The sequence below is a fragment of the Malania oleifera genome, chromosome 10, assembly GCF_029873635.1.
Source record: "Malania oleifera isolate guangnan ecotype guangnan chromosome 10, ASM2987363v1, whole genome shotgun sequence".
NCBI classification, from domain to species: Eukaryota; Viridiplantae; Streptophyta; class Magnoliopsida; order Santalales; family Ximeniaceae; genus Malania; species Malania oleifera.
The window spans coordinates 83786640-83858728 of record NC_080426.1 but is presented as its reverse complement, the minus strand read 5'-3'; positions in this window follow the sequence as shown (position 1 = coordinate 83858728).

The window sequence follows — 72089 nt, the reverse complement described above, 5'->3', positions numbered from 1 at the left end:
AATAAATCTTTGAACCGAGCCCATGTCAGAACCATAGGAGTAGGTCAATGCTCTTTAAGCATCTTAACTGACTCCTACCACCTCTCTGCTTCATACGTCAGCTTGAACGTCACAAAGGCTACCTTCTGCTTCTTAGTGTAGCTCATGACGTCTAGAATCTTATCAATCTCCCCGATCCAATTCTCAGCCCGAATCGGATCCGCACTCGCCATGAAGACAGGAGGTTTCAGTCATGTGAACTGGTCAATGGAGCATCCCAACTCAGCAAGGGGATGATCCTGACCCTTATTCGTCCGAACAACCTCAACCATAAGATACTGAGTGAAGTCCCGTAGCGCACTAGTAGAGTCACTGCCAGCCTCATGGCCAGCACCCTCACTACCATTACCTCCAGCGTTCGCAGTAATATTCCTGGATTCCATACTAAAAAGCTATTAAGCAAATCAATTAAAAGCTTAACCAACTAATACTGCAATACTATAAACTCACTTCCCATAATAACATTCCTAGTACTGACATACCCTAATGACTCACATTCTCAATCTAACTTGGGTTCTACCCTTCCACTTGGAAACAAAACTGTAAATAGATTGTTGTGATTCTATGAACCCTTCGAATGATCTAGAAAAACACAAAAGTCTATCAATGGATTTCTGTCCCCACGTATACTAAGTTAGACTCGAAAATCATACTCACATTCTAAACTTAGGTATAGTCTAATCTACAAAACCTAGAAACCTAAGCTCCGAGCATATCCATGACCAGGTAGTACAATTCACATCACACTTCCAATTGGCTATGGGCTCTGATACCAAACTGTAATGCCCTAACCCTTACTACGGCCCTAGAGTGCTACTATACATACATATCCTATACAAATCCTCGGGAGATCACAACTACCCATCCTATACAGGGACATATAGGTATTTCATAATGATATGTACTCACATATATTGAGGAAAACATTAACATTCATATGGATTCTAATAGACATACCAGAGTATTTAACTGTTCCTTATCTACATTCATCCGTACGTAAAATATAAATTATATTACATTCCCAAAAAGAAAACCCATCCTGTCTAAACAACCCAAAACTTATACAAAACTTACGTCAGCTAACCAAACGTTACTCTCCAAAGTCTTTCTAGGAGACTAGAACCGATTTCCCGTAGCCCTTGAAACAAAGGTTGTAAGATTGGGGTGAGACATTTCTTAGTAAGGAGGAATATATTACATCAGTGTCTGACTATACAGTTATATCCTTGTTTGAAAACAGTTATGTAGATTGCACATTCTCAATATTGTAATATATATACCTGATAATAGATAACTCAACATCATTAAAGGTGAGAGTTCCCGAGGTTAGGGTAGGGTATATGCCCATACACTGTACAATCCCTCCGCCTGGTACTTAGACCCGTGACTCTGCTGAGTAAAGCTTTTAAATCATGTATATGCATATTTAGAACACCATCCAGCTCGAAATTGCCATAACTATGCCAGTAACTCCCCGTGGTATGGGTTATGTGATAAGAAAACATTTATTGAGTCCTCTACGTACAGGCATCGTCAGGCATCATAATATACTTTAGTTCAACTTTGCCATCACCACCCTGATCCTTTTTGACTAGTGGCCCTTCTTACCAAGCCTACTACTAGGTACCCACACTGAACAATAACTAAGTGTGTTTGCATTGTACCTCTGTTTTGGCAACGGTACCGAGTCTACATAGTATATGCTTTTCAAGGCTTCATATACTATTGAGACGAGCTGCGGTCCCAATATCATATATATAATTTACATTAAAACATAATCACCTGTGCAATTCCAGTATTTTTACAATCTCATTCATGTATACTTTCATTCATACTGTGGTAAAAATCGGCTCGTAACCTCTTGGTTTTACCCTTTTCTCATACCTGGCACGGTATCTAACCGACACCTATTTTTCGCTAATTTTGATAACTACTAGGAACCTTAGCCCCCATCATTCATATACATGCATCTCAAATTAGTATAAAATCAATTCATATCATACGTCACACTTATTTGGTCAAATATACATTTCATATAGACTAGTTCGTAAAATATCATTTCTGCTGCTATGAAGAGTTTCAAGCATCTCCTACTTTAGTATTAGTGCAAATAAAGTTGTTTAAGAAATTTGGAGATCATATGCCAAAGCCCTAGTTTTTTTTTTTTTTCCAAAATCGTAAAATCGTGAAAAACCGTAAGAATTGACATTTATACCCAGTAAAACTTTGCAAAGAAGCAGTCCATAAGTATATATAAACATAAGCTACATATCCTGTGGTTTCTTTTTCTAAAAATACTGATGTGAACAAATCCCTTTACCTTTTTCCCAAAAATTGAAACACGAGCTTATTGATCCAAAATTACGACACAAAATCCTCAAAACTAGAAACCGAAGAACAATACTTCAATATTATTCAATCTACTACAAATCTACCGAAATGAAAGCGAATTTAGATCCTTACCTCGATTTTAGGGACAATCCCGAAAATCTTCAAAACGACGATCTAATGCACTATAACTGTAGAGTTTCCTCCCCTGATCCACACATAAACTTTCGATCGCGAAAACAGATGATGAACGACGAAGGATCGTAGAGAGAGAGGGAAAAATCACTAGTTCTAGAGAGAGAGAGAGAGAGAGCTTTTGGGTTTTATTATTCTTTAAGCAACCAAATATGATATTTATAGAGCCGTTGACCGAGTCAAATTCATCGACAAAGCAGCGCCTTCATTGACAAACCACCTGGACTATTCTTGGACGAAGTTCTTCCTTTATCAACGAACCCCATCCGGATATTTCTTAGTTCGCTCGGTATTTCTTCGTCGATGGCACTATGAATTTCGGCGACAAAGTCGACGAATATACTGGCTTCATCGATGAACCCTACTGAAATCCCATTTTTACCCTTTTCTTATTTATTTTCCTTATTTATGGGTTCGGTTCTCTACACAAACTATGCAGGAAACTTCTGAGATGAGTATGATGGGTGAATTAACCTTCTTCCTAGGGTTGCAAATAAAACAAATGAAACATGGAATTTTTATTAATCAAGCAAAATACGTCAAGGACATGCTTAAGAAATTTGGTCTTGAAATGGGAAAATCTAAAGTAACCCCTATGAGCATAACAACGAAACTTGACAATGATGAAAAAGGGAAGAATGTTGACCAAAAGCTTTACCGAGGGATGATTGATAGTCTGTTATACCTCACTTCTAGCAAGTGAGATATTATGTTTAGTGTTTGCTTGTGAGCTAGATTCCAATCATGTCCTAAAGAGTCACATCTCAATGCCGTTAAGCAAATATTTTGGTACCTAACACATGACTTAGGATTCTTTTACCCTAAAAATGCTCCTTTTGATCTCACCTTCTACTCAGATGCTGACTATGGAGGATGCAAAACCGATAGAAAGAGCACTAGTGGAACATGTCACTTTCTTGGACATTCACTTGTCTCATGGTTTTGCAAGAAGCAAACTTCGGTTGCTCTTTCAACCACCAAGGCTAAATATATTGCAGCCGGTAGTTGTTGTGCACAAGACCTATATATGAAGCAAGAACTAGAGGACTTTAAAATTTTGATAAAGGGCACACCAATCCATTGTGATAATACTAGTACCATCAATATCTCGAAAAACCCGAGCCTGCACTCTAGGACCAAACATATTGAGATACGACACCATTTTATCGGAGATCATATTCAAAAGGGGGACGTTGAGTTAGTATACGTTAACACTGAAAATCAACTAGCTGATATTTTAACAAAACCCCTAAATGAAGAAAGGTTCAGCAACATCAGGCATCCCCTAGGCATGTGTATTTCCAAGGACCTATCTTAGGAACATCTAGTCATCCTTCATTTGGTCTAAAACTCCCAATAGGTAAAACAAAACTTTTCTCACTAGCCTCGTCGATTAACATAGGGGATTCGTTGCTGAGAAATGTAAACTTCTTTATCGATGAACATAGGGGTTTCATCGCCGAATTGTATGAAGATCTTCATCGATGAACACAGGGGATTCGTCGAAGAAAACTGTCGGGGTACTTAAATCTTTCAGCGATCAGAACATTCTTTTTCTCAAATCCTAAACCTTAATTTTGGATCCTCCTCCCTCCTTTTGCCACTATGAACCATCTCCTTTCATATCTTCACTCTAGGACCTGCACGGGCTCTCCTTTCTTCCTTTGTTACTCACACGCCCTAACCAGTCGTCTCCCTCTCACACGCTAGCCCCTTACAGCCACTTCCCTGTCTCCCGCCATCTCTACCTCCCTTGTGCCTTAACCCTATCTTCCTCTCCTATAGATGGCTCCTTGCTCAAAAAAGAGAGCTCTCCAAACTAAGGTTGGTGAAGGGTCCTCTCACCGCCCTCCCACCGAGCAATCCTGGCAAGCCTCCACCGAGGCTGAACTACGATTTGTTTCCATTGAGGCTACTTACTGATATCAAAACAACATCTCCAAGAATCACATTGTGCATGGTAAGATATTTCCATCAACATTCCTTCAAACTCATTTTCCTGCATTATTATCCCAGATTCAAGCCATCGAATGGGATGTCCTTTTTTATCTAGAGGAGCTCATATATGAGGAGCTCGTACAAGAGTTTTATGCAAACTTTTTTCCATCACATCACAGTGTTGCGGCATATTCCACAGTATAGGGGACCCTCATTCGCCTATTGGATGACACATTTACTCAAGTCCTCAGCTATCAGCTTTATCCTATCCAAGGCCTCCCAAGGTCTCCTAGCCCACACGTTATGATTGGTTTGAGTCTCACGAGGCTCTCAAACTGATCACTAGTGACCCTTGTATCCCTCCAATGGCCTGACCAAAATCCAAGGATCTCACCGTTGAATTTAGGGTCTTACATCACATGATCACTTACAACTTCTGCCCAAGGATCGGTGGGTGGCATTGGGTAACCCTAGGCAATATCTTCTGCATGTATTGTCTATGGATCGGCAAAGGCATTTTCTTGCCGATGGTCCTTGTTCAAAATATGGAGGAGAGTCTGAAATGGCAACGGGCTTGCCTGCCATACGACCTTCTGCTCACCACATTTTTTGATAATTTCGGCCTCATCCATGTCAGGATACCCTGCATTCGACCCTTGCTAGATGATACCTATACGGAGGCTACCTTGTGACGTGTGCATTTTGAGAAGGATGAAGATACCAATATCTGGGTAAAAGCCCACGAGCAAGGCAGGGCACTAGTAGATGAAATACAAGAGGCTATGAATGAGGACAAGGAGTCTGAGGACCCTACTATTGATCCCATCCTCAAGTGTCTTGATGGTCTCTAGTTTGCCATGGCTCAGTCCGATCTGCACAACTGTGCCCACTTTGATTCGATCGATGTGGCCCTGACACTCCAAGGAAATCAAAATTGTGCCCGTTTCACCTTATTTGATGCACAATTTGACTCTATTGATGATACCTTTGCTGCCCTCCTCGCTAAATTAGATCATCCATCAAACGAGATTTAGGGTCGACACCCCCTACTTTTTTATAATGGAAAAGGGGGAGATAAATGATGATATATGGATGATAGGCATGATTATGTTGATATGATGATGTAGGTTAGGAATGATTCTTTTTTGTGTTAAGACATATTGATGACTTTGCATCACTTTTGATGTTTTGATGCAAATTGTTGTACATCTATTATTTTCCTTAACATTGTAATCCTTTGGACTCATGAATGGACTTATGTTATAATTGGGATGCTTGTGTTGAATGGACAATATTGAGATGCTTGTGTTGAATAAAGAATATTGAGATGCTTGTGTTGAATGGAAAATACTGAGGTGCTTGTGTAGAATATTAAATTTATGCAGGTTTCAAAATATTGAAAATGCTTAATTTATAGATGGCATGCTGCCAAAATTTCATTTGAGTCCCCTTTCCAAAACTAAATATGATTATCACATAGTGCATACATTAAAGGGGAGGAATTGTTAAAGTTTTAACAAAAATACATACTTTGAGGGGGACATTTTTTTATTATCCTTCAAAACAACACAAATGGCTTGCCATCATCAAAAAGGGGGAGAATGTTAGCCCTAGTGGCTGAGGGCTTTCTTTCCAACTTTATTTTGATTACAACAACCCATTAGTTGTTCGTTAAGGTTACTGACACTTTTCCTGTAGTCCAGTTCAGATACACAAGACAGTTCCAAAGCAAGCATAAGGGTTAAACATGTATCAAACCGGAAAAGAGCAAATGACCATCAACAAAGTCCAACATATGACATATCCGGAACTTAACCACTTAACCAAAGCATGTGTGGATCCTACATTGTGAGCACAAGTTTTGGCTTGTGTGTGTGTGTGTGTGCGTGTGTGTGTAAGGAAGGTTGATATTATAATTCCTTTGTGTATGGTGCTTTTCAAAAGTAATCAACAAAAATGGCCAAACTGCATATGCATTTAGTTTATGATGGGATAGAACATAGACACTGGGCTCACACATGCATATCAAGTCAATTAAACTACATACGATGTCTAAATAACTTTCAAACATGTTTTATTAACCCAAGACATCTTAAAATAGGTTAAAAATTATTTCTAAACAAGATGAAACCTCTACTTTGACATAAACCAAAGTCTGAACATTTTTTAACCAATATAAGTAAAGGGTTTGTCGACGAATACAGGGGATTCGTTGACGAATGTAACAAGGTACCTTATCGACGTACACAGGGTACTCATAGACAAAAAGATATCGAGACCACCTAAAAGTTTAGAGCAGGTTTGTCGAAGAATACAAGGGATTTGGTGACAAAGACAATGTAGTGGTTCGTCAATGTACATAGGGTACTCATCGATGAAAAGATACCGAGACCACCTAAAAGTTTAGAGTAGGTTCATCAACAAATACAGGGGATTCAGCAATAAAGACAATGTAGTGGTTCGTCGACGTACACAGGGACCTCGTCGATGGAAAGAAACTGAGACCCATTTGAATTCAGAATCGATGATTCGTCGATGAACACAAGGCATCATCGACGAAGGTACACATGGGACTCGTCGATGAAGGTGTGACCTCATCGACGTATGTCGGGCTGCAGATTACATGAAATGCTCTTTAACGACTAGTTTTCAATTTGTCCTATGTCAATTAATGCCCAACGGCTCTCCAGCACACAGCTTGTCCCTTTGTCCTAGTTTTCAATGATGGTGTTTCTCTCTCTTCTCTATTCCATTCCGGCCCTGTTTCTCATCGAATCAACGATTTGAGGCCACCATGATGCTCCTGGGGAAGTTTTCTCTAAGTCATTTGGAGCGGATCGTTGGTGGGGCAGAGTTGGAATTCATCGCTGGGTTAAGATAAGGCTTTTCATGCAAAATTTGGTCTTCCCATAGTTATAGGAAATGTTATTCACGGAAAAATACTGAAGTTTAGTTTTGGGAGTTATCGTTTTTAGGGTATTGAACGGGGAACCCTGCGAGTGCAAGACCAGTGAATTTTAAGGGGTTTCTTCTCAGAAATCAGGTAAGGGAATAAACTAAAGTAGTTATTTTCCATGAAAATTATTATTATTTATCAGCAAATTAATTTTCAGGAAAGCATGTATTATATTTGTATATTATGGGGAAAATGCATATTTGAGAAAATATTGCTATTATATTGAAATGTATATATATATGTATGAAATGCCAAAAATTATGATTTTAGAATATAACGTATGGTTTTATACAGCAATGTGTGGCATGAATATTATATTACGTGGGAAGTATTATGATATGTTAATTTTATGAACAAAGTATATTTTCAGGAATTGTGAAATAATGCAGTACATTATGGCTTCAAAATACATGATAAATGAATTATTTATTCAGAATGAAATGCATGAAATGTTCGGCGTAAGGCTGTGATTGATAGCCGGCACAACGCTGTGTAATAAGTATGATTTCAGCGCAAGGTTGTATTTATGAATGTTTGGCGCAAGGCCTCTAATATGAAAGAAACTGCCACAAGGCCATATGTATGTATGTTATTTCAAGAAAATTCTATCAATCTATTTATGTTAGACAAGCATATTATCATGTATATTATCTTGTATTATATGTTATCAGAACCCGGATGTTAGTTTAGTTTAATTTCATGAGCACGGTACCGTAGTTATACAGATCAGATTACTATGTTTAGACTTGTGCTGACCGCCCCACAATGGGGTAGGAGATGGATAGTCGATGTGGCTTTCAGTGTAGAGTTGTAGACATCCACTTGACAATCCAGACTAGGGTGTGGCCGGCCTATCATACTTGCAGATATTTTCGACTCGATAGTGGTTGACCAGCCATTGTCGAGTCCTGCCTTTGAGCTACATAACCCGTCATGGGGGTAATACATGACATTGGCTAGCTATACATCCTGGGTAAATTATAGTATTATCAGACATTTCATTATCAGTATAAATTATTAGAAATTATGAAAGTTATGATTATTCAGATATGCTATCATGAATGTTTTCTAGAATATGAAATGTATTGTATAGGTATTATAGCATTAAATGTTCATGTTGCCACATAGCTGTATTTAGTTTAGTTTCCTTTACTGAGAAGTGTCTCACCCTCGAACTTAAATAATTTTCAGGAAACCCAGAAAGACCAGCGGATCAAGGCCACCGTTTAGTCTATTGTACTACCCCGCTAGGAGGGTAAGTTTGAACTAGGATTAGGAGATTTTGATATGGGATCCTAGATACATTTTTTTTTTTGTATTTTTGGGAGTTTGTATATAAACACCGTGTTATGGATTATATTTGACTCTGGTATTATGTACCTTGTGGTTATGAGATTGAGATTTACATTTACTGCTGCCTAGGTTCCGCTGTGTTTGACTGGTATCCCCATTACCCACGGGTTCGAGTTGACTATTTTACTTATTATGTTTTATTATATGATAAGATAAGAAGGTTGTTACAATTTGGTATTAGAGCCTAAGATACTAGGTTCTGTGAACTCTAGAATGCAGTAGTAATAATACCAGAGTATAGGATAAAGGAATTTGAGATCTTGTTTTGTAGTCTAGATGCAGAACTTTCGTGGTGGTTTGTGTGACTTTACTAGGGTGACGATTTTAGGAAAGTTATGGTAAACTATTGTCGAGTTGGGTATCTAGGTTGCAGGATTGAACCTTGAGTTAAGATCAGAAATGATGAATTAATTAAGGGAATATTGGACTAGTTGGATGATATGTTATGGTGATAGGGTTCTAATTTAAGTTTTTTTTTTTTTTTTCCTAGGATGGACCTTGGTGGTAGTAGTGCCCATGCTAGTGGAAATGAGGGTGCTGGATCCTCAAGTGCTGTAGGCCGTGATTCAGATGCAGTTTTACGCAATGTGGCACAATAGGTTATGACTGAAATTGCGAGGAGTTCTAGAGAACAGGGTGGTCCGTTGGCAAGCCGTGGTAGTTCAATCGAGAAATTCATTAAGATGAATCTTCCAACTTTCTTAAGAGGAACTGATCATGCAGTCTTTGAAAACTGGGTGCAGGAGATCGAAAAGTGTTTGTAGTGCCGCAGTGTTTGGAGGAGCAAAGGGTGTTGTTTACTACCTATAGATTGACTAGAGAGGCCGAGAGATAGTGGACGGTGGTGAAACCCTTAGAGCAGCAGAGGATGGTGTCGCGATGTCCCGGGAGCGCGTGTGCCCTCGGGCGGTGAAATTAAAAAATCAATTTTAATATTTTCATGGAAAAACATGGATGTCGGAGTCGCCACTAACCTTTAGTGCGGTTAGAACACATGATTAATACCCCGTTAGGGGTAGAATCGGTCTACATTACCAGAGTTGGGGTCGGGAGTTCGGTTACGCGAGGGGAAGGTACGAGCACCCCCTACGCGCCCGTTCTTACGAACGGTACCTAATTAATTTTAAATTATCCCTAAGTTAATCTAATAAGTCTTTAAACTACTCCTTTTATGAATTAATAAACACACATGAAAAATGAATAAATAAATAAATATATACATATATTCCCTCAGAGCTTAAGGTACGTGAAGCCCGAAGGCTCATACCCCCGCAATAAAATCATAGGGATTTAAAAATCAAGAAAATATTTTAATAAAAATAAATCCTCTGATACATATAAGGCCAAATAACAAAAAATATTAACAATAGTAATAATAATATTAATAGTGATAATAATGATAATATTAATTAATAACAATAATATTAATAATAGTGATAATAATTAATACCATATTGATACCAACATTAAACCAGATAATAGTAATAGTAATAATACTGATCATAGTAGTATTAGCAGTAATAGAAGTAATACAATAATAATAACAATATTACAATAGTAACAAAGATAATATGCATATTTTAACTATAAGACACTTACCTTAATATGAACACACAATTAATGACCTACTAAATACATATAGAAATAACATTACTAAAACGAAGGAAACAATCTACTCATTAAATTATAGAAATCAAGTAGCCCTAAGATTAATATGTAAATGTATACATTAATATATATATGGAAAACCAGTCACCCTAAAATTAATGTAAATACAAAAATAATAAATATGGAAATTATGGAGACCAATCGCCCTGAAAATCAACGTGTAAATATACAATAATAAATATGGAAAATAATTAATGGAATTATGGTAACAACATCGACCCTAACATTAATATGCATAAATGATAATACAATAAATCAGAATAAGATATACAATGTTAAAAATATATAACAGCGATGCAATAATTTTAAATATGCAATAATATACAATATAAACACAAATACATAATAAGGATAAAGCATTAAACGATTAAACATTAATATGGACATCCTGAGTAAATATACAAATAAAAATAAATGCATTGTCATATAAACCCCCTAAATACATATACAAACAAATGAATAACCGTAATAAAATACTAAATCCCCCCTAAACAATATACAAGCAATAAAAAAAAAAAAAAAAAATGCATATACAACAAAATACCACTAACATAAATATATCGCACATTAATAATAACACGAATATGTGAGAATATATGCAAACGAACCAATAGCATAAATACACCGCACTTTCATAATAGCTGAAATATACGAAAAATAACCTAGATGTAGAACACCATCATGATCTCAACCTAATGAATAAAATAAACAGGCAATATAAATAAAAAAAAAAAAAAAATTCTGAATATACCATAACATGAACATACACTGCACATACAAAATAATAATAATAATAATACAAAAATAACATGAATATATACCAGTGGTTTAATACCTGCAATCTTGCGTATATACAAAATATAACCTAACAAATAGTTTTATGTATACAGAGTGTATGTGTGTGTTTGTGGCCTGCAGGTATTCTGGCAGAGAGACTTACAGCGGGGACTTACTGTGGGAAATTGGAACAGGGAGGCGTGGAGTAGGAGTGGTCAGTGAGGTGGATGGCAGCTGTTCTCTTGTTCAGCCGTGAGGTTTGTGCAAGAGAGAGGAGAGAGCGGCGTGTTGTGCCTCTGCCTGCACTGTTGGGAGCGACGGCAACGGTGACGCCGTGCTGGGTTACAGGAGCTGGGTCGCTGCTGAAGACTGGTGGTTTCCTGGAGCTGGTCTTCTCGGCTAGTTGGTGGCCATCTGCTGGTCTGGTGGTTCAGTGGAGAGTTGCAGAGGGCTACTGGGATCGCTGGTGCACTGCTGCGGTGATCCTGTCGCCGGGAGATGGAACGCCAGAGCTGGTCTGTGGCTTCCTCCGGAGGGTGGTCGGAGGATTGCAGCAGGTCCTAGAATGACCGGAGCCGTGGGGTTGCGTGACTATGTGAAGGCGAGGATTAGACTGGCCGGAAGTAGAGGGGTTCAAGAAGAAGAAGGAGAAGAAGAAGACCCCCCTGCCGTGCGCTCCCTCCTGTTTGAAGAGAAGAAGAGGTTTTTTATGAGCAAAAATTAGAAACCCTAAATCTCCCCTTTCCTTTTTAGTTTATGGTATATTTTTCTTTTGGAAATAATATATATGAAAATAATTATTAATATGGTAATAATAATAATAATAATAATAATAATAATAAGGGAAAAATAATGATAATAATAAAATAATAATAATAATAGTAATAACAAAGATAAATAAATAAATAAATAATAATAATAGTAAAATTCCTAATATTAAAAATAATGTTAATAATAATGAAAATAATAAATAATAATAATAATAAACAATATAAATAGAAATAAAAATAAAAGTAATAATAATAATAATAATAATAATAATATATAAGATAATAGTAATAATAGTAATAAAAATACTAATAATAATGATAATAAAAATAATAAAAATAATAATGAAAATAATAAATAATAATAATAAAATAGACATAAAAAATAAAAATAAAAGTAATATTAATAATACTAATGAAAAATAATAATAATAATAAAGAAAATAATAATAATAATAATAATAATAATAATAATAATAATAAGATTAGTGAAAATTAATAATAATAATAATAATAAGAATAAATAAAGTAAAATAATAATAATAATAAAATAACAATAATAATAATAATAATAGTAATACATATATTGGGCCTGGGTAAAAATGGGGTGTCTACAGCTGCCCCTCTTTGTAGGATTCGTTGCTTCAAAATAAAAGTAAGATCTCTCCTAAGTTATTTGTGGCAACAAGCCTGCAAAGATAAAAGACGCTGATTTTGGACCAGGCCCATTGTAACGGAAGAGACCAAAATGATTTGTGAAAACCGATTTGCATGTATGCTTGAGAGCACATGAGAATGACTTGCGTCGAGTGTAGGAACTCGAGCTATAGTTCACGGAGGATGACTTGCACCGGGTGTAGGAACCCGAGCTATAGTGCACGGAAGATGACTTGCACCGGGTGTAGGAACCCGAGCTATAGTTCACGGAAAGGTGACTTGCACCGGGTGTAGGAACCCAAGCTATAGTGCACGGAAGGTGACTTGCACCGGATGTAGGAACCCGAGCTATAGTGCACGGACGGTGACTTGCACCGGGTGTAGGAACCCGAGCTATAGTTCACGAAGGATGACTTGCACTGGGTGTAGGAACCCGAGCTATAGTTCATGGAAGGGTGACTTGCACCGGGTGTAGGAACCCGAGCTATAGTGCACGGAAGGTGACTTGCACCGGGTGTAGGAACCCGAGCTATAGTTCACGAAAAGGTGACTTGCACCGGGTGTAAGAACCCGAGCTATAGTGCACGGAAGGTGACTTGCACCGGGTGTAGGAACCCGAGCTATAGTTCACGGAGGATGACTTGCACCGGGTGTAGGAACCCGAGCTATAGTTCGTGGAAGGGTGACTTGCACCGGGTGTAGGAACCGGAGCTATAGTGCACGGAAGGTGACTTGCACCGGGTGTAGGAACCCGAGCTATAGTTCACGGAAAGGTGACTTGCACCGGGTGTAAGAACCCGAGCTATAGTGCACGGAAGGTGACTTGCACCGGGTGTAGGAACCCGAGCTATAGTTCACGGAGGATGACTTGCACCGGGTGTAGGAACCCGAGCTATAGTTCATGGAAGGGTGACTTGCACCGGGTGTAGGAACCCGAGCTATAGTGCACGGAGGATGACTTGCACCGGGTGTAGGAACCCGAGCTATAGTTCAAGGAAGGGTGACTTGCACCGGGTGTAGGAACCCGAGCTATAGTTCACGGAAGGTGACTTGCACCGGGTGTAGGAACCCGAGCTATAGTTCACAGAAAGGTGACTCGCACCGGGTGTAAGAACCCAAGCTATAGTTCATGAAGGGTCAATAAGGTGGGACCGTGAATGGTCAATAAGATGGGACCTCGATGGGTCAATAAGGTGGGACCGCAAATGGTCAATAAAGTGGGACCGTGATAGGTCAATAATGTGGGACCACAAAGGGTCAATAAGGTGGGACCGCGATGGGTCAATAAGAATGGGACCGCCAAGGGTCAATAAAGTGGGACTGTGAAGGGTCAATAAGAGTTGGACCGCGAATGGTAAATAAGATGGGACAGCAATGGGTCAATAAGGTGGGACCGCAATGGGTCAATAAGATGGGACTGCAATTGGTCAATAAGAATGGGACCGTGATAGGTCAATAAGGTGGGACCGCAATGGGTCAATAAGATGGGACCGTGATAGGTCAATAAGGTGGGACCGCAATGGGTCAATAAGAATGGGACCGTGATAGGTCAATAAGGTGGGACCGCAATGGGTCAATAAGATGGGACCGTGATAGGTCAATAAGGTGGGACCGCAATGGGTCAATAAGAATAGGACCGCAAATGGTCAATAAGGTGGGACCGCAATGGGTCAATAAGAATAGGACCGTGATAGGTCAATAAGGTGGGACCGCAAAGGGTCAATAAGATGGGACCGCAATGGGTCAATAAGAATAGGACCGTGATAGGCCAATAAGGTAGGACCGCGAAGGGTCAATAAGATGGGACCACGAAGGGTTAATAAGAATGGACCGCGATGGGTCAATAAAAGTCGACCGCGATGGGTCAATAAGAGTGGACCGCGATGGGTCAAATAAAAGTGAATAAGATAATCAGAATAATTTGGATGAAACTGCTCTCATGAATGAGGTAATCAAGAAAGCTTTGAGGTGATCCAACACCTCGATTTTGTCGTGAACAACACCAATTTTGGATGTGAGGGTCGATGCCCTAATTTTAAGGTAGATGACTCAATTTGGACCAGGGAAATGGCTACTTTGTATGGGGGATGATGAATCGGGTACGAAGTCTTGAGATTTTTTTTTTTTTTTTTTTTTTTTTTTTTTTTTTTTGGAAAGTGTCCTCAAGCATAGGGCTCAGAATTATTCCATTGGGGATTATCAATCGGGAATGAAAACATGAGTTTCTTTGGCTGTCTTTAGATTACCCTCTTTGAGACTCAACAACCAAGGGGTCAACTGCCACAGTTTCAAAGTATGTTAATCTGTGCATTGGGGCCAGCTGCCCCAATTTCAAAATACGTCTAGACCAGAATGGCTCGGGTAACAAACATCGAACCCTAACATAATATGCATACATGATTAATACATTAATCAGAATAAGATATACAATGTTAACAAAATATATAACAGCCCGATGCAATAATTTTAAATATGCAATAATATCAATATAACCACAAATAACATAAAATACGGATAAAGCATTTAAAACGGATTAACAGAGTATTATATGGATGCGCTGAAAGGTAAAAGTATACAGATGAAAATAAGATGACAGATTGTCATATAAAACCTACTGTTAAATACGATATACGCAACAAACAGATGAATAAACGTAATAACGTAACTGTAAATCCCCGTGCAAAACCAATATACAAGCAATAAAAAATAAAAAAAAAATGAATTATTACAACAAAATACCACTAACCTAATAATCGCACATTAATAATAACACGAATATGTGAGAATATATGCAAACGAACCAATAGCATAAATACACCGCACTTTCATAATAGCTGAAATATACGAAAAATAACCTAGATGTAGAACACCATCATGATCTCAACCTAATGAATAAAATAAACAGGCAATATAAATAAAAAGAAAAAAAATTCTGAATATACCATAACATGAACATACACTGCACATACAAAATAATAATACAAAAATAACATGAATATATACCAGTGGTTTAATACCTGCAATCTTGCGTATATACAAAATATAACCTAACAAATAGTTTTATGTATACAGAGTGTATGTGTGTGTTTGTGGCCTGCAGGTATTCTGGCAGAGAGACTTACAGCGGGGACTTACTGTGGGAAATTGGAACAGGGAGGCGTGGAGTAGGAGTGGTCAGTGAGGTGGATGGCAGCTGTTCTCTTGTTCAGCCGTGAGGTTTGTGCAAGAGAGAGGAGAGAGCGGCGTGTTGTGCCTCTGCCTGCGCTGTTGGGAGCGACGGCAATGGTGACGCCGTGCTGGGTTACAGGAGCTGGGTCGCTGCTGAAGACTGGTGGTTTCCTGGAGCTGGTCTTCTCGGCTAGTTGGTGGCCATCTGCTGGTCTGGTGGTTCAGTGGAGAGTTGCAGAGGGCTACTGGGATCGCTGGTGCACTGCTGCGGTGATCCTGTCGCCAGGAGATGGAACGCCAGAGCTGGTCTGTGGCTTCCTCCGGAGGGTGGTCGGAGGATTGCAGCAGGTCCTAGAATGACCGGAGCCGTGGGGTTGCGTGACTATGTGAAGGCGAGGATTAGACTGGCCGGAAGTAGAGGGGTTCAAGAAGAAGAAGGAGAAGAAGAAGACCCCCCTGCCGTGCGCTCCCTCCTGTTTGAAGAGAAGAAGAGGTTTTTTATGAGCAAAAATTAGAAACCCTAAATCTCCCCTTTCCTTTTTAGTTTATGGTATATTTTTCTTTTGGAAATAATATATATGAAAATAATTATTAATATGGTAATAATAATAATAATAATAATAATAATAATAATAAGGGAAAATAATGATATAATAATAAAATAATAGTAATAACAAAGATAAATAAATAAATAAATAATAATAATAGTAAAAAATTAACAATAATTTAATAATAATAACTAAAATATAACAATAATAATCTAATGAAAATAATAATAATACTATAATCCCTAAAAATCAATATATACTCCTGAATAAATAATATAAGAACTAATAATAATTAGTCCCCTCCTCCTCCCTCCTCTTCTCCCTCCATCCTCCTCCTCCTCCTAACCCTACATAATAATAATAATAATAGTAATACATATATTGGGCCTGGGTAAAAATGGGGTGTCTACAGATGGTACCTATGGAGATGTCATGGGAGTGATTTAAGGAAATATTCTTCGATAGGTATTTTCCAGCCTTGTCCAGGAAAGCTAAGATAGAGGAGTTCCTAAATCTAAAGCAGGGACAGCAGACAGTGCAGCAGTACACGGCGAGGTTTATTGAATTATCTTGCTTCGCCCCATACATTATTCCAGATGAGGAGAAAAATGTACGGTAGTTTGAAAGAGGAATGAGGAGAGAAATATGTAAACAGGTGTTGATATTGAAGTTGCAAGATTTTGCTGAGGCGGTAGATAGGGCCACTATAGCAGAGGTTGGAAAGCGGTTGGAGGTTGAGGAGCAGAAGTAGAAAAAGAGGTCCACACCTTTTGGTTCTCAGCAGGGAGTTGGTCGTGGTTCGTGGAAGAGAGGTGGCTGCTACAAAGACCGGAGGCAAGAGACCGAGAATCATGGTTTTCAGGGGATGCAGCCACTTCCAAATTGCCCAACTTGTGGGAAGAGACATCTGGGGGAGTGTCGTGTCGGGCGAGGTATCTGCTACCAGTGTGGGGAGCTAGAACATGTGATGAGAGATTGTCAGGCTCAGATTGGTGCTGCTCCTGCTCCTAGACCTGCTAGAGGAGGTTATCAAGCACCACGTGGAGGATAGTAGAGGAATATGGCTCCAGCTATGTTTTTTGCTCTGACGCCGGGTAATGCTGAGGTAGCCGACGATGTGGTGACAGGTACGGTTAATATGTTTTTATTTAAAGTTATTGCACTTTTTGACTCAGGGGCTAGCCACTGGTTTGTATCTATGGGGTGTGTTAAATTGTGTGGGGCTAAAACACAATCACTAGATGTTGAATTATTAGTGGCTGCACTGACCGGGTCAACAGTGAGGTGTAGTAGGATGCTCCGAGGTTGTCCAGTTGATGTTTAGGGGAGAAAATTATTTACTAATTTGGTGGTGCTAGATATGCATGAGTTTGATATCATTTTCGGCATGGATTGGCTAGCAGCTAACTCTGCCATTATAGACTGTCGTGTGAGAGAAGTAATATTCAAACCTCTAAGAAGACCAAAATTAAGATTTACAGGGTCACGAGTGCAATGTCTACCTCAGATGGTCTCAGCTGTTCAGGCGAGGAGACTACTCCTGAGTGGTTATTAGGGATTCATGGCTTTTGTGAAGGAAATGTCAAAGAATGAAATGAAGCTTATTAATATGCCATTAGCGAAAGAATTTACTGATGTGTTTCCAGATGAATTACCAGGTCTATCACCTGATCGAGAGGTAGATTTTCCTATTGATCTACTTCCAAGTACAACGCTGATGTAACGACCCGAAGAATAATGGTATTTAAATAATAAAAAGGGAGGGAAATGGAAACAGTAACGAAAGGAGGCAGGCGACTTCATCGACGACGTTGCACTTTGGGATGTAATGACCTAAGAAAATTTATTAGGTCCTCATCGACGAATACAGGGGATTCATCGACGAGGGTACAAGAGGGCCTCATTGATGAAGACAAGTTTCATCGATAAGAAGATACTGAGAGACTGTGTTCAAGTTCTGAATTTCATCGACAAAATGATGGTGTTCGTCGACGAACCTCCTTCTTGGCCTCGTCGATGGGGTGAAGTGGCTCGTCGATGAAGCTCACAGTATAAATAGTGTTAAATGAAGATTTTTGCTTAGAAAACTCATCAAAATCCTCTCTTTTCTCTCTGTATGGTATCTCCCTTCTTCTCTTCAATTTCGGCCCCGTTAGCTACTAGATCAACGATATGAGACCACCATGACACTACTGGGGAAGTTCTTCTTAAGTCTACTGGAGCGGATCATTGGTGGGATGGAGTTGGATTTCATCTTAGATTTAAGGTAAGACCTTTTTGTTGAAATTTGGCTTTCCAACAGTTGTAGGAAATGCAGTGGACATAGAAATAATGATATTTTATTCTGAGATATATGGTTTTCAGGGTGTTGAGTGGAGAACCCTGCGGGCGTAGGACCTGTCATAGTGAGGGGTTTTTAACAAGAATTAGGTAAGGGAAATATGCTATGTTAGGCAGTTCTAGAATGATTTTAAGTATGAAATGTATATTTTTACCAGGTTATTATTCACAGCCAAACTTTATATGGTTTATCAATTATGAATAATATGTTTTAAATTACTGTGTGGCTTAAGAATATAGATATAGTACAGAAACATACTTTACAGTATTTTTCAGAGTTATGTTTAACAGAATATACAGACAGTGGATATGTTTTATAGTAATTATAGAATACCATGATCATACAGTTTACAGTACCATGACATACAAATTTACAGTTAATTTCAGAAATACAGTTAATATAGTTACAATTTACTACAGCGTCATGGTTAATACAGTTATTAAAGAATCATGATAAAATAGATAGTTGTATATAGAGATGTATTATATAGTATTAGACCCTAATGGACCATTAAAATACAGTTTACAGAGCACGGTCCCATTGCTATATACAAAATAGAGTGCAACCACCTATTTAGATAGTACGTGGTAGGTTGGTCGATCGTGCCCACGTGTGGACAAGCTCCCCATCAGATATAGGTTGAGGAGGGCTGATTAGACTAACGGAGTATAATGGTTTAACCTGGTCGGCCAGTCGGGTTAGATCCCACCTACGGGCTGCACAACCCTGTCATGAGGGGTTAAATCATGACATACATTTATCCATCCAATGAAGTCTTTAGTTATTATTATGTATGTATAGTTTCACAGAAACAGGGAATATATGTATATATATTAAAAGTATTATGTATAGAAACCTAAAACACAGATGTGTTAAGCAACATGGTAAAAGGTGGTGGTTTATATTACTTGTACTATATTTATAGATTCAATTATACATAATTATATAGAAATAAATTTTCATAGTATTGTAACTCATTTTTCACACACTAGAAATAACATATTTCGTCTTACTGAGCATCGTTTCGTCCCATTAAATTAATATTTTTCAGGTGATCCAGCCAGGAGAGCAAATCAGGCTCACAGGTAGAGGGGCTTCAGTACTACCCTATCAGTAGAGTGAGTATTTTTGGGAGTATTTCTATATAGCCCTAGCCTAGTTGAGGGTATTTTGGGAAACAGTCATATCTGTATAGTTTGAGAACGTTGTAGCTCTCTAGTATTGTACATATTTATATATGGTTGTGGTTGTGTGATTTTAGCTTCTTGCTGCTTAAGTGGATGACTAATTTTATATAGGAAGGTATTAAAGAAATGGAATTTCACAATAATTGTTGTTATAAAAAAAACCCGACTTAATTTAGTAGGTTATTACAGTTGATCTCTAAAGCACTGTATCGTATGGTGCCAGCAGAGTTGGTAAAATTGAAAGATCAGTTGTAGGATTTACTTGATAAGGGTTTTCTACAAACTAATGTATCCCTATGGGGAGCTCCAGTACTATTCATGAAGAAGAAGGACGGGTCTATGAGGATGTGTATAGATTATAGGGAGATTAATAAAGTGACGATCAAGAACAAGTATCCTCTACCCCGTATTGATGATTTGTTTGACCAGCTCCAGAGTACACGAGTGTATTCTAAGATCGACCTCAGATCAGGCTACCATCAGGTAAAGGTAAGAGCGAAAGATGTATCGAAGACGACTTTCATGACTAGATATGGGCATTTCGAGTTCCTTGTTATGCCGTTTGGTCTGACGAATGCTCCTATGATATTTATGGATTTGATGAATAGGATTTCCATCCATATTCTGACCAATTTGTTGTTGTTTTTATTGATGATGTACTGGTCTATTCAAGGAGCTATGAGGAGCACAAGATACATTTGAGGTAGGTTTTGCAGAGCTCAGGGAAAAGAAATTATATGCTAAGTTTAGTAAATGCGACTTCTAACTCGAGAAAGTTGTGCTTTTGGGGCATGTTATCTTAGGAGACAGAATTTTTATGGATCCCAGTAAGATTGATGTAGTAGTGAATTGGCTTAGACCAAGAAACGTCCAGGAGATTAGGAGTTTCTTAGAGTTAGCTGGTTACTACCATCGTTTTGTCGAGGGATTCTCAGCTTTATCAGGGCCTCTAACACAACTAACTAGGAAAAACATCATATTTGAATGGGATGATAGTTGTGAGTAGAGTTTTCAGGAATTAAAGCAAAGGCTAGTCACAACACCAGTGTTGATCATCCCGTCAGGGGGTGAGGGTTATACTATCTATAGTGATGCGTCCTTGAAGGGACTTGACTGTGTATTGATGCAACATGGCAGGGTGGTGGCATATGTGTCCAGAAAGTTGAAAGAATATGAAAAGAATTACCCTACCCATGATCTTGAAGTAGTTGCAATGGTACACACATTGAAGATTTGGAGGCATTACTTGTATGGCGAGCGGTGTGAGATTTTCTCCGACCACAAGAGTTTAAAGTATTTCTTCACTCATAGGGAATTGATTATGAGGCAGAGAAGGTGGTTAGAGTTAATTAAAGATTTCGATTATACCATCAGTTATCACCCTGGGAAAGCAAACGTGGTATCTGATGCTCTAGCAGGAAGTCTAGGGAATTAGTGTTGGCGGCTATGGAGATCTAGTATTCAATCATGATGGATTTGGAGAGACTCGGCATCAAATTGATCGAGAGTGATCCTCCAGTATGTATTGCTAATTTAGCGGTACAACCTACTCTGTAGGAAAGAATTAAAGCTGCTTAGAAGAAAGACCCAGAATTAGCAGAGGTGATGGATAGAATGCAAACTGGTCAGGGAGAGGAATTCTGCATTTGGGATGACGAAGCTTTACGGTTCCGTTCCAAATTGTGTGTTCCCTCTGATGCTGACATCAGGAATACTATCTTAGAGGAGGTTCACAAATCTTTATATACAGTTCATCCCGGCAATACGAAAATGTACAAAGATTTGACAGTTTTACTGGTGGAGTGGTATGAAGAAGAAAATTGTCGAGTATGTAGCGTAGTGTCTGATGTGCCAATAGGTAAAAGCTGAGCACTAGAGGCCAGAAGGTCAGTTGCAGCTACTATTTATCCCAGAGTGGAAGTGGGATCATATATCTATGGATTTTGTCTCAGGGATGCCGTCAACATAGCATGGCCAGAATGTGATTTAGGTGATAGTAGATCGATTGACTAAGACCACCCATTTCCTCCCTATCAAGTTCAGCTATTCCCTTAACCGTTTGGCGGAGATTTACATTTAGGAGATAGTTCATTCTCATGGGGTGCCTGTATCCATAGTGTTAGATCGAAACCCACATTTCACGTCACGTTTCTAGAGGAGTTTGCAGGAGGCTCTAGGATCTCAATTGTCTTTTATCACGACATTCCATCCTCAGTTAGACGGGTAGACTAAGAGGATGATACAGATACTAGAAGATATGCTTCGAGCGTGCGTATTATATTTTGAGGGTATTTGGACTCAGTTTATGCTGCTAGTAGAATTTGCATATAATAACAGCTACCAGTCCAGCATTGGCATGGCACCATTTGAGGCTCTATATGGCAGAAGATGTCGTTCTCTGTTATATTAGGACGAGATGGGTGAGCGGCGAGTTGTGGGACCAGAGTTTGTGCAGCAGGCATATAATAAGGTTCGGCTCATCAGGAATAGAATCAGTGCAGCTCAGAGCCAAAAAAAGAGTTATGCTGATAATCGCCGCAGAAATTTGGAGTTCGATGTTGGTGATCATGTATTTTTGAAGATAACTCCGTTAAAGGGAGTTATGAGATTTGGAAGGAAGGGTAAACTTAGCCCTAGGTTCATGGGTCCGTTTGAGATTTTATAGAAAGTGGGACCGGTTGCCTATAGGTTGGCTTTACCACTTTGCTATCTAGGATACAAGACGTATTCCACATCTCTATGTTGAGGAAATATGTGCCAGACCCTTCTTATATTATCAGTTATGGTGAATTAGAGCTCAACGATTCACTAGTTTATTAGGAGGTACCAGTACAGATGCTGGCTAGAAGGGAACAGGAACTACGTAACAAGAAGATTCCTCTAGTAAAGGTTCTATGGAGGAATCATGCAATAGAAGAGACTTCTTAGGAGCTCGAGGAACAAATTACACAGAAATACCTGCAGTTGTTCCAAGAAGATCAGATGTAACTAGGAAATGTAAATGATTGTATAATGTTTCTTTTGCATGTACATGTAATACTTTAGTTAGTAAGTAGTATTTTAGTTTGGGGGGAAATTTTCTTTTGTATATGTAATCTCCTAGAACTTAAAATGTAACCACGGTATTCTTCCGCCATAAGTGAGGGTAAGTAATAAAATAAGTAGACCGTTTTGCCTTTAAGGGATGATAAGTTATATGAATATTAAATTTCGAGGACGAAATTTTATAAGGAGGGGAGAATGTAATGACTTGAAGAATGATGGTGTTTAAATAATAGAGAAAGGGAAAAATGGAAATAGTAACAGAAGGAGGCAGCAGACTTCGTTGACGACGTTGCACTTTGGGCTCATCGACGAGGGTGTGTCTCGTCGACAAGAAGATGCCGAGAGAATATTTGGGCAACTCTGAATTTTTTCCACGTGGGGGAGAGTTGGTCGATGAGTAGCCTTCTTGACCTCGTCGAAGAGGTGACGTGGCTGGTCGACAAAGTCCATAGTATAAATAGTCCAAACCTCTGATTTTTACACAGAAAATAAAAAAAAAAATCCCTCTCTCTCTCTCTCTCTCTATCTCTCTTCTCTTTTCGATTCCGGCCTTATTTCTCGCCGGATCAACGATTTGAGGCCACCACGACGCTCTTGGGGAAGTTTTCTCTAAGTCTTTTGGAGCGGATCATTGGTAGGGCAGAGTTGGAATTCATCCTTGGGTTAGGGTAAGGCTTTTCATGCAAAATTTAGTCTTCCCATAGTTATATGAAATGTTATTCATGAAAAAATGTTGAAGTTTAGTTCTGGGAGTTATCGTTTTCAGGGTATTGAACGAGGAACCCTACGGGTGCAGGACCAGTGAATTTTAGGGGGTTTCTTCTCAGAAATCAAGTAAGGGAATAAACTAAAGCGGTTATTTTCCATGCAAATTATTATTATTTATCAGAAAATTAATTTTCAGGAAAGCATGTATTATATTTGTACATTATGGAGAAAATGTATATTTGAGAAAATACTGCTAATATGTTGAAATGTATATATATGTATGAAATGTTAGAAATTATGATTTTAGAATATAACGTATGGTTTTATACAGTAATGTGTGACATGAATATTATTTTATGTGGGAAGTATTATGATATGACAATTTTATGAATAAAGTATGTTTTCATGAATTGTGAAATAACGCAGTACATTATGGTTTCAAAATATATGATAAATGAATTATTTATTCAGAATAAAATGTATGAAATGTTCGGCGCAAGGACGTGATTGATAGCCTGCACAAGGCCGTGTTATATGTATGATTTCGGTGCAAGACCGTATTTATGAATGTTCGGTGCAAGGCCGCTAATATGAAAGAAACTGCCGTATGGCCATATGTATGTATGTTATTTCAAGAAAATACTATCAATCTATTTATGTTAGACAAGTGTATTATCATGTATATTATCATGTATTATATGTTATCAGAACCCGAATGTTAGTTTAGTTCAATTTCACGAGCACGGTACCGTAACTATACAGATAAGATTACTATGTTTAGACTTGTGCTAACCGCCCCACAAGGGGGTGGGAGATGGATAGTCGATGTGGTTTTCAGTGTAGAGTTGTAGACATCCACCTGGTAGTCCAAACTAGGGTGTGGCAGGCCCATTGTACTTGCAGACATTTTTGACTTGATAATGGTCAGCCAGCCATTGTCGAGTCCCGCCTTCGGGTTGCACAACCCGTCATGGGGCGTAATACATGACATCAGCTAACTATACATTCTGGGTAAATTATAGCATTATCAGTTATATCAGAAATTTCATGATCAGTATAAATTATTAGAAATTATGAATGTTATGATTATTCAGATATGTTATCATGAATGTTTTCCAGAATATGAAATGTACTGCATAGGTATTATAGCATTAAATGTTCATGTTGCCACACAAATGTATTTAGTTTATTTTCCCTTACTAAGAAGTGTCTCACCTCCGAACTTAAATAATTTTCAAGAAACCCATAAAGACCAGCAGATCGAGGCCGCCTTTGAGTCTGTTGTACTACCCCGTTAGGAGGGTAAGTTTGAACTAGGATCAAAAGATTTTGATATAGGATCCTAGAGACATTTTTTTTTTTTTTTGTATTTTTGGGAGTTTGTATATAAACACCATGTTATGGATTATATTTGACTCTGGTATTAAGTACCTTGTGGTTATGAGATTGAGATTTACATTTACTGTTGCCTAGGTTCCGCTGTGTTTGACTGGTGTCCCCGTTACCCACGGGTTCGGGTTGACTATTTTATTTATTATGATTTATTATATGATAAGATAAGAAGGTCATTACAAGAATAGTGTAAGGTTTTGAATTGTATTATTAGCTCAAAAGAGGCACACTTAAGTTGTATTGATTACTTGTTGTGAGGGGTTCCTTGTGAACCTTTATAGGGTGACTCTAGGCGAGAACCATTGTTGAGGCTCTTGGTGAGCAACTGGATTGTAAAAGCTTCTCCGCCAATGAAGGAGGGTTACATAGTGGATTTTGAGAATCCTTGAGTTTGTCTTAAGGCGTGGACGTAGGCTTGGTGCCGAACCACGTTAATATCGTCGTGTTAAGCTTCTCTTATCCTTGCTCTTACATATTGCGTGGTTGTTATTATTTGCTTTGATTATAAATTGTGATATAATACTCTTGCATCTTGCCAAGTTATTTTGTGAATGTAGAAAATGTTCTATATTCATGAAAGACATCTATTTAGCCCCCTTTAGACGCATATCAGAGCCAACAATAGCTGCTTCTATTCAGCTCAGTCGACCGAACCACTTAGGTGTCAATAGTTTGACCAAGGTTTAGGCGACCGAACATTATCTTGACTATCCATACCATCTTCCTTTCTTTGCTTCTAGCACCCATAAAGGGGCAAGAATATTAGATGTGTCCTATCTTTTCACAATACATGCAAGTTTTATTTTTATTCATCCTAGTTCTACTTGATAAGGCATTAAAAGTAATATGGGATTTATAAGATGAACCCAAATCCTTTCTTAGAAAGTTATTTCTTTTAATTCCTAAGGAATTATTGAATTATCATTTTCACTTGTAAAATTGGAGATTATTCCAGTATACTCTTCCACCTTTCTCTCTAAGATGGTGATTTTTAAATCATCTTCCTTTTTGAGAGTGACATGAGATTCTCTTAAATATGTTAATTCTTTTGTCAAATTTTCATTTTCATTTTTCAAAATTATGTTCTTTTTGGACATCTTTACAAGAATCTTGTGAACCTTAAATAACACTTTTTGTAGTTCTTTGTAAGAAGGCACGCTTTCATCACAAGAATCATTATATGATTCATCACATGATTCATTACAATAATTAAAAGAGGTATAGGGAGAGATGTGTACCTATTCATCATTTAATGTCATCAAGCAACAAGTTGTTTTTTCTTGATCACTTTAGTCTGAATCATCCCAAGTGGTGGCCTTCTCTAGTTTGGTTCCTTCATGAGTCATTTCTAATTCTTACCAGATTTCCATAGCACTTTAGCATGCCACGATTCTATTAAATACATTAGTATCTAAAGCACCGTATAAATTATTCGTGGCACTAAAACTGATTTGCATTAATTTAATGTCATTTTCATCCATTTCATTTTTTAGTTTGGGAATTTCATTATTATTAATAACTTTCATTGGCTCATAATTCCTTTGGACAATTACTCCCCAAGCTCTCCAATCCATAGTTTGGATAAAAACGCTCATACCTTGCTTCTAGGAGGTGTAATTTACACTGCAAAACATTGGAGGTCTTGTCCCTCAAAAAATAGGGATACACCATTATGTTCCATGTGACCTTTATTAAAAAAAAAAATTAGTTAAGCTTATTGTAACTGAACTTTAATACCAATTGTTAAAAAAAGTGTAGTCCCAAAATGGGGGCTGAATTGGGTATTTAAAAATTTAATCTAATGCTTTAACAATTATAACCATAATTTAAGCACATGATCTAAATGAGCAAATGCAATCAATATTCACAACAAATATGAACAGATATAAAAGTACTTAATTTAAAGAGATTAGGGAAGAGAGAATAAAACCCGTATTTTTACATAGTTTGGCAATACTTGCCTACGTCCTTATGTCAAGCAACTCACTTGAGGATTCCACTATGTGCTCCTTCAATAGGTGAAGAAACCTCTCTTTTAGTAGGTAGAGAAGCCTTTACAATCCCTCTTTCAATAGGTGGAGTTACCTCTCTCCTTCACTAGGCGGAGATGCCTATCTCCTTTACATAGGCGGAGTTGCCTCTCTCCTTCAATAGGCAGAGTCACCTCTCTCCTTCACCAGGCGGAGTCACCTCTCTCGTTCAATAGGCGGAGATGCCTCTCTCCTTCAACAGGCAGAGATGCCCATACAAATTGGAATCAGTGACAATAGATGTACAAAGAATGTCCCAAACTTGAGCGGATAATTACAATAAATATAACAAGCTAATATACTCTCAAATGATTATGAATGAAGTTCAAGGAGTATCTAGACGGTGAGCACTTGAAGGATAAACAAAGAATTTACAAAAGGCTTGAAAATATTTTTCAACAAAGATAAAAAACTTGGATGTGTAGGATAAATGTATATCCCTCTTTTCTCATTCCTAAAACAAGTTAGAAATCTTGTATTTATAGGCAAGATGGTGTACTAGATGTTTTACGGAAGTTGAGCTTTGAAAGTAATTAATTATTTTGAAAACTAGCCATTTTCTAGCTCTTGTGGCTTTTTTGCAGCATGGTTTGGTCCACCAAAGTGGGGACTCGATCACCTGAATGACCTGGACATTTTAGTCGCGATTTTCTTGAAACACCCTTCAGTATTTGGGGCATAACTTTTGTTAGAGAACTTAAAATAGGGCGATCTTGTTATCAACAAAAATCTAAGAAAAAAAGACACAACTTTCATGTTAAAGATTTTTGAAGATGGGAAGTTATTGATAAAGAAAATAGCATATCAATGCTGTGGAGGAAGGAAAAAAAGGGGGGGCATTTGGAGAATCTTGTTATGGGGTTTTTCATTCCGAAAATGATTTTAACACTTTCAAATAATTTTTGCACATTTATAAATTGATTTTCAATGAAATATAGATTGTATAGGTTCCAACTAATGTCACCTATGAGTTTCTTCACACAATCAATGATAGTATACTTAAATAAGTCTTTTTTGCAAAATACATGACATAAATTCTTTGAATTCTTCAAGTTTGGACTTCGTGTGCTTCATAATCATAACCATAGTCTTCAAGCTTGGTTTTATAAGTTTTATGTTCGTAGCTAAATAACATCATCTTATACGCTTCATGGCTTTACAAGTTGCTTTTTTTTTATTGTGCTTAATACCTTAATATATGTGTACACACTTAGTAACACAATTAGATGCCTTAGTTTGTCATTATCAAAATGGGATGAAATCTAGAAAAACCAATAGCTTTTATTGAAGTTTTATTATCTGGTCCATAGAGAAATAGGTTATTTGGTTATGATATTAAGACCCTGCTATCTACTTTTTTTCCCTTTTGGGATGTTACTTGACTTGAATTTTTTTTAAGAAAAAAATTAATTATATGCAAAAACATTTAGAAATGATTATTTCCTACTTTTGAAAGATGAGTCCAAAAGCTCGAGATCAATACTGTATTTTAAAAGGCAATTTAAAACTTATATTAGTCATCTATTTTAATCCATCATTAAATTTTTTACACCTTTTTTTTTTTGTAATGTTAGTACTCAAATGCTTAATGATTACTTGCTTGTTTTTGCTTAACAATTATTTTTCAATTAAATCACTAGATTATCTAATCAACATCCTTTTAATAATTATTGATCATTTCTTAGAAAAAATTATTAAACTATCTAACGAAAACTTTTCTTCACAGATACTAGGTGCTTTCATTAGTAACCCATGAGACCAAATTTTAGCCTTTAGCCATTTTTTTTATTTTAATAGTTTATGCTTTTTGTTATTATCTTTTATGTGTACCTATTCTTTTATGGGTTGCAACTCAAAGCACATATAATTACCTTTCTTATAGTTGACCACACATGTGTGAGAAATGACTAATCTTCGTGCTTTAATTAGTAACCTATGAGACCAAATTTTAGTCATTAGCCTTTTTTTTTAAAAAAAAAAAAAAAATAGTTTATGTATTTATTATTATCTTTTATGCGTACCCATTCTTTCATGAGTTGCCACTCAAAACACGGTCATATTTCGTTTAGTTGAACACCCCTCGTGTGAAAAGGGACACAAGTTATGTACATTGCCTAAGTGCTTATGATCATATGATCATTAAGCAACCATATATTTATTAATATTTGACTAACCTATAATTTTCTATCTTTCTGTATTAGTTTTATATTTTTTTCAAAATCTACCTTTTTTATCCCATATTTTTCCTAGCAAGACGAGGATGGTCATTGAAACAATTTGATTTCCAACAACAATTTTTAAGCAATTTGACATAATTTTTTTTTTTTTGTAGAGGATGTTGGTCAATGGTCCACACATCAGACCATTGAAAGGAAGATACTAGCACCCCTACACACATGTTCTATGAATGATACCTACTGAATCAATAGTTACCTTTGGATAATGTGAAAGGAAGATAGTAGCACCCTTACAGACTTGTTCTATGAATGATACCTACTTAATCAATAGTTACCTTTGGGTTCAACTTATCAAGACTGTAATTCTTTTATTTTGGCATTTATTGACCTTTAATATATTGGATGAACCTACACTAGATGGGGATTATCCTCACCTTGAGATCCTCAAAGGCATGCACAAAACACTACCTTGAGGTATGTCACCATATTCTTTAGTTAAGGCTTTTTAAATTTCCTTTCAATCAATTCCATAGGATAAACATTTAAAGATTACATCACCAAAGGTTCAGCGATATTATATTCATATATAACATTACACATCATTGTAGTAACACTAAGCAATTCGAGCTAGTATGCACATCTCTAATTAAATCAAATTAGAGTATTTTCTTATGAAAGACAACTATATTTAAGTCCAATTTTAACATATCATACTCATGAATGAAGAGTTTTATGCAAATAAATAAATAAATAAATAAAGTATTGGATTACCATTAAAGTTCACCATTTCTCGTGTTTTTTCCAATCCAAACTAAGGCACAAACAAGGTTCAAACACCTCGAAAAAACCACACAAAATTTATTAGATTTTTTGGAGTATTTTTTGGGAATTGTCTACAATTTTTCTTTATACATTTTTAACAATTTATAAGGACCAAAAGTAGAACAAAATGTAATAAAATGCAACAAAATAATCCAAAAAATGGGAAAAAGGACCTATATAAACCTTAAACCCTTATTAGAAATCCTCTGAAAATCTAATGTGGCGAGCCAATGAAAAATTCTCAAAACACCATTTTTTTTTTCAAATTAAAGGAAGTTAAATTAAAGAAAATATGAAATAAATAAATGAAAAAAATTTTAAAAAATGGTCCTAAATTTTTTTTTTTAAAAAAAAACTTTTTTTCTAACCTCCCCTTATATATATTTGAATTATTTGCAATGGAAAACTATTTTTTTATTTTTTAACTTGAAAACATATTAAAAGACAACTAAATAATTTTAAAGAGGGGAGGGGGGGGGGGGGGAGACTAGTCGACTAGTTTCCTGCTTTTTAAAACGTGTGCACTTCCTCCTTCTAGTCATCTTCTCTAGCAATTTGCTAGAGAGACGTCAAAACCTAAACACTACAAGCCCTAATCCTCAGCAACTATAACGCCAAGAAATTGTCTTTTGGCCACCATTTGATATTTGTCTTCCAATAACCCTAATGGAACCTAGAAAATAAACAAAATGAGCGTGAATTTGTCCCCTAACACTAGGTTGCGTATCACCAACAATAATGGGGACAACTATGGATTTCATGCTTCCTATAGTGATTAGGGCATCTAAACTCCATGGTCAAACTCCTCTGGCCATGATTAGACCCACACGTAAAAATAAAATCAAATATCTCATTTTCCCTATATTTATATATCCTCTCTCTCGCCCTATCTCTCTTTTTTCTCCCTTTTCATGTTTTCTCTTGATATTCATGACCCTTTCTGACCTAAGCCTACCTTCAAATGAGTGTAGCATAAATAAATAAAACCTAGACTTAGGATCATCTTCATACCTAACCCTATTCAGACTTGTCTATGAACACAAGCAACCAAAGCATGCTTTAAAGGACTTATTTTTTGTAAATATGCCCTAAAAACCAAAACTTCATTAGAACATATGTTATGAAAATTGAACCTTGTCTCATAGAACGTCATAAATATATCAACGTTAACATGCAAATAAAAGATTTGCAATTATTCACGTATTCATACCCTTAACTTGAGCCAAAACTTATAAAATCATGTAAAGATGTATGAAGACTATAGGTTTACCTTAGTCTTCTTGAGAGTTTGATTCTTTCAACACTTTGAGCAAACTCTTGCTTTCTCACTTTAACTTAAATCTTCTTTCTTCAAGCTTCAAGCCTCCTTTCTTTAATAGATTCTTCTTTGCTCTCCTTTGTTCTTTTTTTCTCTTGTTCTCAAACTCTCTCTTCTTCTCTCTAGGAGTGAATGTACTCCTTCTTGTGGCTCTATCTGCATCTTCATTGGCCAAAAGTTATAACTTCCTTCTTATAGAAAAGTAAGGAAGCTTGCTTTAGTATCAAGTTTAAAAAAAATTCTCTTTTAGAACAATGAAACCTTTTTTTTTTTTTTTGGACCTAAAAAGGTTTTTGGCAACAAGAATTAACTTTTCCAAGGATAAGAGCTTATCCTCATTTGGGATGACTTCTCACTTAACTTAATTAAGACTCAATTAAGTCTTAAAAAGTATAGTTAAACACCAAAATTGAAATTACACGAAAGAATTGTCTAGGACAAGAGAATAAAGACTTCAGTTATCCTCTCCTATTCTCCAATTAATTTCAATCTATATAAAATTAGGCATCTACACTTTCTTGTGACTAATGTCATTTGTACCTCATTTATTACGTTAACTTTTTCAATTTGGGAACTAGAATTGCACAAAGAAGAAAGTTAACTAAAACAAAGTGTATTCCCCACCCAATCCAATATATATTAGACATAGTAAATGTGGGTTTAATATTAAGAACAAGTGTGTCCTAGTGATGTGATGTTATATAAGAGAGTAAATTTAGGAGTTTAGAATTTGCTTCTTAGTATTTTTGTTGTGATAAATAGTTTTACAACAATAATAATGATTTCCCAAATCAATCATAGAAACATGAACATAAAATATAAATTAATTTTTGAAATGTGTACCTTACACCATGGATTTCGTTGTTGAGGTCCGAAGATATCCGTGATATTCGAGAATAGATTACTACTCTCTTCCCTTCTCTTGATGTATGACTTGATAGGTAACCCCACTAAATTACAGTTAGGGTAGGACCTCTCCTTGTTAATTAAATATTAACATAAAGAAATCCTATCATAGGTTCTTTGTGTAAATAAGGTCTACACATATTGAAATCTCATGGACTGGTGTTGTAAATCCATGACCTTAATGTGGTGATCAATTAGCATAAGACCCTTTTATTTTATGCTCCCAAAATATTCAATTCATTTAGTTTGGATTTTATAAAATCGGCCATACAAGTCTGCAAAATTTGTTGGTTTCATGTAATATGGATTTACATTAAAACCATTTCTCTTTTTTATTCCACACAATTTCTCAACTATATCTATTTCAATATTGATAGGCTGCTTTCATGTATCATTTGTTATTTTTAGGTAGCATGAATATTGAATATTGCCCATGTTTGTTTGCAATTGTTCTAACTCCATAAGACAACCTCCGTCACTGCATTTGCTATATTCCTTCCTTGACTTACATCTATGTCAAATTCAACCTCTAATTAGAAACCATTTGGCTTCAAAATATTTTTGAATTTTTGTACTTGGATCACCTTGTCTAAAAAACCTACAACCTTACAAGGCTTTAGAAGAAAAAGAAGTTCAATCCATATGTGAGGGAATTTCCATATTGTTCAAAGCCATAACATATCAAAAACTTATCTCCAACTAGATCTCACCGATCTAGGTGATTTTAATGGCGAATTGTAGTTTGAATTATAATTATTAATCATCTAGAAATCCATGAGCTATGATTTCAACACTGTGATTCTTTTACAAAGGTCCCCAATAGATAAGTGGGTGATCATTGTCATGGTACTATTAAGTTATAATGATAATGATATTTTTTACAATGTCCATGTTGTTTATAATTATTATTATTTTAAAAATTGTTCTCCTTGATTTAATTTACTTCAATTGGTTTCTTAATTATTTAATAAAATTAAATTTCTAATCAAACAAACAAAAGATAATGAAAATTATTACAATTATCCAACAACTCCTGAATTTAATTGTTGTAACATGTGGCTCATATGTTGAGTGGAAGACATGTACAAAAAGAAAACATGAAGAAAATAGAAATACTGTCTTGTAGAAGGAAATCGTCGACGGTTTGCTCTAATGCAGTGAAACAGTCGATGATTATAAGTCTATTATTTCAATTGTTTGCTCTCAGTATGAAACCGTCAATGGTATGTCTACAAACCGCCAACGGTTTAGCTCGATTACTTAGCGTTTGTTTTCAAATTTTGAATTGGGACATTGGACAGGTTGAGTTTTGAAGGGAAAGCCTCTGAAAACTTATATATACACGTTGTATGATATAACTCAATGTCTTTGGACACAAGATAGTGAAAATTACATTGTTGATTGCTCTCGTAGATGTAGGCATTGTCGAACCACGTAATTATTTGTGTCATTATTATTAGTGATTGTGTTATCTGTATATTTCATTGTCGGTAGCTGTGTTGTATGATCATTTTGTTCCACCATGTATTCAATTTTCAAAACAAATTGGTATCATAGCATTGTTGTAATGGCTTTTGGAACTTATTTTGCAAAGTTTAATGTTGTTAAGTTCGATGGATAAGGAAACTTTGGTTTATAGCAGAGAAGGGTTAAGGTTCTATTAGTGCAACAAGGTATGGTGAAGGCTTTATACGAAGGTCAACCAAAAAGCATGGAATCGAAGGCTGTGGTGACTATCAAACTTTGTTTGACTGATGACGTGTTGTATCATGTCATGAATGAGGAATCTCCTTCGATTGTTTGGAAGAAACATGAAAGTCGGTATATGTCTAAGTCTCTAACAAACAAATTGCATCTTAAGCAGAAGTTGTATTAGCTTAAGATGGTTGAAGATTTGAATTTGAACCAACATATCAATGTAGTTAATCAAATTATAAGTGATTTGGTGAGGGTTGATGTGAAATTTGACGAGAAAGACAAGGCATTGAAGCTATTGAATTCCCTATCAGCATCTCACACGTATGAAAATTTGGTTACTACTCTAACATGGGGTAAAGAAACCCTGAATTTGGAAGAGGTAACAAGTGCACTATTGGGTTTTCATCGAAGAAATAAAGCTAACAATGAAATTTCACATGGTGAAGAGCTTATGGTAAAGGGTAACCAGGAATGTGGAAGAAGAAAATTCTAAAACAGATCAAGTTTAAATAGGCCTCGATCGCATTCCAAGAAGATGAAGGATATTCAGTGTTTTAGGTGTGGGAAAAAAGGGCACATGAAATCGGAGTGTATGGAAAGGAAGAAGGAGAATGCTAAAAATCAAGAGGGTACTTCAAAATTATTGAATGTAATAGATGAATGAAACTCAGAAAGCAGTGATGGTGATATGGTTTTTGTTTCATCGGGGTTAAATTGCCTCACGGGTTCTTAAACCCTAGATTCAGCATACTCTTATCACATGACACCAAATCAAGAATGGTTCAGGACCTATAGGTCAGTTAATTCTGATTATGTACTGATGGGAAATGATGCTTCTTGCAAAATAGTTGGAATAGGAAATGTCAAAATTAAAATGTATGATGGTGTTGTAAGATCATTATGTGATGTAAGGCACATAACGGATCTACATAAGATTTTGATTTCATTGGGTACTTTGGATTGTAATGGATTTAGTTACAAGTCTGAAAGTGTGGGGTTGTGAAGGTGCGTAAAGGCATTCTAATGGTGATGAAAAGGCAAACGTTAGTAGGAAACATCTATGCGCTGATGGGCTACAGTTGTAGGTGGAGCTACAACCATAGATTCTGAGTTAGATGACACTATTTTGTGGCATATGTGGTTAGGACGTATGGGTGCGCATGGGATAAAGCAACTTCATAAGAGGAATCTTTTGAAGGGTATCAAAACATGTAGGCTGAATTTCTACAAGTATTGCATTCTTGGACAATAGAACGGGGTGCAGTTAGAAAAAGCCACTCACAAGACGGAAGGTATTCTTAACTACATTCATTCAAATGTTGAGGAACCAGTGAGAGTAGCAACATAGGGTGAACATATGAATTTTTTGAGTTTCATTGATAATTACTCACGGAAGGTCTAGGTGTACTTCATATGGCACAAGTCAAAGACGTTTGCTTGGTTTAAATTGTGGAAAGCTGAGGTGGAAATCCAGACCAGGAGGAGAATTAAATGCCTCTAGTCAGATAATGGAACAGAGTACACAAATTCGAGGTTCATAGAGTTCTATGAGCAATATGTCATAAGGAGGAATTTCACAATTCACCGAACACCACAGCATAATGGTGTGGCAAAAAGGATGAACTGAACTTTGGCTAAGAGAGCTTAGTGTCTTAGGTTGAATATAGGTCTAGAAAAGAACTTCTGGGCTGAGGTAGTGAGTATGCATGTTTTTTGGTTAACTGATCTCTAAAGGCTCACTAGAGGAGGTATGGACATGTAATGTGGTAGATTACTCCGGTTTGAGAGTATTTGGTTGTCAAGCATGGGTGCATCTTTCTAGTGAGGAGTTATCAAAGCTTGATGCAAAGTCTAGACATTGCATTTTTCTAAGGTATCAAAAAGGTGCGAAATGGTTCAAGCTGTGGGATCCAATGGAAAACAAGGTGGTGATCAATAGAGATGTGGTTTTCGATGAGAAAGCCATGGTGAAGCATACTCAGGAAGAAGATTAAGAGAAATAGAAGCCAAAAAACTGGAGCAGAGATGACCATATTGTGAAGGTGAAGTTAGAGACTCATGGTAGTGATGAAAGTATTCAGAATACAGGGAGTTCTAACTCAGGAAACCAGTAGAATGACAGTAACGCTATAGAGAAATCCAGATGTATTATCAGGCCACCACCCAGGTATGGATTTGATGATCTGACATCTTATGCTCTCATTACCAGTTGCAAGGATCCAACTACTTTTCAAGAGGCAATACATAGCCAAAAGAAAAGTATATGGATGGGTGCTATGGTAGAGGAAATGGAGTCATTACATAAGAACCAGACGTCGAACTTCGTGGAGCTTCTAGAAGGGAAGAGAGTGATAGACTGCAAGAGGGTGTATTAGAAGAAAGAAGTAGTACCAGAAAAGGAATGAGAGAAGTTCAAAACACACTTGATAGCAAAGGGATACTCACAAAAGAAAGGGGCTGTGTTGGCCTAATAAGGCTTAATCTCATTTTGATGATAACAAACTAAGGTATTCTAATTGTGCTTTCAAGTAAAATTTCAAGTATTATCTTCCTTCAAACACTATGGTTAAACTTGGTAAATATTGGATGAAGTTCAAGTTAAATTCACAAGTCATGAAGAAAACAAGTACATTAAAGCATTAACAAAGCTTGGACAAAGTTAAAGCTTCCACACATAAAGACTTGGGATTTATAGTTATTGTTTAGATTTTGAAAGTCTCATGTAAGTACTCTTAAACTTCAAATTTGCTTATAAAGCTCTTAGGAATAAATGTTGGACTTAGAGACCTATTTACAAATTTGGAAAATATTTTTCCAAGTCCAAAATTCTTTTCAAAGTAATACTAACAATTTTTGGAATAAAAAATATGGAAAAACATTGAGTTATAGAGTGTTCATGCGCCTGAGTAAATTGCTTAGTCAACTGAATTGCTATTGTCAGTGTAAAGAAACCAAAGTAGTGCTAGTACAGGTGGTTGAATGGAATTCAGGTCACCCAAACAGGGTCAGGCGACTGAACTCATGAGTTCTGGCAACTGAATCCCTACTGCTAGCTCTAGAGCACATATTTTAAATGGTTCAGGCGACTAAACGCATGGTTCAAGAAAATGAAGTTCATGTTTTGAACTTACAAACTGAGTTGATTTCTTTCCTATTTTAAGAGATATGGTTTTCAAACTTGGGGAAAATGGTAAAATTTCTCCCTAAGCTATATAAGGCTTATTATATACGCATTAGGGCACCAATACACACAAATATACACCGATATACATTCGTTATACATTGATTCATACTCTAAAAAGTTGTTGTGTGCATTCCTGAAAGCCCTAAATAGATTTCTGATTCAATCTTCTGAAATTCTCATACCACAAATAAGAAAACCATTGATTTTTTTTTGTGAGCTTCATCGCAAATTGATGTTTATAGTATATAGTGATTTTATCTTTGTACAAAATATGCTCTATTGTGAGAGTTATTTGATTGTACGCATAATTATATTGTTGTTTTGCAAACTAACGACTCAGGGATAGAGTTGTTTCCTAATGAGAGGGTGTTCTTGCTAGAGAGGGGTCTCCACCTTCCAACTGAGAAAGAGAAATCCGCCTATTGAATGGAGAGAGTAAGGAAAAATCCTCAAAGCATGTTGCTTGAGGCAAGGATGTAGGAGGGAAGCCAAACCTTATAAAAAAATTTTTGTGTTTATCTTCTTTCCTTAACTCTCTTTAATTTCTGCACTAATTAACTGTTGTGTATGTTTTAAATTTATAGGGAAAATATGTTGAATGCTTAAATTTGATTGGGATCACTTTGAATAATTAAATGGGTCTGTTAATGCTTTGTATGGTTTAAGTTTCCGGTTGAAAATCAAAAGAGTGCTGAAACTCTGAATTGAATTTGATTAGTAGAGGTAAAGTTATTTTTGTGGTTTGATTGTTCAAGCATAAGAAGCCTACTTGCTTGGGTTATATTGTTGAATCTTGCTTTAAGTAAACACTTGTTCACTCTCTAAATTTAGATTGGACATTTAAAACTACTGAAGGTAAAATTTAGATTGTGTTTTCCAAATTACATATATACATAGGATTGCTAATTGGTATAGTCGTTCACTGATTAGTTATTGTGTGGTGATTGAGATTGTCAAGAAAGGTTTAAAATAAATCAAGCTTCCTCGTAATAAAATTTTAAATACCAAATTCACCCCCCCCCCCTCTCTTGGGACTACACCGTACTTTCAATTGTTATCAGAACATAGGTTATACCACATCCTAATAGCTAGTTAACAAAGATCGTAATGGCGAATGTAGGTGTATCCCCTTTCGGTGAAGGGCCATCCTCCTCTAGACCCCCAATCTTCTACAGTGTGAATTACACCTTCTAGAAACAATGAATGAGAATATTTTTGCAAACCATAGATTGGAGAGTCTGGAGAGTAGTAGCCCAAGGGGACTATGTTCCTTCTAAGATTGTAGAGAAAAAGGAAGTTCCTAAAGAAGAAAATGAAATGAATGATACTGATATGTAACAATTGCAAATAAACTCTAGTCTTATGAATGCCTTGTAATGTGCATTATACACAAATGAGTTTAATAGAATAATGGGATGTAAGACTGCAAAGGAAATTTGGGACAAACTAGAAGTAACCTATGAGAGAACGGTAGATGTTAGGGATAGTAGAATTGACATTCTCACCATGGAGTATGAGGCCTTTAGGATGAATTTAGAAATATCTATATCAAGTATGTATACTAGGTTCACTCACATAATAAACTTCTTGAATGCACTTGGGAAGAATTATTCAACTTATGAAATGATTAGAAAAATCCTTAGAGGACTTCCACCTATTTGGGAACCCAAGGCCATTGCTATAACTGAAAGTGGGAACTTAAAAAACTACCCTAGATGAACTCATTGGGTCACTTCTCATATATGAGATGACTATAAATGAAAGATCAACTGAAGGTGGCAAACATAAGAAATCCATAGCACTTAAAGCTTCCAAAGAAAGCTCGAGTGACAAAAGGAGATGATGAGATGGATGATGATGACCTAACATTATTCACTAGACAACTAGGTAGATTCTTTAAAAATAATAAGATATTTTCTAGAAATTTTTGAGGATCAAAAATGGACACAGGAGAATCTAGTAAGAAAGAAACAAAGGCTGAGCCTCCTATGTGTTATAATTGAAAAAAGGTAGGCTACATAAAACCTGACTGTCCACAACTCAAGAAGGAGTCTAAGAAAAATAAGAAAAAGTCAATGATGGCCACTACTTGGGACAATTTAAATTTCAATAGTTCAGGAAGTGAATCAAGTGACCAAAAGATTGCTAACATCTACTTTATGGCATGGGATGATGATGAAGTACAAAGTTCCTTGTCCAACTCATTCAATGAATCATGCAATGAATCCTGCGATGATTCATATGATGAATCAAATGATAAAAGTATGCCATCTTATAAAGAACTAAAAAGTGAATTATTTAAGATTCATAAGATTCTAGTCAAAATGACCAAACGATACACTTCGTTGAAAAAATAAGAATGAAGATTTAATGAAGAATTAGAATCTCAAATTCTTGTTGAAAATGAAAAGTACTTAAAAACTAAGATGTTAGAAAATAAGACTAAAAAGATGACCAAAGAACTAGAAGATCTAAGATCCCAAACTACTATTGAAATTGAGAAGGATCTTAGAATAATAAGATTAGAAAATGAGGTCAAAGATTCTGCTAAAATCATTAATAATTTTAAAAGTGGTAAAGAGAACTTTGATAATCTGTTAGGATCACAAAATATGACCTTAGACAGAGAAAGCATAGGATTCAATGGCAAAGAGAACAAGAAAAAGAAATATCTCTATATGGGTTACTTTGCAAAAGAGTCAAAATTCTATGCTAGCAATTCATCAAATGCATATACTCACACTACGTGCTTCCTGTGTAAAAAGAAGGGAGATATCAAGTTTGATTCCTCATTCAAGAGAAAAGGTGTGAAAACTAAACAAATCTAGAGAGTCAAAGAATCATATCTTACAAAGCTCTTAAAACCCAAGGAAGAATGGGTACTAAAAGGAATAATTTAACTCTTAAAATAATCCTTCCTTAGATCTTAGGATTAGTCATCCTTTTTAGGAATTAAGAAGGTTCAATTATACCAAAATAAAAATGGTTAGTGATGCCTTAATAGCCTTGAGTTGGTCAATCCTAATATAAGAAGATATTTAGTAATGGCTATAATAATGCTCTAATAGTGTACTATGCTTAACATATAAAATCCAAATAGACGTGTCTACTATAATAGAGACCTTGAAAAACTAAGTAAATATGAGGAATTCAAAGGATCAATCTAAAGCCCATCTTAATTGTGTATATCATAGTTAATTGGTTAAAATACTAGCTATAGTTCAAAGGATGAGATAGCATGCCCTAAGAAAATCCACTTCCAACACGCAAATGTGTTTACTTTAATTGAATAATTAAAAATAATTGATGTATGCTTAAGGTTAAATATCTAAAGCATATCATATATTGTCCATTGCACATAATTGAGTTTTAGGGGAGTAAATCGTAATAGCCTTAGTAGTGTGTACCATCAAATCCTAAACTCATCTTGAAACCTTAATGATTAATCAAAAATTGAAAAATCAGTAATTCATTGTGTCAAATATTGAATAAACAGGATATTCATCCGATCATTATCTCAAGACATAATAGGTTATCAAGTGCTAGTGTAATGCAAACGGGTTTTGAATACTCACAACATATAGTTGAGTCAAAAGAAAAATGCATCTAAGTATCCTTCTGAACTTATTAAGTGAGCTATTCATAATCAATTAAAAGCTTCCAATCCATGATCATATGAGATGCTTCTACTAGGAAATTCAAAGAGTTCATAAATTCCAAGTAGGAAACTTTTCTTTACTCAATCTATGAAAAAATTCCTTAATCACTATAAAACAAGAGTAGTATTGATCAAAGTTGAAATGAATTAAAACAATCTTGAAGATGAATTCCCAAGTTTATTGATGACATTAGTATTGGAAACAAATGTTTATAAAAATGGCATTGTTGGTTGCAACCAAGCAAGGTTGGATTCAAAGATACCTATGCATTAATGTCTAATTTGGAAAGCCATTTGAAATTTGGTCATTCATATGCAAAAAGAATAATTTTAAATCAAAAGATAGAGAATTTGAAGTAAATTAGACTTGTTGCATCGTAGATAAGTGATTTGAGAGGAAGTAATTCACAAATGTAAGAGTTTGGGCCAAAAGTTCAAGTTAGACAAAATTTTAACCACTTCAGGCGACTAACCCATCTCTCTTAGTTAATTGAACAACTACTAACTTGTGCGATTTTAAAGTCCAAGTACTTTAGGTGATTGAACTACCATCTTCAGTCAACTCAATGGCCATTGGTTTAGAGTATTTAAAATCCCAGGCAGTTCAGGCGATTGAACGTTCAAGGCAGGTGCCTGAACCACACAGATATATATACTGATGTTTGCGAAAAACCCTAAACAGAGAGAGGATTGCTTCACGTGGTAATGAAGTGGAAAGGAAATCCTCACAGTGTATTGCTTGAGACAAGGACATAGGCCATTGGCCAAACCTTGTAAAAAATATGGTGTTCAGCTCTTCTTCCTTTAATCTTTTTACATTCTTGCAAGAATATTAACCATGTGTGCTTACCTAATTTTTGAGAACTTTCTGAATATTAGGAATCTGTTGAAATACTGATATTGATTATATTTGAATCAAGGAACTATATTGGTTGAAGTTGTTGGATTGAAAATTAAGGATTAGATTTAATTACTGAATTTCTGAATACAACTGCTGAGATAAAGCTAGTGTGAGTGATTATCTTATTGAAGAAAATATTGCAAGATAATTCAAATTGACTTATTGAAGTTGTATCTTAAGATTATCATTGTTCATCATTGAAAAAAAAAATTTGATTCTAAATTTTGTTTATTAAAGTATTGAATTTTGGATTTGGTTTATTATCTTATATTTTACATTCACATATACCTAAGACATCTGATTGGTATAGATCGATTGCTGATTAGAATTATTGTGTATGTGTGACTATAGAAAATTAATTTGAAAAGGGTAATACTTAACTAAGGTTTTTGTTAAAAAAATTTTAAAACCTCAATTCATCCCCTCTTGGGAGTACACCTTTTATCTCAATTGGTATCAAAGCCCTAGGTTGTAGTAAATCTTAAACTAGAAACTACATAAAGATCCCTATGGCACACGTAGGTGTATCCTTGATTAGTCAAGGTCAATCTTCATCTAGACCACCCATCTTCTGCGGTGTTAACTACACCTTCTAGAAACAGCGAATGAGAACATTTTTAGAAACCATGTATTGGAAGGTTTGGAAAGTAGTCACACATGGTGATCTCATTCCCACTAAAAATATAGATAATAAGGAGATATCTACAGAGGAAAAATAATTGACTGACAATAATATAAAGATGCTACAGATAAATTCAAATGCGATGAATGCACTATATTGTGCCTTAGATGCCAATGAATTCAATAGAATCATAGGATGTAAATCAGTTAAAGAAATTTGGGATAAGCTTGAAGTTACTTATGAAGGAACAGTTAAAGTGAGGGATAGTAGAATTTACATGCTTTCTAGTGAGTATGAGGCATTTAGGATGAACCCTAAAGAGTCTATCACTAGTATGTATACTAGGTGGTTAATTTAAGTGTGATCCCAAAAGGGGAGTGAATTGGGTATTTAAAAGTATTTTGATATTTCAATCCTTAATTTAAAAAAATCAACCATACAAGCACAAATTTGGATATACATCGATTTCAGTGTTATACAACTTAATTAATTTAATCAGTGAATATCTCAATTAATTCAGTATTACCCAATTATTCTCACGTATTTTATATATTCCTATATACCAATATTTAAAACATGCACAACAAATATAATATGAATATAAGTGTAGAAATATAAAGAGAGAGAGAGAGAGAGAGAGAGAGAGAGAGAGAGAGAGAGAGAGAGAGAGAGAGAGAGAGAGAGAGAGAGCAAACACCGAATTTTTAACAAGGTTCGGCCAAACTCAGCCTACGTCCTCGCCTTGGGCAAAACCCCCAAGGATTCTTCCATTTCGCTCCATAAAATATGATGGAGCTTTCCATTACACTCCGCTGCTTACAAGAGGCACAAATTCCTCCTACTCTGCTAATTATAAAAGGCATAGCTTCCTCCTACACTGATGCTTACCATAGGCACAGCTTCCTCCTCCCCGGTTCATACCCTGAATACAATAGATTGATAAAATTTCTGAACACTAATATGCTTCTCAACAAGCTAATGAGTACAATAAAATTCCTAAAACACATTCATAAAATATAACTTGAAGCTCAATGGAATATATGTGATGTGTTCAATAAAATCTTTTACAATAACAACTATATGATCTTTGCATGAAAAATATGTATGATAAGTATGCTTCAAAGATCTAAGTCAAATATATGATCTTTATAAAAATATGTATATAATAAGTGTGTTCCAAAGATCTAAACCAAATATATGATCTTTATAAAAATATGTGAACAATAAGTTTGCTCCAAGGATCTGAACCCTATTAAGTATTTCTTCAAAAAAGATTTCTCAAAACTATGTATTTTGGAGATTTTAGGGTTTGCTTTCAAGTAATTTTTGCACTAATAAAATAAGATGAAATATTTGAATAAAATATAAAAGTGAATGCTTTCAAAGATTCAAGCTTTAATAAAAACTTTTTCCCAAACATATTTTTCAAGTAACGGATAAAATAAAATAAAAACTTGTATTCTTGCTCCCAATAAATATTTTAAATAAAATAATATGAGATAAGAAATATTTTGAATATGATGATTCAATGCTCAAAAATTAAAGCTTCTTTTACCAAACCTCAACAATAAAGATTCTTCCCTTTGATCTTTAAAATCAAAATAGAGAATGCCCAAAAGTGTCTGAACCTGATAGAGTGTAGGCAAGAGGCCTGAGAGTGTGCAAAACTACATTTTAGGGTTTGTAGGTTTGGTATTTATAAGCATGGTTGCATATGGGCGTATCTTGACCATTGCATCATTAAAAAAATCTTTTTGTTAATAAAAAATATGCCCGTTGCGCGCTGGAGCATCAGTTTGCCCAATAAACTCGTTGACGAGTGGATACATTTGTCACCAAGTGTCCTTCATCAATTCGTCGATGATACCAAGGGATTTTTTGACAAGGCACTAACTAAGAAAAGTAGTGTCTCGATATTTTCTCATCGATGAGGACATACATTCGTCGTCGAGTGGCCTTCAGGAATTTGTCGACAAGGTCAGGGGATTAGTCGACGATTCCTCTATTTTTTAGCCCTATAAGTCTTCTAAAATGCAGATCCAATCCTAGGATAAATGTACGCAGATTTTTCATGAAGTGCATGAGTCCTAGGGTCAGTCTATTGATCATTTTGAGCTCCCAATTATATCTTATGAAATATGCAAATATAAGTGAGGCTAAACACACATTACAACTGAAAATCTAAAGTATCTTAATCCTTTTGCTCTTTTAATTTCATGGAATGTGCTAGGTTGAATGTGCTTCAAGTTCCTCATGGCTTCCATAGCATTCGATCATCCGTGCGTGCTAAATAATGATCCTGCTAGAAGGCTCAATGCACAGATGAGATAATTGTATTTTGTCATTATCGAAAAGGGATCGAACTCAAAAATTTAACAATCTCCCCCTTTTTGATGATAACAAACACAAGAGCAAAATGCATAAATTTCAAAATAGACATTGTAATACAATTATATCTAGAGAGAAGACACTAAGATATTTCAAGTTGAAAATTTTAAGTTCAACTCAATATGCATCTAGATTTAGCAATAAAGCACATATCTCATTTAAAATGTAAAGCTCATTTAAAAAATACGAGTATATCATTTTTCTCAACAATCCTCTCCCCCCTTTGGCATCAACAAAAGGGTTAAGCTTAGTGTAAAAACAAAAGATTCTTAGCTTTACAAAAAATCCTCCTTTTTGAAACAATTTTTATTTAGCTCAGAAAAAATCTCCCCCTTTTTGGCATTTAAGCTCATACAAATAGTATAAATGGCCATTAAAGAACATAAGTGGACCAGAAATGTCTACAAACCATTGCAATTTTAAAGAACATATCATAAGACCTGTCAAAGATTAGAATTTAAAACATATGGCAAATGATAAAAAAATAGCAGGTTTGAGCACGATTTCCATCTAACTAGTTCGCATGCAATGTCATGTTTAATCAAAAAATTGTTGAATTTTTTAGTCTAATCCCTGCTCTGATGCTGACAAAGTACAAGTCACTTATGTGTGTATTTAGTGATTGAACAGGTTATAATTTAGTACACACATAAGGTGACTTGCAATGGAAACCTTGAAGGACATAATGAATATACACTCAGGCGCATTCCATGATGTCAGAAGAGCAAAGAAGAAGACTTATTTACTTGTAATTGTAAATGCATTTAGTTTTCATATCTGGTCTTTAGTAATGCAAACATCTTGCATGACATGATTTGAATGCTCAGATGACCGTAGTTTGACCATAGGGAACCAAATGACCTTAGGGCACTTAACATTTATAGGAAAAACCTTTTTCTAAAAGACTAAAATCATACAAAAGGTTTAGAAATAATTTAGGGTCAAATTTGGGGCAAAAAAAGACTTGGTCGACCGATGTTGGAGTTTTTGGGTTAATTAAATAGCTCCGGTCGACTAACTCAGTAAGGTTTAAATCACCACGGTCGACCGAAACTCCATAAGTCAGAAAGTCAAAAGTTTGACTAAGCCCCGATCGACCAACTGATTTGCGTTATAAATGCTTCAGTCAATCGAACAGGTGAAAGTCAAATATTTGACTTGTCTCCGTTGACCGACCCATTATTGAACGCACGGTCCTCGGTCGACCGAACCATTAACCTCTAACACCCCAACTACTTGGTCGACCAAACCATGTAGTTCAAACTTGAGATGGTCGACCGAAGCTATATTAATGGCCGACCACACCTTTGTCTTGGTCCACCAAACCCACAAAGGGTTAAAAATCGCCCTAAGACGATTGACCAAACTTGTAGTTTAAAATTGCCTCAATCGACCGAACTTATAAAAGTGGTCAACTGAACCTTTTCCATGGTCGACCGAACCTCTCAAGTTGCCAAGTTTTTACCGTGGAAAACAGGGTTTATTTTTAATTAAACATGGTTATACATTTTCCAAAATTCCCTTTATGTCCCCAAGGTCATATTTTGGCCAAAGTCTATATATACCCCCTCATTTGCTTAGATTAAAAACTTTAATTAGCCATAATTTTCTCTCAAATTTATTTTGACTTTTCCTAATTAAAGTTCTCCCAAACCTATTTTTATTGCAAAAATCTCTTCTTTGGGGAAAAATCTTTTGAGCAAAACTCTCCAACTCTCTTTCACTCTTTCATTTCAAAATTATTCTTAAAGAGAGTAAATTTATTTTGGAAATTTATTTTTATATTCACATGCACTTACTCTCACTTAGGTTTTATGTTGAAAATCATTTTTGAGAGTAGCCTTAGATTTCTTCTGGTTATTTTTTTTTTATAAACATTTTTGGAAGAAATCCTTTATTGCACAAATATTTTTCTTGAGCTAAAACTCCAGATTCTCCAAACATTTTTATTTGCAAAAATTTTTGTTGAACATATTTATTTTATATATATATATATATATATATATATTCATATACATTATTTGTGTAAAAATTATTTGAAGAGCAAACCCTAGGTTCTCTTATATTTTAATTAAAATATTTTTTTGGGAGAAAATTTTATTAGGGTCATATCTTTGAATATTTTATCATGCACATCATTTCTCAAAGATTGAAAATATTATTTTGAGAAAACACCCTTTCTCTACTGAGTATAACTCATATCATATTAGAGTGCATATCTTTAAGATTAATATGTACATCTCTAGTTATATTTTCGAAAGCATGTTTTATGTACGAAAAATATTTTTATTGTATCAATTGGGTTTAGCCTGTAAATTGAACTGAGAAGTGTTGGAATTGGTGTATTACCAAGAGGGGGATCAATTGGAATTTTAAAACTTCTTCTTAGGTTAAACCAGATATCAGTAATACACAACCTAGGGTCTATCTATGCAATCCCAAATGTACGGATAAATATAATGTGCGAAAATTAAATCATGTGCAGCATTCACTGTCTATTGAAAATAACATACATGTGCAGTAAATAGATTGCAGAAATACAAAGTGCACGCACGATATGTTATCGGGGTTAGGCCAATACTGCCTACATCCCCGCCTTAGCTCGCAGGCTTGAGGATTCCACTAATACTCACTTAACGGGTGGAGCCGCACCAGTTACAACCAGGTCAAATGACTAGGGCTGAGCTCAACCTTTACACACTCTCCTTACGGGGCGAATAAGGCCCTAACAACCGATCCTTGCGGGCTAGATCAACACCCCCTTAGGCCACGCCTGGAATACAACAATGAATATAAAATTCGCATACAAAGAAGGATGCTTATAATACAAGCAGATTTGTATAAATATGCACAAGTAATAACTAATGCACTTCAATATGATAGGAAATATAAGCTCAGTGAAGATGTATGAAACTACTCTCAATATAATGTCAATATGCAATCAAAGTGTGAGAGTGAGTTTAGCAAAGTTTCTTTGAAACAATATATATAAATATATCAACCACAAATAAGGTTTCAAAGATTTTCAAGAACATAATCAAATATCTCAAAAAGGATTTCCAAAAGTTTAAGCAGAAGAGATATTTAGCAAACAAACTTGTCAAAAATATTTTCTACAAAACACAAGACAAGTTCAAGAGTCTTGCAATAAAGATGCAAAGACTCACAAGCTTAAGAAGCTTTGCCCAAAAATGAATTTATGAATTAAATCACCGAGGAAGACCTTTTGGCTTACTCTCACAAAAATCAACAATCAATTCATATATTTGAGAGTATAAGCACTATAAACAATATGGGGTATCTAACAATGCTCTCACCAAAGATATTTTAGCAAAGGAATGAGAATGAGTGCAGTATATAGGCTTGTATGGAAATGAATGGCACGAGAAATTTCAGAGAAATTTTTGGCTAATGATTCTCCTAATACATGCTTAATCTTTCCAAATGAAGGAGTATATATAGACTACTCAAAATTATAATTGTTGGGATATAAAGGAAATTATTAAAATTATTTAATAAGTCTTTAATACATTTTACCTTTAATTAACCACGGTTGCCGCGGTTAGAAAATATGACAACCCAAGAGTTTCGGCCGCCTGGACCTCAGGGTCGGTCGCCCAAACACTCACAATTGGAAAAGTTGAATTTTCAACTTCGGGTGCCCGAGGACAGGTTCGGGTGGCTAAACCAAGGTGATTTTCCAAACACTCGAGGTTTGGTCACCTAGTTCATAGTTTGGTCTGCCAAACATTATGATTTAGTCGCCCGGGATAAAATTGAACTTAGTATTCGGGCATACGGGAACGGTAGAAAGTGTCAGCCTTTATGTTCGTTTGACCGAGAATAGTATGGTCAATTTAGGTTTGGTTTCCCAGGCCTTAGTTAACATGTTGACTTTCTACCAGTTTGGTCGATTGAGGCATTTTCAATGCGCTAGATTCGGTCGCTCAAAGCCCTTTCAAACTTAAACCTAGGCTTTATTTTGGAGCATAAGTTATCCCTATTTGTATAGTTATGATTTGTAAGATAGAGGGGATTTGTGCAAGTGATGTGTAGGGACCTATGGTCAGTTTATGGCCTAGGCTTTTTAATTTATTCTAAAAATCTAGCGTCGATCGACCAAAGGTCGATCAAAGTCTTCTCTATGGTCATTGATTTCCCTATGGTCAATTGAGCATATAGTCCTACCATGCATGCGGTGCATTAATTATTACAGAACTTTGATTATTACAGACCCAAAATGAAAAACATAATGCACTACAATACAACTTGAAACAAACAAAAAACTTCGTGCTCTGCTCCTATGCAAATTTATGGATTGCGTCGAATGGTGTGCGCATTTAAGTGCCTTTCGGCTTCCATTGCTTATCTGTCATCTGTGCTTAGAAAAATAAACATGTTCAAACACTTAGCACACAAATGAGATACTATGGTTTTTCATAATCAAAACAGAGATCGGACTCAAAAAGTCAATAGGGAGTCTCAACCCCGCAAGTGAGATCGAAAAATTGAACTAAGGAGTCTCCATCCCGTAAGGGAGACAAGTTGGGTTCAACCTTGTAATTGAGTTAGGGTTTACCTTACCGCATAAGGAAAGGTTGTAATGGCTTATACTCTGCCCGTTTAAGTGAGTAAGGATAGTGGAATCCTTGGGGGGTATGCCTAAGGCGGAGACATAGGCTAGTTTAGCCGAACCTCGATAACAAATATCGTGGGTCTCTCTCTCTCTTATCTCATTTATATTATGCACTTTAATTTCCATATGTGTATGCCTATTCATTTACAATTATAACTATTTTCATACTCACATTTAAATTAAATGAGATATGTAGCACTCATGCATGTTTGCTTTAATTGGTAAATCATTTTTCATACACGTTTTAAATTAAAATGGGATTTGATGTGATGCACATATGCAAATATTTAATTTACAGTGAATACCATATTTGCTTTATTGATTGATTGGGGGAATTAAGAATGCTTAGACAGACCCTAGGTTACGTAATACTGTTATCATCTAGTTTGACCTACGAAGAAATTTTTATACCCAATTCACCCCCCTCTTAAGATCACACCAATTCCAACACAGTCATGCTATGCCCCAAAAAAAAATTCATAAATGTGTACATTTCTTAATGATTATTAATAAATACTGGGGACGATGCTTGTTAAAAAAAACTATAATATGAAAGATCAAGCAAGCATATTTTTCTAGTTAATTATTCATGAGTATTCCAAAAAGAATATAACTAGAAAGATTAACCGTATGGATCATAAATATAGAAAATTTAAATGCAAGATCATACAGAAAATTTTGAACGTTTGTGGTAGAGTAAAATATTTTCATTTAATATTTATAAAAAAAATTATTAGACTTTAACGCACATACCACAATACAAAGCAAGGCATATCTTAGTATAAAAATATTGATGAGCATAACAAGATAGGAAATAATTTTCAGATGCTCCCCCTATGAGTTTGAATACTTGCTTAGATGAAATGAAATGCTTATACTTGTCAAGGATTAATTTCACTGATAATTTTGAGTCGTATAAGCAATTAAAATATCTTAGACCAACTATTTCGATACCATGATACACATGAGTTCTTTATGCTTTTTCCCTAGGAACAGAGCTTAGCTCCCCTAAATATTTTCAAGCATGCATTATCAAATGAGGATAAAATTTTCATTTTGCATTCACTCATCCCTTCAAAAATATTTTAACATTTATTCTATCATAATCATCTTATCACATGGTTTTATTTTGGAAAGATTTAACGAAATTACGGTAGCATGCCGTCTATGAATTGAGTTTTTTCCAAAAAAACATGTACCTAAAATCGGGTTTTTTTCACTAAGTAATTTATCTCAAGCATGCAATAGCCTAAAATATCTACCAACATGCAATTTTCATCACTACATCAACCATACAAGTGGCGTTCCAGATTAAGCATGCAATTAAGTAGCTCAACTAACAAATCATAAACTATAAATTATCCATTAAAGAAATTTAATCATATAGTATAATATGGATAGTAATTTGCAATGCTGTTTTCATAAAGACATATGGGCATAAATAAAAATTATGAGAGCATAGAGTCATGAATTTAAAAAGAAATGCTCCCCCTGAGTTATGCACTATTGCTTTCTTATGCCTTTACCATTTTTCAAGATCGTAGCTAAGTGTTTTAAGATTTTCAATGATTAGGGTTTGGCGTTGAATGTTTTAGCTTAAAGGACCAAAAATCCATAAACAATTCTTTTTCATGGTCATAAGCCTATATTGTCTCTTTTCTTATGGATCTCAATGCATAGGTTTATTAGATATTTGCATTTTTATATATATTGAAACCTATTGCAAATAACTTAGTCATTTGACATATTCAAAAGCTTCTAATAGATTTGACTTGAAGTTTGAGAACTTGTGAAGTGAGATTTGACAAATACTCTTATAAATTAAATTACTATAAAGTTTAGAAGAGTATTCATTATTAGTGGACATTATTCATAATATTTTTGTGGAAGTCAATATATCCAACTTCTTAAGTAAGATAAATGTTGCCCTTAAAGTATTTCTAATTATCCCACCATTGGACGGTACCTTATAAGTATGTCTTCAATTTTAAGAAAGGGTACGAGCCTAGGATAGATGAATCTTTTCCAAATATGATCATGGTATGGTAAAAATTTCTTATAGAAGAGATAGCTTTAGCGTAAATCAAAATTAGGGAATTGTATATTTTAAGCACAAAGGGAATATTTTTTAAAATGTTTTGATAAACCATTTGGATCCCTTAGAGAATTCCACTGATTTGATTATAACGGGATATCTTTTAATAAGCACTTGATAGATATAGAATTTATGATTTATGTTACTCATTTTGGAAGTATAAGGTTCTTGATAATTTATCTAGTTAAGCTTACAACATTTTACTTTAAACAAATCAACATTAGCAAGCTTTAACCAATATTTTTATATTTTATCCAATTATTATGATATATATATATATATATATATGTATGTATTAAGTTCATATTGGATATTACTTAAAAGAAATTATATTGGCTCGATTTTCTAAGATTCTTAGTATTTAAAATTTTGTATAGTAAATGCATATACTAATTTTTGACTTTTTAGACACAGACCATTTCTAAGCTTTTAGTCATCACCTATCCTATAACTAGTCCTAAAAAACAAAGTAAGAATTAAATGATCATGTAATTACAATTGGAACCTTTCTTGATTACCCATGTCATTTTCTTGTCTTTGTCTTGGACACCTCTAAATGGACACTTATATCGGGTATGCCCTTTCATTTTACAAAATAAGCAAGTTTTGTATATTTGTGAGAAAGTATGCTTATTTCTTCTCTTCTAGCTTAATGAGGCATGGCTATGGGATTTTGAGATAGATCCGAACCCTTTTTAGAAATATAATTTCTTTTAACTTTTAAGGGTTTATTTGAACTATTTTCACTTCTAACTCTGGAAATTGTTTCTGGATGTTCATCTATTTTTCTATCTAAACAAGTGATCTTCATAATCTTCATGATTTTCTTCTCTTCTAGAATAACATGATAATCTTTTAATTCCTCTAATTGTTTTGTTTCATTTTCATTTTTCAAACACATTTTCTACTTAAATATCCTAGCTAGAAGTTTATGCATTTTAACTAAGGCTTTTTCTAGATCTTCATACGAAGACATGTTTTCATTACACAATTCAACACATGATTCAACGTTAAATTTATTACAGTAAACATCATATGAATCATTGCACACATTATTAACCGAATTATGAATAGATGATTCCACACATAATTGATTACAAGACTTGTCATAATATCCATCATTTGAATTATTGCATGCATCAATAGAAATATTGTCACAAGAGACACTACATGAATCATTATTAGAATTATCAACAGATAATTTAACACATGATTGTGAGTGACCTTCAGGTATTTGTCGATGAGGTCAGGGGACTAGTCAACGATTCCTCTATTTTTCAGCCCTATAAGTCCTCTAAAATGCAGATCCAATCCTAGGATAAATGTACATAGATTTTTCATGAAATGCATCAGTCCTAGGGTCAGTCTATTGATCATTTTGAGCTCCCAATTATATCTTATGAATTATCTAAATACAAGTGAGACTAAACACACATTATAACTAAAAATCTAAAGTACTTCAGCCTTTTGCTCTTTTAATTTCATGGAATGTGCTAGGTTGAATGTGCTTCAAGTTCCTCATGGCTTCCATAGCATTTGAATCATCTGTGCGTGCTAAATAATGATCCTACTTAAAGGCTTAATGCACAGATGAGATAATTATGTTTGGTCATTTTCAAAATGGGATCGGACTCAAAAGGTCAACATAGGTTTGCCCACATAATAAATTCCTTTGATGCATTAGGAAAAAACTACTCTACTTATGAGATGATTCAAAAAATCCTTAGAGGACTTTCATCAATTTGGGAACCTAAGGCCACTGCCATAATGGAAGGCAGAAATCTAAAAAACACTTCCCCAGATGAATTGATAGGATCGCTCCTCACATATGAGATGGCGATAAATGAAAGAAATACTTAAGGTAGCAAAAAAAAAAAAAAAGAAGAAGAAGTTAATAGCTTTGAAAGCTGCAAAAGAAAGTTCTAGTGAGGAAGAAGACAATGAATTAAATGACGATGATATAGCCTTATTCACTAGAAGACTAAGAAAATTTTTCAAAAAGAACAAAAGATTTGCTCGAAAATTCAGAGGCTCAAAAACTAATAAAGGTGAAACTAGCAAGAAAGAAGCAAAGAATGAACCTCCTACAAGCTATAACTGCAAAAAAGTTGGACATATAAAACCTTATTGTCCATAGCTAAAGCAAGACGCTAAGAAGAAGAAAAAAGAAAGCAATTAAAGAAACCATGTGGGATGACACAAGTTCGAGTGAATCAGAAAATGAATCAAGTGATCAGGACATAGCAAACCTGTGCTTCATGACGAGAGATGATGAGGTAAATTTCTACTCTAGCTCACTTGAAGATTATAGTGATGAATCGTGTAGTGACTTATGTGAGAGCATACCTTCATATAAAGAAATTCAAGCCAAACTATTTTTATTACATAATAGGTTCATAAAAGTAACCAAAAAAAAAATATAGCATTAAAAGAGGAGAATGAAAAGTTAATGAACCAACTAGAGACACCAACATCATCTGAAAAAGAAAAGGACTTAATTATTGATGAACTCATGAGTAAAATCAACAAGATGTCTCAAGATCTAGTAAAACTGCAAGTGAATGATAAACAAATAAAAGACTAAGAAATATGTGGTCTTAAGAGTAAAATTGAGGATCAAGCCAAAATCATCTACAATTTTACTAGAGGAAAGGAAAACTTTGATAAACTAGTTGGATTGCAAAGAATGTCTCTGGATAAAGAATGAATAGGATTCAATGGAGTTGAAAATAAGAAAAAAAAAAAAAAAAGAACCTCTACATGGGGTACTTTGTAAAAGCCTCGAAACACTTTACAAGCACATCCTCCACAAATGCATATGAACACACTACGTGTTCCTTATGTAAGAAAAAGGGACACATAAAGTTTGAATGTCCATATAAGAAAAAAGGTCAAAATCAGGAAGGTATGGAGAGTCAAAACTAAAACTAAAACTGAATCAAAGAGACCTAAGAAGGCTTGGGTACCAAAACTAACACCTTGAAAACCTTCTTGTAGGTGTGTTTTAGGTCCACTCCATCAAAAGGAAAAATGGTACTTGGATAGTGGATGTTCAAGACATATGATTGAAGACAAATCCAAGTTTACCTCATTGATGATAAAGGATGGTGGAGATGTCACCTTCAGAGACAATGCTAAAAGAAGAATCATCTGCATCGAAAAATTCGGTAAAGAATCCTCCTTAATCATTGATGATGTTTTATTGGTAGAAAGGTTAAAACATAAACTATTTATCATTAGTCAATTGAGTGATAAAGTTTTTGATGTAACATTTAAGCAAGAAAAATGCATAGTTGAACATAGAGAAAAGCATAACACCCTGTTCATTGCAAATAGGGTTGACAACGTATGCTTTATAAATTTTGAAAACTTGATATCTTAGGAAGTCACATGCTTCACAGCCTTGAACGAAGCCAGCTAGCTGTGGCATAGGACACTAGGACATGCTAGTATGGACCTATTGTCCAAATTAGCTAAAAAGAACTTAGTCAAGGATTTACCTAACACTAAGTTTGTTAAGGACAAGGTATATGATGTTTGTCAACTTAGGAAGCAAACCAAGACAAGTTTTAAAAAGAGGAAGCACATCTCCACTGGTACGCCTTTAGAACTTATTCATTTAGACCTGTTTGGTCCAACTAAAACATAGGGCCTAGGAGGAAAGCAGTACGCATTCGTCCTTGTTGATGACTACTCCAGGTTTACCTAGGTATTTTTCTTATCCTCCAAGGACAAAGTATATAAGATGTTAATTAATTTATGCAAGATGCTTCAAAATGAAAAAGGGTATGGAGTTATAAACATTAAGAGTGATCGAGGTATAGAATTCAAAAACAAAGATATTGAGAAATTCTATGATGAATATGGAATAGCTCACAACTTTTCGGCACCTCATACTCCTCAACAAAATGGAATTGTTGAAAGGATGAATAGGTCACTTCAAGAAATGGCTTGCACTATGCTAAATGAGCATAACCTGCTAAAGTATTTTTGGGTTGAAGTGGTAAATACTGCATGTTATATGATGAATAGAGTCTCTTTTAGGACAAACCTAGAAAAAACCTCATATGAACTTTGGAAAGGTAGAAGACCAAACATATCTTGCTTCCACGTATTTGGATGTAAGTGTTTCATATTAGATGATAAAGAGGACTTAGGAAAATTTGATGCAAAATCAGATAAAGGAATCTTCTTAGGATATGTCTCGAATAGCAAAGCCTTCAAAATTTACAATAAAAAGACCCTTTCAGTTATAGAATCAGTCCATGCAACCTTTGATGAGGCAAATCCATTTTCTAAACCCTCTGATATTGAGGAAGCTGAAATTGGACAAAGCCTAGAAGACATAGAAATTCAAGAAGTAAAAGATGAGATTAAGGAATCTAGCACATCTTTAAATGATAGCCCTTTAGATCAATCTGAATTACCTAAAGAATGGAAATTTGTAAAGAATCACAAAAAGGATCAAATCATTGGTGAACCTTCACGAGGAGTATCTACTAAATCTTCATTGAAGAATATGTTTAATCATTGTGCGTTCCTATCTCAGGAGGAACCCAAGAACATAACCAAAGCATTAAATGATGACTCATGGATAGTTTCCATGCAAGAAGAATTAAATCAATTTGAGAGAATTAGAGTTTGGAAGTTCATTCCTAGACCCTCTGATCATTCAATAATTAGCACCAAATGGGTGTTTAGGAATAAGAAGGATGCAAACAACATTGTAGTGCATAACAAGGCTAAACTGGTAGCTCAAGGTTTTAATCAAGAAGAAGGAATATATTATGATGAGACCTTTGCTCTCATAATTAGAATGGAAGCAATAAGAATGCTACTAGCCTATGCATCTCACAAAGATTTTAAACTTTATCAAATGGATGTGAAGAATGCATTCTTAAATAGAATTATAAATGAAGAAGTATATGTAGCACAACCTCCAGGATTTGAGAACTTTCATTTTCCTAATCACATGTTTAGACTAACAAAATCCTTATATGGACTAAAACAAGCTCCCACAACTTGGTATGAGCAACTAAGTGGCTTTTTGTTGGAAATTGGCTTTTCTAAAGGAAAAATGGATAGCACCCTATTTATTAAGTCTAAAGAAAAAGATATGCTCATCATCCAGATATATGTGGATGACATAATCTTTGGTGCTACTAATGAGGATTTACGAAAATACTTCACTAAATGCATGCAAGACGAGTTTGAGATTAGCTTGATGGGTGAGTTGACATATTTCCTTGGTCTTCAAATCAAGCAAGATAAAACTGGCACTTTCATAAACTAGTCAAAATATATAAGAGAATTTCTTAAGATATTTGATATAGAATGTGGCAAGCCATAGAGGACTCCAATGAGCACTTCTATAAGCCTTGACAAAGATGAGCAAGGAAAGCTGGTAGATATGAAATGTTGGCCTAACAAGGCTTACGAATCTTATTTTGATGATAATAAATCGAGGGAAATTAACGTGTTTTGGTTAAGTGATGATGTTTCAAAAATCAAATATATGAATTCAAGATCAAGGGCTCACAAGCTTTGTTAAAAGTTTATACTCCAAAGATAGATGGTCAAATGGAAGCTTAAAGTAAATTTAAATCTTGGACTCAATGATAGAAAAATCAAATGAAGCTTAAAGTATACTAAAGTTTGAAGAAAAAATAGACTCAAAGAAAGACAAGGTGAAGACTTAGTGGTTAGAATGTTTTAAGTCTTAAGAAGTCTTATGTAAGTACTTCATTTAATGTCGATATGGATGCATTGAAGCTCTTAGGTCTAACTATTGACTTAGAGACCAAATTTTCCAAAACCCCGAAAAATATTTTCAAAAGTCTCAAAGCAATATGGCAAGTATAAAAGTTAACAAAAGTTTTTGGAAACAAAATTGTAAAAGCATATGTTGTTGCACGATCAGGTGACTGACCTGTTTTGGCCAAGCGACAATACTTTTTATACTGAAATAAATTAGGAACACAGAATAGGCCTAGTCAACTAACCACATGAGTCTTGGTGACTGACTCTATTCTAACTTTGAAAATTCGATGGATTTTAAAAGATTAGGCGACTGACCCCGATAGTCCAGTCAACTAAACTTTGTAATAGTCAAATTTAAACAGTGAAGAAAAGTTTGCAAACTTGATTACTTGGACCTTAAATTTTGTAATAACTTGGGAAATACTCAAAGCAACTTGGGGAACACGAAATAGAAGAATTTTCCATCTATAAATACATAGGAAACCCAAATATTTTAGATACCAACAATTACAATCAACAATCAAGCTCTAATGTTCATACTTTTCAAAAGCCTTACTGTAAACACTCTGCTAAAGTTCTTGATGATCAAATCACACGGTTCATTGCTCAATTACTGAGAAATTCAAATCTAAGAAAGAACCCAGTGATAAATTTCTGAGCTTCAATTCTTTCTATATTGATATTTAATGGAAGTATATTTATTGTGCATTCAATTATACTAATCAGCTCTTTTGAGAGTGCTTCTTGTACACAAGAACTGTTCTTGTTCTTCTTGTTATTTTTTGATGTTTAGGATTGTTGAATCATTGGATTACCGAGCGTGGGGTATCGCTTGGAGAGGAGGACTCCATCCTACTTGAAGGAATGTGTCAACGGTTTGCTCCGCTTGGTTAAGGAAGCAGTATAGTGAAATCCTTGGGTGGTTTGCCTAAGGCGAGGACGTAGATGGGTATAGCCAAACCTTGTAAAATCTCGGTGTCTTTCTCTTCCCTGAATCTCTTTAATTTTCTACATATATAAATTGTGTGGATGCTTACTTAATTGCTGGAAATTAAATAAACACTAGGAATTTCGAAAACCTTGATTAATGAAAGTCTGTTGATTGCAAAAATCTTTATTAAAGGAAGTACATTGATAAATATCAAAGACATACTTAAACTCAAGTAACTTGTTTGATATTAAAATCTAAATTTTGGAAGCTTGCTAAAATTTCGATTTTATTATGAAATCAAGCTTACCTTATTGATTGAATTGAGTGTTGGTCATTGCAAACCTATTATACTTGTATGATTGAGTTGAGTAAAGTTCAAAGGATTTTTTATCATTGTGTTTGTGTGTGACAACTAAAAAGAAAGTTAGTTGGAGTTCAAAATTAACTAAAGGAACTTATAGAAAAGAGTTTGTAAAAAAAATTTTTAAATCCCAGTTCACCCACCCTCTTGGGAGTACACCTCACTTTTCAATTGGTATCATAGTGATATTGTAGTAAATCTTAAATTAGAAGCTACATAAAGATCTATATGGCATACCTAGGAGTGTCTCCCTTTGCCGAGGGTCAATCCTCATTTAGGCCACCTATTTTTTGCAGTGTAAACTACGCCTTTTGCAAACAAAGAATGAGAATTTATTTACAAACTATGGATTGGAAAGCATAGAAACTTGTCACACAAGGTGACCTTATCCCCACTAAAATCGTGGATAATAAATAAATACCTAAAGAAGAAAAAGTGATGACCGACAATGACCATAAGATGTTGCAAGTAAATTCAAGTGCTATGAATGCATTATATTATGCTCTTGACGTAAATGAGTTCAATAGAATTATAGGATGCAAATCAGAAAAAGAAATATGGGATAAACTAGAGGTAACCTATGAAGGAATGGTTGATGTTAGAGATAGTAGAATCGACATGCTCATAAGAGAGTATGAAGCTTTTAGGATGAACCCAGATGAAACTATTACTAGTATGTACACTAGGTTCACCCATATAATAAACTCCCTCAATGCTTTAGGAAAAAATTACTCAACTTATGAGATGATTTAGAAAATCATTAGAGGACTTCCTCCAATATGGGAACCTAAGGCCACTGCAATAACAGAAGGAAGAAACTTGAAAAATACTTCCCTAGATGAATTAATAGGATCACTCATCACTTGTGAGATGACAATAAATGAAAGAAATTCTGAGACTAATAAAAACAAGAAATCAATAGCTCTTAAAGCTGCTAAAGATAGCTTTAGTGAAGAATAAGAAAATGAATTAGACGATGATGATATAACCTTCATCACTAGAAGACTCGAAAAGTTTTTCAAAAAGAATAAAAAGTTCACTTTAAAGTTTAAAGGTTCTAAATCTGAAAAAGGGGAAATAAGTTAAAAGGAAACTAAAAATGAACCCTTTTACTTATTATAATTATAAGAAAAAGTTGGACATATTAAACCTAATTGTCCGCTGCTCAAGAAAGACAAAAAAAAGAAGAAGAAAGCAATGAAGGCTACATGGGATGACACGAGCTCAAGTGAATCAGAGGATGAATCAAGTGATCAAGAAGTGGCTAACATCTGCTTCATGGCTAGAGATGCTAAGGTAAACTCCTACACTAGTTCATGTGGAAGATCTAGTGATGACTCTTGTAGTGATTCGTGTGATAGCATGCCTTTATATAAAGAAATTTAAGCTGAACCATTTGCCTTACATAATAGGTTCATAAAAGTAACTAAAAGAAACATAGCCTTGAAAGAACAAAACGAAAAGCTAAAGAACCAACTAGACACCTCAATTTCTATTGAAAAAAAAAAGACTCACATATTGATGATCTTATGAAGAAAATAATTGAGATGTATCAAGATTTAGTAAAGTTACAAGTGAATGGTGAAAGCAAGAAGGACTTAGAAATAAGTAATCCTAAAAGTAAAGTTGAGGATAAAGAAAAAATCATCTACAATTTTACTAGAGGAAAATAAAATTTTGAAAAGATGGTTGGACATCAAAAGATGACTTGTGATAAAGAAGGAATTGAATTCAATGGAATTGAAAGCAAAAAAACAAATACTTATACATGGGACATTTTGTAAAGGAATGAAAATACTATGCAAGCACATCTTCTACAAATGCTTATGAACACACTACTTGCTTCTTATGTAAGAAAAAGGGACATATAAAATTTGAATGTCCACTTAAAAAGAAATATGTCAAAATCAAGAATGAATGGAAAGTCACCACTAAAAATAAACATGACTTAAAAACGATTAAGAAGGTTTGGGTACCGAAAGTAACACCTTGAATTATTATTGTAGGTGTGCTTTAGGACCACTCCATCAAAGGACAAGTGGTACTTGGATAGTGGATGTTCAAGACACATGATCGGGGATAAAACAAAATTCACCACCCTAATGCAAAAAGATGGAGGGTATGTCACCTTCGGCGACAACGCTAAAGGTAAAATTATTTGAATTGGAAAAATAGGTAAAGAACCTTCCTTAACCATAGATAATGTGTTGTTAGTTGAAGGACTAAAACACAATCTATTAAGTATAAGTCAGTTAAGTGATAAGGGTTTGACATAATCTTTAAACAAGAAAAATGTATAGTTGAAAATCTAGAAAAACATGATATTCTATTCACTACTTATAGAATTAATAGTGTATATTGTATAAATTTTGAAAATCTGATTTCTCAAGAGGTCACATGCTTAACAATCATAAATGAATCCAGTTGGCTATGGCATAGAAGATTAGGGCATTCAAGTATGGATTTGTTATAAAAATTATCTAAAAAGAAGTTAGTCAAAGGTGTACCCAGCACAAAATTCATAAAAGACCAAATCTATGATGCTTGCCAACTTGCAAAGCAAACCAAGACAAGCTTTAAAAAGAAGAAACATATTTCAACAAGTAGACCTTTAGAACTTATCCATTTAGATTTATTTGATCCTACTAGAATACAAAATATAGGAGGAAAGCAATATGCTTTTGTCATAGTTGATGACCGTTAGCCTTAGTGGCTACACCATCATTGTTTAATGAGTTTTGATTATATTAACCTATATGTTGTTTCTAGTATTTTCCTATCTTTGAGAATCATGTTTAGTACAGGTACTCGTACATGAATTATTGGATCGAAGGCAAATATCGGACCAAGTAGACGTCAAGAAAGAAAGATCAAATGGACACGTACTCGGAAGGACACAAGCACAACCAAAGGAAGCTTAATTGTAAAATTATTTGTAATAAGGGTTGTGTGAGGTAGTAGGTTTTGTAACTCTTGTGAGTGTGTTTCTTGCATGATTTCTGAGCAAGAGTTGAGTAAATGCATACATACTAGGACAATATTTATAGTTTTCTAAGTTAAAACAAGAGTTTGTCAAATGAATCCTAAAACTCAAATATGTTTTCAAAGGGACAAACTTTTAACATCTTAGTTTTAAGAACTTTTTTTATACTTAGTCCCCTTTGTGTTAAAACAAGTTTTATGTCCTAAAAGTTCAAAGAAAGTCAAGTATATTTATAAAAGGACATACTAAGCATATAGGATATCAAAATGGGTTTTCAAACGTGTTTTATTAATCAAGATATCTTATATTTAAAAGGAAACTCATTTGGACAAATTTTAATCTTCATTAGACTTAATATATTTCATATAATTTTGTCCAAAAATATTTTAAGTTATTAAAACACTTTTTGACAAAGAAAAACAAAGCAATCGTCACTACCGTAGTGCAGTTTTAAGTCCTGAACATCTTTCGGTATTTTGGGCATAACTTTTGCTAAAAAATTCCAAAAAGGACGATCTTGGTGTCCCTAGAAAGTTAAAACAAAATGCCACAACTTTAATGTTTATGAATTTTTTCTAATTCAGGGCACTCATTGATGAACACAGAGGATTCATCAATGAGTTATTGTATGTGATTAGTCAATGAGAGCTGGGGACTCATCGACAAGTCCAACGGGTAGAATGATGCTAATGGGCAGAAAATGGCTAGTTTACCAAGTAAAATATCTTTTCTTCCCCCCAACGGCTAGTTAACAGCTCCTTTGGCTCTTGGGTTATAAATACAAACTATTAGACTTGCATTAACATGGTTTTGAAGGATTTTGATCATTCTTAGTGAAAAACACCTAGCACTTTGGATTGTTGTTCTTCATTCACAAGTGCTCATCTCTCTTGTTCTCCAATCTTGTTTGATACAATTCTTGAGAGAGAAGTGTGAGGTTTTCTTTGTATTTAATATTTTCTCATTCAAGGAGCATTATCATTGCAATCATCTTCTTTTTGTAAGGTTCTTTGTGAACAATTGTAAGGGTTCTTGGTGAACCGAAGTGAAGGCACTTTGTGAGCGTGTAGGGATTTGTTCCTGAGTGTAGGGTTATGTACCCAAGTTGTAAGGCTTGCTCTGCTAGAGAAGGAGTGTTGATAGTGGATTGTGGAATCCTTAGCTTGGTGCTAAGGCGTTGAAGTAGACTTGGTACTGAACCACGTTAAAACCCGGTGTTACACTTTTCTCTCCCTACTCTTTATTTTAATTGTCATGTGCATAATTTAATTCATATATTGTGATATAATTTCTTGCCATCTTGCCAAGACTTTTATTTTGCAGAGAAATACATATTTTACAAAAAGATTCTATTCACCCCCCTTTAGACTATATACTCCCGGGGTTGGGACGACTAACAATGACTACTCCAGGTTTACCCGGGTGCTCTTCTTAGCCTCCAAAGATAGAGCTTGCAAGATGCTAATTAACTTGTGCAAAAGACTTCAAAATGAAAAATGATATGGTGTTTTAAATATAAGAAATGATCAAGGAAAAGAATTTAACAATAAAGAAGTTGAAAAATTTTGTAATGAACATGAAATAAATCACAACTTTTCAGCACCTCGAACTCCTCAACAAAATGGAGTTGTAGAAAGAAAGAATAGATCTCTTCAAGAAATGGCTAGGACCATGCTCAATAAACATAAGTTGCCTAAATATTTTTGGGCTGAAGCGGCAAATACCACATGCTAAGTAATGAATAGAGTTTTCATAAGATCAAGCTTAAATAAAACTCACTATGAATTATGGAAAGGAAGAAGGCCTAATATCTTATTTTCACGTATTTGGGTGCAAATGTTTTGTATTGAATGATAAAAATGACTTAGGAAAATTCGATGCAAAATTAGATGAAGGAATATTCTTAAGATATGCATTAAAAAGCAAGGCATTCAGAATCTACAATAAAAGAACTCACTCAATTATAGAATCAATACATGTAACTTTTGATGAGGAAAATTCATTCACTAAAACAACAAATGTTGAGGCAGTCGAAACAACACAAAAGTTAGAAGACTTAAATAAAAGAAGACAAGTATGAGACAAATGAACCAACTTCAAACGATAAATCTTTAGAAAAATATGAACTACCTAGAGAATGGAAATTTGTAAGGAATCATCCAAAAGATCAAATTATTGGAGAACCTTCACGTGGTGCATCCACTAGATCTTCATTGAAAAATATATGCAATCATTATGCATTCCTATCTCAAGAAGAACCTAAGAACATTGAAGATGCTTTAAATGATAAATTTTGGATAGTTTCTATGCAAGAAAAGCTAAATCAATTTGAAAGAAATAAAGTATGGAATTTAGTTCCTAGACCCACTGATCATTCGGTTATTGGAAGCAAATGGGTATTTAGGAATAAAAAAGATGAAAATGGAATTGTAGTAAGAAAAAAAGCTAGACTAGTGGCTCAAGGATATAACCAAAAAGAAGGAATAGACTACGATGAGACCTTTGCTCTTGTAACTAGAATGGAAGTTTGAAAAATGTTATTTGCCTATGCATCCCACAAGGAATTCAAACTCTATCAAATGGATGTAAAGAGGGCATTATTTAATGAATTCATAAATGAAGAAGTCTATGTGGCACAACCTTTAGGATTTGAGGATATTCATAACCTTGATCATGTGTTTAGGCTAAGAAAAGCTTTATATGGGTTGAAACAATCTCCTAGGATTTGGTATGAGAGGTTGAGTAAATTTTTACTAGAAAAGGGATTTTCTATAAGAAAGGTAGAGAACACATTATTTATTCAAATCTAAAAATGAAGATATGTCCATCATTCAAATTTATATAGATGATATTATATTTGGTTCTACAAATGAAAATTTATATAAGGATTTTGAAAAATATATGCAAGATGAATTTGAAATGAGTATGATGGGAGAATTAAATTACTTCATAGGACTTAAAATTAAGCAAGTCATGAATGGAACTTTCATAAATCAATTTTAGTATATAAGGGACATCCTTAAGAAGTTTGACATGGAGAGTAGCAAGCCTATAGGAACTCCAATGAGTACATCCATAAGTCTTGACAAAGATAAAAAGGGAAAACTAGTTGATATGAAATATTATCGAGGGATGATAGGAAGTTTACTATACTTGATAGCAAGTAGACCGGATATAATGTTTAGTGTATGTATATGTACCCGGTTTCAGTCAGCTCCTAAAGAGTCTCACCAAATAGCTGTGAAAAGGATCTTAAGATACTTGATAGGTACTATTGACTTAGGTTTATGGTATCCTAAGGACATCGACTTTGAGATAATAAGCTAGTCGAATGCTGATTATGCTAGATGTAAGATTGATAGAAAGAGCACTAGTGGAACTTGCAACCTTCTAGGATGGTCTTTTGTCTCTTGGTTCTCTAAGAAACAAAACTACGTAGCTTTGTCTACTGCTGAAGCTGAGTATGTGGCAGCAAGTAGTTGTAGTGCACAATCACTCTATATGAAACAACAATTAAAAGATTTTAATTTAGAGTATTCATCTATTCCTATCAAGTGTGACAATACAAGTGCGATAAACATCTCCAAAAATCCTATATCACACTCAAGAACTAAGCATATAGACATAAGGCATCATTTTTTAAGAGATCGTGTGCAAAAAGAAGATATTATACTTGAATTTGTGAATACAAGTGATCAATGGGTGGATATCTTTACCAAGCCTCTTCCAGAAGATAGATTCATATCTATGAGAAGAGAACTTGGCTTATTACACAATAGAAAAGTTGCTTAGAAGGATACATGATGAGTGCTAAGAGAAAACTTGAAAAATAGATGAGGTCGGGCAACTGTGCCTTAAGTCTTAATCAACTGAACTCATTCTGACTTTCGCAATTTTTCAGGATCAATAAGGTCAGGCGACTGACCCTCGGACCCTATTCGACTGACATGCTACTATAAAATAAAATAAAATAAAATGTGCTAAAGGTCAGGTGACTAAGCCTTGAGTTCAATTGACTGACTGACGAGATTTTAGATACTTAAAGTGCGTGAAACCCTAACTCTTCAAATCTGCAGTCAACTGACTTTGTTTCTTCACTCACCCGAACTCATTTTTCTTCTATCTAAACTCAAAGTCCACCGATTAAATCATGATTTTCATCTTCCCACATCCTTTCCTCACGATTTCTAGGGTTTTCACCATTTATTTTCTTCTAAAATAAAAATGCCAAGAACGAAAAACATGACAAGTCGTGGTTCAACTTCAAGAAAGGAAGACAATAGTATTGAGAAGTGGCTTGTTGATCATCATGCCAAGAAAAGGTATCGCAATCATCTTCGCACTACAGAGCTTATCCTTGGTAAGGTTCTACCTACTACGTTCTTAGAAATGGAACTTTCAAATATCTTACCCTTATTTAAGACCATAGGATGGCAAAATTTTTTCACATATCATGCTAAAGGACTTTATCCAAACTTGGTTAAAATATTTTACACAAATCTAGTTCAAGGCGAGTCGATAATTTCTACCGAAGTTGTGAGGAAATCCATTGCCCTTACTCCAAAAACCTTGGCCCCTATTTTCCGTATTTGCTGAGGGGAAGTTGAATGTCCTAACTTCGGGCAGTCGTGGATTATAGAACAAGACTTACCCTCAAAGAATTCTTGCCACTTATTATGATCGAAGCTCCAATTTACTTTGAAAATCCTCCACTATACAAGCAATTGAACCTCCAAGTACAAATTCTTCAAAAGATTATCACTTATAATATTTCCTCACACTGGTTCTCATGACTATATGTCATATATGGATTGCTTTATTATGTGTTGCTTGTTGAAAGAAAAGAAGCTTGATTTATCAAGTTTAATTCTTAAGTGGATGCTCTCAAGATTGGAAGCTCATTGTGTAACTCTGCCTTATGGTTGAATTCTTAACCTCATCTTTGCTCGTCTCGATGTAACCTCTCCCACTGAGTTGTTTATCAAATGTACTCAATATGATCTTTTCTCCTCTACAACACTCAAACAAATGGGATATGAAAAACATGAGTGACTCACTCGAAAAATGAGCAGCTCGGAAGCTATCCCAAGTATAGGAGTTCTATCGTGTAATATTAAGCCCAAGGGCTAAATCGTCTCCTCAGGGAATGCGTTTAATCTCAGATTTTACGTTCTTCCAATCAAAATTAAAAATGCACTGAACTCGGTTCAGATTCGGATTTTCAAGATGGTTCAATTTCACTTTTGATGAATTAAATGACACGTAATTTAAAACTCTAAACTAACATGCACTAAATAAAAGAAAACAAGAATAGAAACCCTACGTCTACTTAAGGAAACATTGGGACACGCATTAATAAAAACTGGAAACCTAGAACATGGAACTAAAACATGCAAGAATGGAAACTCAATTAGACACAAATGCACATACTAAAATCGAACCTTTAACAAAACTACGAAAATTAAATCAAGCATCATATTTTAAACGCAAACACAAACTCAACGAGAATTTAAAACACGCAAACAATGAAGAAATTTGATAAAAACATGAGTTTTTGCTGAAACCGACCCTAACTAAACCATGCTTCGATAAAAAGACTAAATTTTGAAAAAGCAACTAATTTAATTTTCTTAAACAAAAACATTTTTTTTTAATCTTTTTTTTTTGTAGTTATTATTATTTTTTTTCTTTTCGAGAAACCAAACCAAACTCTAAAAAAAAAAAAAACCAAACTAACAACAGCTTTAATGCTCTTAAAATAAGACAAGGATAAATGCAATTTAATTTAAATAATAACAACCAAGAGAGTGAATTAAAAATTGATGCTTAAATTAAAATTCACAAAAAAAAGTTTAACAATTATTCAATACTAAAAAAAACTGGAAAGAAAAGAAAACTAAACAAATAATAGAAACGAAATAAGAGAGAGAGAAAGCAGGGGCCTGTGCTGGTATTCTTAGGGAAGCAGAGAGCCTCTCGGGTAGTTGGTATTGATGCTGAAGTTGCTGGCTACTCTTGGTGTGGAGAAGATACTGCAGCAGCTGGAGCTCTTCTTAGGTGTTCTGATGTTTCGGCTGTGGACTGGAAGTGGCAGCAAGGAAGCCTGCTGTGTAGCTGCTGGAGCATGGAGCAGAGGCTGCTGTTCTTTGGCCCGAGTCTGTGCTGCAGTAGGAGGTCCGGGGCTGGTATAGTTGCTGCTTTGGGTGCTCCTCTTCTGGAGTGGCCGTGGAGTAGTCTGCTGTGGTTGCGTGGCTTGGTGGCTCATGGGCTGTTGCAGCAAGATGGGCGAAAGGAGGCTGTTGGTATTGCTGCTGCTTCGGGTTGATGGTGTCTATGGCAGCAGGTTGCTGCAAGAGGGCAGAGGAGGCCAAGAGAAACAGAGGAAAGGGGGAGAGTGAGGGAGGAAAGACAAAGGAAAGGAAGAGACAAGGGGAGAGAAAAGTTAGAGAAGGAAGAAGGGAAAGAAAGAATAAAGGCTGAGATGCAGAGAGATTGAAAAACAGAGAGATAAAGTTTAGGGAAAGGAGAAGGGAAAAGAAAATAAAAGAAAAGAAAAGAGAAGAAAGAAGATGGTGCGCAGAAAAAGAGGAGATTTAAAGGGTAGGGGGGTGGTGCCCTAGGACCCAAGACCCGGATAGGAGACCCGACTTGTCCAACTTGAATTGTTATATTTTTTATTTTTTTTTTCATTTTTTTCATTCTCTGTTCATCGCCAATATGACTCTTCTAAAGACCGTTTCTTGCAAAACTCAAAACACAAAAGTTGTAGATAATCCTTTTCTCTTTCTCTAAAAATTTGAATCGTCTCGATCGGAGCTCAAACGGAAAAGTTATGCACAAAATACGAACATGTATCGATTTTGGTTTCCAAGATTTTTCCTGCAACAAAAAATTACAAAAACTTCATAAATAATGCAATAAAATTCAAGAATGATGATTTTGGCACTTTATTAAAATATTGGACAATTTTGGACATTTAATTAAAAATATAAACCGTAAAACCCGAGTTAAGATGCCCAATTTCGCAGTTTTGACGCGTAATCAATGAGCATGATTCATTTTAAAAAGATAGAAGATAACAAAGACAAGCTACTGAACCAGCTCTACCTCATGATCAGCAGCCAACACCTCATCTTGATGCATCTTGATGGTTTAAGTCTTATCATCAGCAGTTCACGAACGTTCGTACTGAAATGCGTGCTAACTCCAGCTCTCTTCAGACACACTATACTTCTCTAAACTAGAGACTTGGCCAGATTGAACAACATATGACCGACACTTCCTCTTCACGCATAAAGGCTCTAATGGAAGTTGAATCTGATGGAAGTTAAGAAGGAGATGAAGAAGAAGGAGAAGATGATGAGTCTGATAATGCCAGCGATGTTTAGATCTATTTGCTCTTTGAACATTCTAAATTTGTACTAAAAACAGCTTTGTGCACTATTGTGTTATTACATGATTATTGCTCTTATTATTTATCTCTTTGAAGAATGTTATTAATATGTTATGTTTGGACTTAACATGCTAAATGGCATTCTCTATTTGTATACTCAATTATAATCTTTGTCTTAGTATGTATGAGTTTATTGCTTTATCTCTTTTTGATTGATGTCAAAAGGGGGAGAACTTTTGAGAAAAACTGAGACAAACCTGAGACATATAAACCTGAAATATTGTCTCTTGAAATTTGACTTGACAAATGTGGCACAGCTAAGACATATATTATTAATAGTCATAGATCTTGAAAAATGAGCTTACATAGAATCTAAAATTGAATTTGATACTACTGAAACTGAATGTGATACTATCTGATACACCATCATATGAATGATTGTTTTACTTTTCAAATATTGTTAAGAGTATACTTATTGTAAGGGGGAACCTTATTAAGGTTCACTCACTTTTTACTCTTCATTTGTCATCATCAAAAAGGGGGAGATTATTAGCCTAACAAGGCATACGAATCTTATTTTGATGATAACAAATCAAATATATGAATTCAAGATCAAGGGCTCACAAGCTTTGTTGAAAGTTTATACTCCAAAGATAGATGGTCAAATGAAAGCTTAAAATATATTTAAAGCTTGGACTCAAAGATAGGAAAATCTGATGATGCTTAAAGTATATTGAAGCTTGAAGAAAATATGGACTCAAAGAAAGACAAGCATGAAGGCTTAGTGATTAGAATGTTTTAAGTCTTAAGAAGTCTTATGTAAGTACTTCATTTAATGTCGATATGGATGCATTGAAGCTCTTATGTTTAATTATTGACTTAGAGACCAAATTTTGAAAACTCGAAAAATATTTTCAAAAGTCTCAAAGTAATTATTGACTTACTTGTTCTGGTCAAGCGACTGTACTTTTTTTTGTTAAAATAAATTGGGAACATAGAGTTGGCCCAGTCGACTAACCCCATGAGTCCAGGTGACTGACGCCATTCTAACTTTAAAAATTCACTAGATTTTAAAAGATCAAGTTACTAACCCTAATAGTTTAGTTGACTGAACATTGTGATGGTCAAATTTAAACAGCAAAGAAAAGTTTCCAAACTTGATTGCTTGGACCCCAAATTTTGTAATAACTTGGGAAATACTCAACAAAACCTAGAGAACATGAAATAGAAGTATTTTCCATCTATAAATACATGGGAAACGAAAATATTTTAGATACCAACAATTACAAATCAGCAATCAAACTTTATTATTCATACTTTTCAAAAGCCTTATTGCAAACACTCTGCTAAAGTTCTTGCTGAAGTTCTTGTTGATCAAATCACACGATTCATTGCTCAATTACTGAGAAATTAAAATCTAAGAAAGAACCCGATGATAAATTCCTGAGCTTCAATTCTTTCTATATTGATATTTAATTAAAGTATATTCATTGTGCATTCAGTTGTACTAATCAACTCTTTTGAGAGTGCTTCTTGTACACAAGAATTGTTCTTATTCTTCTTATTGTTTTTGACGATTCAGGATTATTGAATCGTTGGATTACCGAGCATGGGGTATCGCTTGGAGAGGAGGGCTCCATCCTACTTGAAGGAGTATGTAAACGGTTTGCTCCACCCGGTTAAGGGAGTGGTATAGTGAAATCCTTGGGTGGTTTGCCTAAGGCGAGTACGTAGGTGGGTATAGCCGAACCTCGTAAAATCTCGGTGTCTTTCTCTTCCCTAAATATCTTTAATTTTCTATGCATATAAATTGTGTGGATGCTTACTTAATTGCTGGAAATTAAATAAACATCAGGAATTTCGGAAACCTTGATTAAAGAACGTACGTTGATTGCGAAAATCTTGATTAAAGGAAGCACGTTGATAAATATCAAAGACATACTTAAACTCAAGTAACTTATTTGATATCAAAATATGAATTTTGGAAGCTTGATGAAATTTCTATTTTATTGTGAAATCAAGCTTAACTTATTGATTGAATTGAGTGTTAGTCATTGCAAACCTATTATACTTGTATGATTGAGTTGAGTAAAGTTCAAAGGATTTTTTTATCATTGTGTTTGTGTGTGACAACTGAAAAGAAAGATAACTGGAGTTCAAAATTAACTAAAGGAACTTATAAAAAGAGTTTGTAAATAAATTTTTTAAAATCCCAATTCACCCCCCTCTTGGGAGTACACCTTACTTTTCATAAAATACTACAGAGGCATGATAGGTAGCCTGCTCTATTTGACTGCTAGTAGACCTAACATCATGTTCAATGTCTGCATATGCACTCGGTTTCAAATGGCTCCAAAAGAATCGCACCAAATAGTTGTCAAGAGGATATTGAGATATTTGATAGGTACTATTAACTTAGGTTTATGGTATCCTAAAGATGCAAGATTTGAAATGATTAGCTATTCGAATGCGGATTATGCAGGATGTAAAATTGACCGAAAAAGTACAAGTGGCACTTTCCTCTTCTTGGAACGATCTCTGGTTTCTTGGTTTCAAACAAAAAAAATTCTATGGCATTGTCTACTACAGAAGCAGAGTACGTGGCAACATGTATCTATTGTGTGCAAATTCTATATATGAAACAACAATTAAAGGATTTCAACTTGGAATATTTGATCGTACCAACTAAATGTGATAACAATAGTGCCATTAATATTTCCAAAAATCCCATTTCTTATTCCAGGACCAGACATATTGACATTAGACATCACTTTTTGAGAGATCATGTGCAAAAAGAAGACATCTCTCTTGAATTTGTAAATACAGATGAACAATGGGCAAATATTTTTACAAAACCTCTTTTAGAGGATAAGTTCATCTCAATAAGACAAGAATTAGGTTTATTAGACAGTAGAGAAGTAGTTTAAGAAATTAAATGAGTGGTTGAGTTAGATAAGCAAGTAAGTCAAAATACTAAAGATCAGGTGATTGACAACTTATCCTCAGTCACCTGGGCACTCTCTAATTTTTCAAGTTCAAGCTTGTCAAGCAACTGACTTATTGAGACATAGTCGACTGATTTGCTACTGACTTGTGAAAATTCGAAGCAATACACAGGTTAGGCGACTGACTCTTCGAGCACATTCGATTGACTCATAG